Raw genomic sequence first — 72,089 nt, forward strand, 5'->3', positions numbered from 1 at the left:
AAATAAAGTCTAAGAATTTGTTTATTTCACGAAAAATAACTTGCTTGCATTTAGATAATATTTTCTGTAGATAATATTTTATGTAAAAGATATTTTTCGTAAAAAGTATTTTTCAGTAATTTATTTTTTATTATTTAATTTTAATTTAAAAATAAAATTTATTAAAAAATTTATATAGAGAGATTTTAAAATAACTTTATTTTTTCAAAAAAATAAATTATTTTTCTTAAAATAATTTTTTATTAAAAAAATATTTTTATTAATTAAATTTTTTTAGTCTTCAAAATATCAAAATATGAAAAATAATTTTTTAAAAAATATTTTGTGTGAAATTAACAGAATGTAAATATTACTTAGGTAACACATTTCATCATGGAGTTACACACGTACGAGAGGGCTATAATAATTTGAGTATATCTACGTGGAAACTGGAATCTTCACTTCAGTTGGGATCAATCTTGTATTGTAGCCATTAAATATTTACTATTTAATTTCTATTCTTTATTTATTCATTTAATTTTAAAATTTAATTAATAAAAAATATTTATTATTTAAATAAATAAATTTTTATTTTCAAAATATGAAATCATTTTTATATTTTAAAAATTTTATTGTTATCACTGTATATAAATTTATTATATTTTTATTTTTTAAATTAAAATTAAATAATAAAAAATAAATTATTTATTAAAAAATATTTTTTACAAAAAGTTATTTGTAAATATAAATTATTTCCTTTAAATAAACAGATACTAAAAACCTATTCTTTTTAGTGTTTGGATTTTGAACGAGGTACTGGTTTTAATTACCAGTATTGAATTCAGAATCCTGAAAAGATCGCCGGTGATAAGTGTCACATGGCGCTTTTGAGCACTGCGCTTGTGCAGCATTTGGACAAGCCCCAACGAGGTTACAGCCCGCCAAGTTCAGCCTATCGAGGAGTTTTGTCATGCTGACTGGTTTCACCCTGTCTTGGACTCATCAGGGGAGCGGCTCCAGCCCCGACCAGAGTGTGCAGGTATGGTGATCCCACACACAACGGCCCCACCCAATCTTTACGGCAATATCTTCTCCAGCAGGGTGTCACAGCATCCTCAAAGATTTATGCATGTCACATAAGCCACACTCCATAGGAGTAGAGTGCCCAAATGTCAATAACGAGAGGGATGAATAGTGTCAGAGAGATAACAAATAGAAGAAAACAACCGAGTTAGGTATGGGTTAGAGATTGATATTTCTTTCCCAAATCTTCTAGAAGACTTTGGCAAAAAAGAAACCTTCTAGAAGACAAACCAACCAACTCCACACTTTGGTAGGTTTTGTAATAATATTCTATAACGCAACGAATAAAATTACAACAGGTAGTAAACGAATTTAAAAAAATAATAATAATAAAAGAAAAGTCAGGATTTATAAAAAGGACACAGAGAAGGAGAACCATGAATTCGTGAGAAGAGACAGAGGGTGGTTGTCTTGAAGACATAACCCTTCTACCAATCGAAGCCGCTCTCATTTTCTTTCCAACCTTACCCACATAAACCCAGGGATTGGCCCTACTATAAACTTTTTCCATTTTTTTTTAAATTTAGAAATTTATACAAAAGTAAAATATTTTTACATCTTTAATTTAGGCTAAACATCATGTCTCTATTTTTAAAAGTTAATCATTAAATTTTCATTAATTATGTTAGAAATGATCAAAATACATTTACTAAGTTTTGAAGTGAGTTTACATACATTCACTCATCTGGAAATGAAATGAAATTATAATAAGTTAGTGGAATTGAACAAGGGCATGATATTGACATGCTTATAAGAAGTAGAAGTCAAAATAAGGTTTTGGTAGTTGGAATCTTTCAATAATGGAGAATAAATTCAAATTAACAATAGCACTAGCAGTCCACACCACCACCCTATTTCTTGAACTTGATTGCTGTCTATTGAATAATCAATACATGTTGAACTGATTGGATTCCACTTAAGAAAATCAAATGGGTCTTAAATGCAACATCATATAACAATATTATGTAAAATATTCTTTAATAATTTTTACATTATCACTCCATTTGAGTAATATAAAGAATTTTGTGAAAATTAAATAATTTTTTATTTAAAATGAAAAAATTCAATATGTACAAGAGTGTAATTAAATTATATAAACTGCATTTTAGTTTTTTTTTTTTTCTTTTTGAAATGGGGATTAGGAATGGAAAGAGTAGAATCCGAGACCTTTTAAATATACTTACTACCAGACTAAACCTGTGAGTACTAAAAAATTTAGATTTAACTCATGAAAATTTATGCAATATGTGAATTTAGTTATCCAATAATATTAATTTCAATTTATTTAACAAAACTGTTTACGAATCTACTCATAAATTTGAAAATGGACTGAATTCAAGAGTTTTAACAAATCGAATAGTATAAAATTCAAGTTTGTCTTCTTTATTAAAAAGGTAAAAACAAAATTTGAATTTTATTCGTTTAAAAATTAAATTGAATGTAATCGAATTTTTATCAAAGTTAATAATAGTTTATAAATAATTTAATTACATAATGATATACAGATGAAATGAACAGTTTTAGAGAAAAAACTTGGAGAGAGGGAGAGAGAAAGTCAGTAAGGTAGAAGAAAGTGCAAATATAAGAGAATGAGTCAATTTAACAATTTCTTATTTTAGGAAACCATAGAAATATGTGATATTAGCTAGGAAGATTATGTACATCAAGTCAAAGCAGTTAGAAGAAAAGTCGAAGGTAACTGTGGATTCAACACATAAGGCATATATTGCCAGAGCATGAACTAAAGAGTTGGCATTTCTAGGCACAAATGAAAAGGAACTAGAGGAAAAATACATATTAATTATATAACATATTTTAAATATTAATTATACATATATCTATTAACTAAAATTATATAATTAATAATTACAAGTAAATTAATATAATATTTTTATCGAAGACAATTAATGTATAATATATTTTTAATATTAATATTACTATTGGTTAATGGTTAATTATTATTTTTATTATTGTTTTGATGGTAAAAATTTAAAATCATTTATTATTTTAAAATAAATATAAAAATGTTGCAATTTTATAAGATTTAATCTAAAATTTAAAAACTAAAATAATATTGAAATTGTTGAAAATGGAAAAATTAAAATAATATTGAAATTGTTGCAAATGGATAATATGAGATCTGAAAGAGGTAGAGTTTAGGCGTGGATGAGTAAGATTAATCTGAATGAGTTCGGCCTTTTTTCTTCCTTTTTTCTTTATCCAGTGAGGCATAATCACTATATTATCGTATAAAGTCGTACGTACGGTATATCTGCCTGCTTCTATTGTCAGGCAGTTATTTAATTCATTTTTGATACTCATAATAATAGAGCCGTGACTCAGCTAGGCCTACTCTTTTACACCCCATCATGTCAGAAAGGCGGGATTCTTTCTTAATGAATCAGGCCCCGGTTAGTCCGAACTGCTTCAACCATAGACTATGTTGTGTGTTAATAAATCAATTTGTATAATGGGTTCTGATAGATTTTGGATCCGATTCCCTGCAAGGGCTCGATTATGGGCTGAGTGTTCGTGTCCGAGTGATCATAAAAAATAATTCTGAATTGAAATCTAAATTTGGTTTTTAAAAATCAAAATTTAATTTTATCCCTTTTTTTATTACGGGAACCCAATAGTCTTAATATATGCATGTGAAAAATAAAAGGTAATCTAAAGCCGAAATTGATGAGCTTGGGAATATATGTGCTAAAACTTTTTGGAAATTTGCAACCATATATGTGAGAGTTGGGATTGTTTGTTAACTTCCAACTTCCAATGCTTTAAAAATTCAAGGACCGGTAATATCTACTGAAATGACCTGCTGTTAAAGATGTCTCCATCACTCTGCAACTACACGTTTGATTACTCTGCAACCCTACACTGCAACACAAGCATACAGATTTAGCAGACGCCTCAGAGAACACATGAGTCAAGTTTTGCCGTTGCGGTTGCTGCTGCTGGTGGTGGTACTGCTGTTGCTGATAGTTGTCTGCTTGCTTCTGCTTAATAAAATTGATAGAGGAAACTTGAGGCTGTTGACGTGGAAGGCCTATAGATAGATCAAGGTTGATTTCTGGGCAAATTTCTTCTGTGGTCACTCCACTGCTGCAGTTGGAATCTTCAGCGGATGAATCTGTGCCGACCTTTTTATTGGAACTACTGCAAATCTTCATGTTATTAGTATTGATACACTCTCGCGCTTCTATAGATTGTGATAACGGATTGTGTATTTCTATTTTAGAAACATTGATGCTGCTCTTATTATTTTTGTTGTGGTTGGTACTGCTACTGCTTCTGCACTTGCCAAGTGCCGCCGTGGCTGTGGTGGCGTTGAAGGTGTCGGTGGCAGCAGCGGCACCAGAGCTGACAGGACGGTGAGTTTGAGGGTCAATTCCACGGCTGTAGAGCTTTCTTTTGATATGGGTATTCCAATAGTTCTTGATTTCATTGTCTGTTCTTCCAGGTAAGCGAGCAGCGATGAGAGACCATCTAGAAAAGATCAAAATAGAACATTTTTAGAAGCAAAAAATGAAAAACCCAGATGAGATTTTATTCGCGTGAATCAAGATAAGCTCGTTTTGACGGAAATTTATATACTTGTTTCCGAGTAAGCTGTGAAGTTTGATGATGAGTTCATCTTCTTCTTCTGTGAAGTTTCCTCTCTTCAGATCAGGCCTCAAGTAGTTTATCCACCTAAGCCTACAACTCTTGCCACATCTAAGTAAACCTAACAACATAAATCAAACAAATATGAATCAAAACACTGAAACCCACAAGGAACAATTCAACAAAAGTATACAAAGGTTTCTGCTAAACTTGTTCTAGATGGGCACGTTGGGGAAAAGGACAAAGAGAAGTAAGAAAAAAAAGGGCTAAGGATTTACCAGCGGCCTTGGGGAGAGACCTCCAACAACCTTCACCATGAAGTTTGATGTAGTTGATAAGACGCTCATCTTCCTCTTTCGTCCATGCACCTTTGTTTGTGTGCTCTTTTTCACAACAAGGAGATCTACCCATGGCTAATTTCTGTGCCCTAACAAGAGAGAGAGACTGAGAAAGTGATAGAAAATATGTGGGTATGAGCTTGTGCACAAAGTGTAGAAATGGAAGACGAAGGAATATAAATGGAAGGTGGAGAGAGAGAGAGGGAGATGAATTTGCAATTGACTCGGGACCCTTCGATTATTAAATTTCAAGTATTGGGAAGGTATTTGACCGAGTTGGTGAGAAAGACGAGTGGCTGCAATTAAGTTAGTGTTAGATTTGGTCGGTAGCTATACTTTTCACGTTGTTGGAGTTATTTGCTCTCTCTCTCCTCCATTTCTTTCTTGCACATATGTACCTCTACTTTCTCTTATTCATCTTCTTACTCATGTATGCCTTTTTCTCTTTGCACATTTCATTGCTTTTGGGTGTAAACGTCAAGGTGAGTTTTAAAAATTCTAAAATTCTGTGCATTAAATTAAGCTCAACTCTATTAAACTTAAATTCTACTTATAGCTTATTTCTTTATATATCTTATTCGCAAATTCAAGTATCGGAAAACGCTTGCTTAAATTAAATTTAGGTATATTCATAATACAAATGCACTGTAAAATCATATAAAAACTTATACATTTTTACTATAAATTCATATAGATACGATTTATATAAGGATTGATGATGCAAGTACGAGATGGATATCAATTTCACACATTAATTCGTACAAGGAAACATTAGCAAGTTTCAAAAGTGCAAGTCATGGTACTTGATCCAGCATAATTTAGCCACATTTTTATTATATTTATTATTGCTTATTTACACATTTTCTAGCTTAATTTATGATTTTTATCTCGTTTTTGAAGAAAAGGAAGAAAATGGAAAATTGGAGAAAAAGTGTAGAAAAAGATGAAAAATGATTGGGGCAACGATCTGGGCAAATCACTGCCCAAATCAAACTGGAGCAGAAAACTGGGATTAACTCACAGACAGTGATTGGGGCAACGATCTGGGCAAATCACTGCCCAGATCAAGCTGAAGCAGAAACCTGGAGGCAACAGGCAGAAGTGATATGGGCAAGTGATCTGCCCAAATCACTCGCAGAGACTGGCCAAATCACTCGCAGAGACAGAAAGCTAAAAACTGGACTGACTCACAGAAAGCGATTGGGGCAGATCGAGCAAGTGATCTGCCCAAATCACCCGCCCCAATCACATTGACAGCAGAAATTGACAGCAGAGTGGGAAATTGTGCAGAAAACAGAAATTCGAATTTCGAGAAGTCCAAATGCACTTCAAACACCACAAGATCAGTCCCAAGAGCCACGCCCTTCACTTAGAGAGTTCCATTCTCAATCAAATACAAAATCCAAAGAGGAATCAAAGACTACAAAGAAGACCAAATCAAATTGAGATTTCAAAACCCTAATCAAATTGGAATTGGGATTCCCAGCTATATAAGGGCAGCATCCAAACCAGCAAAGGGGCATCTCATCTTCAGCAATTCTGCATAAAAATACAGCAGCTTGTCTCCTTCTTTTCTTCTTCTTTTCTTTTGTGATTTTGTCCACCATGAGTGGCTAAACACTTTTCTTTTCTAGTTGAAGTTGGAAATTTCAGATTTGTGATGAATTGGGAGATTTAAATCTCCATTGTTAAACTTCTATTTATTTTCAATATTTATGCAATTTGATCTTTCTATAATTATTGCTTTGCTTTTAGAATCAATCAATTTAGGCCTATTGCTTTTAATTGCTTGAGTAACAATTGTTTGAATAATTTAGGTCCGTAATTGCTTAGATTATTTGAACACACATTTAATCAAGTTGCATAATCTAAACTTGAACACGCGGTTGGCAAGGTTAGAATTAGGTTTCTCTAAGTTTTAATGCAGTTAACAGTTGTTCGATGCTAAAAGCCCCAAGGACGTTCCTTGGCAACTTGTTAACTAGTGTTTGATTAGCGAACGTTTCCTAAACAAACTAGAACTAAGGAGGAATTTGGATTGTGAGAAGCGTCTTCCACATCCTAAACTAATTTATTGAAATAAATAGGAGTGTTAAAGAATCAATGATCAATTCTAAACAATCTAAAATAGATCCATACTTCAACTAGAAGCTTTTCTCTTATTGATTTACTCATTTTTAAATTATTTGCTTTCTATTGTTAATTAGCTTTAGTACATCTTCAAAACAAAACCCCCTTTTTATTTTTGCTATTTACTTGCCTTAGTCATTATTAGGAAGATATTTGATGTCAAATCCTTGTGGTTCGACCCTATTGCCACTATCTACAAATTTATTTGTTGATTGATAATAGGTTTATTTTTGACGGCTTCGACAACCGCTTATCAGTACTCCAAGACATAAAAAATCAAGATGTTATTTTAAAAGGCAAGACATTCTAAGAAAGCATCATGATATGAGAGTTAAAAGACAAACAAAAAAGAGAGCACAAAGAATGGAAACAATAAAGTGCAAGAGAAAGAAGGGACTTAATATTCGTTGCATAATAATTGGGCCAATCTGTAATTTATTTAATTACTGTTTTGGGCTTATTTAGAATTTATTATTTTTGAATTATTTAGGATTTATTTAGGCCTATTAGAGTTAATTTGAGTTAGCCCATAATTATTTTTTACTAAATCAATTAGGATTAGAACTAGTTTTTTTCTTTATTCAAATAGGATTATTTTTGTCCTATTTAACTAGGATTTATTTTTGTAATCTTATTCCATATAAAACTAGGATTATTTTTTGCTATAAATACTATTACATAAGATATAACATAGGATATATTGTCATCAATATTATTTGAGTGATTTCTTAATACAAGTGAGGAATTTTATTCTTCCCTTGTGTTGCATCAAGAATCTGTCTTCTTATCGAAGTTAGCTTTTTGTGGCGAATTCACATCTTATTTTCTTCTCCGTTATCTACATTTTTAGTTACAAATTAATTAAGGGTTTAGTAGAGAAAAGCCATCCTTTGATTTATTAGTGTATATTTTATACCATTAGCGTATGACAAGGTTTTTTTTAATTTTTTATTATAAGTTGATTCTATATTCCGCATCATTTTGGTATTAAAGCATAGACTATGATAAATCTATTTATGCTTTTTTTTATATATATATAATTTTCCTACAAGTTTCATTATAGTTAACTTATTGATTTCAGTTCTGGTCACATCAAAAGAGGGCCAAAGTGTAAATTATAAAAAGTTGAGGATCAAAGTACAATTTTCAAAAATTTTAAAAAAAATAAAAAAATCTAGCAGGGACCAAACTGCACATATAAGAAAGTTAAGGCCAAAAGTGCAATTTTGTAATAGTGGAGGACCAAAGTTCAATTTCTCAAAAGTTGCACCAAAATTTGAAACTTTTCAAAATAGATTGAAATTTGCATCTTTTATCACACATTGTCTCATAATTTATTTGTTCACACACATTTTCTTGATTTATTGGGTACTTTTAAATATAGAACTAGCTTTTATTGGGTATTATTAGATTAGACCTCTAATTTTCATACTCTATTAAGGATACCAAAATTCTTTACTTTTCTATCACTTTTTTATTTTACTATTTTGTTATCTATTGTTTTCTATTTGTTTTATTGTTTTCCATTATACTAAAAGTAACATATAATTGCATGCTACTATTGTTTTGCATCTATAGCACACTTTTGCTTCTTTGTGTGCTTAAAATTTTTTTTTTTTGCTTACATAATTTTGCCTTTAGTTTTGTTTCTTTTCTTTGTTGTTTAAGACATCATTGTTATTTTCCTATTTGCTGCATTTACTAGTCTTTTGTTGAATTCGATTTTCGAAGTGCAACCTATTGGAATGAATAACACAAGCTATAAAACTTTTATTGAGTGAAACACAAGGGAGATTGACATCCTTTGAATGAAACGCGTGAAGATTGTGTGAGATTCAAAACTTTCTTTTTATTTTTTTTTCTCACTATTTCAGGATGTCAAAGAAAGGAGGAAGACTCCAACAATATTGTCACCTTCAAAAATATCAATGAAGCTTTTACAAGATTAAATGTAAGTCTTATAGAGATCAATGATAAAATGGATAGACACGAAAGGCGAATAGATGCATTGGAGCAAAGCAGCATGCATAATAATACTAGAAACACTAACAACGGGAGGTAACGTAACCACATGTATATAATAGTTGAAATTGGTTATTCAACCTCTAAACATGAAGGATCTGTACAATTTGAAAGTAGAGATATGAGGAGGGAGGATCGCTCTGAAAGGAAAGATAACAATATAAACTCTATTAAGTTGAAAATTTCACCATTAAAGGATAGGAATGATATTGATGCTTATTTGGAGTAGGAGTACACGGTTGAACTCATATTTGAATGTCATAACTACTCGGAGGAGAAAAAGGTGGAATTGGCAGTAATTGAATTCACTAACTATGCACTCGTTTGGTAGGATCAATTACACATCTATAGGCACAAAAACTATGAAAGGTCCATAGAAACCTGGGAGGAGATGAAATCCATTATGCACAAAAGATTTGTTCCCGCTTACTACTACCGAGAGCTGCACTAAAGCTGCAGAGGTTAACACAGGAACTATGTCTGTGGAAGACTACCACAAAGAGATGGAGATTGCCATGATGCACACAAATGTTGCGGAGCATAGGGAAGATACAATGGTGCAATTTTTGAGTGGTCTGAATAAAGAGATTGCAAATATCATAGAGTTGCACCATTATGTAGAATTGAAGGATATGGTTGACATGGACATGAAAGTCAAAAGGCAGCTAAGAAAAAAAACCCATTTGAGATCCTATTTTGGAGACACATGGTACATCAAAATGGTCCAAAAAGGAAGATAAAGAACCTAATCATAAGGCTAAAAGTAAAGAGAGCACTAAATCTAACAAAGAGATAGAGAAGGGTGATTTAGCTCCTAAAGGTACTTTTGACTCACAACCTTCTAGAAAATGTTGCACTATCACTTCTCAATGCCAGAACTAAAAAATAATGTTCATGAAAGGAGATGGTAAGATTATTTCTGATCTGACTCTAAGACTAATAATAGTATGCCTCCTTTAGAGGATTGTTATGATACTGAAAATATAGGGCATATTGTTATTGGATATATGTTAGTTGCCAGGAGAGTTTTCAATATGCAGATTAAGGAAGAGGGCCCAGAGCATAGAGATAATATCTTTCATTCTCGATGTTTGTTGGGTGGAATGTGTGTATTCTAATCTTAGATGGAGGAAGTTATGAAATGTGAGAGACATTCCAAACCTTACTCATTATGATGGCTAAATAACAAAGAGAGTAGTGATACCATTCTTAATTGGAAAGTACTTTATTGAAGTCATATGCAACGTAGTGCCAATGAAAGCAGGTAATCTCTTATTAGGAAGACCTTGGCAACATGAAAAAAGAGTGACTCATGATGGATATAAAAATAGATACTCATTTGTCTTTAAAGGCCAAAACTTCACCCTTGTAGCATTATCACCTACTGAAGCTCGTGAAGATCAACTGAAATTTTTGAAAACTTTAGAAGGGCAATAAAAAGGTGAACATAAAAATATTGAGAGAAAAGAAGTCATGAATGAAAAGAAAGATTCTATAGACCTAGTGGTGAGTGTCTACGCTAGGAAAAAAAAAAAGAGGGAAGCGCAGTAGAAAAAAACTCAACAGTCCGAGAAAAAAAGAATAAATGCAAGTGAGACTGAGTGCAAGAGTAAGAATGAGCATGGTAGGATTGATTTATCTATTGCTAACTCTAAACCATCTCGTAGTATTTTTGCTTTTATTTCAGGATGCACTACAAGTGAAGTAGAACATGGAGGAATTAAAGGCTTTCAAGAGATGAAGCGTGAAGTTGGTGAAACACATTATATACGCAAGAAAGGTAAGTGTTTTCCATATAATACTTGTTTTTTCTAATCTGTAATACCCGGCTAGACTCTGGTATCGAAATTCCTACCGTCCGATGGGATCTCGGATGTCGGAAGCCTCTAGTAGGGTAGAAACATGTTTTCATAAAATGTTTTAATGTGTTTCATGATTTTAAGTAAAAAAGGAAATGAGTTTTTGCATAAAAACAACCTTGGAGGAAAACCCAGGTTCGGTCGCCGAAGCCGCCAAACATGCATGCATTTCGGGTGTGCCTTAGGCCCCCGAAGGCATAAGTGAAGGAAGTCCAGGTTCGGCCGCCGAACCTCAAGTTCGGCCGCCGAACATGGCATGCATGCGGAGGCACGTTCGGCCCCCGAACGTGGCCTGGCCAGCCACTATAAAAGGGTCCCTTAGCCGAAAACGGGCGAGCTTTTCTCCCCATTGTCGGCCAAGGTGAGCTCTCCGCCGTCCCTCACCAATCTTTGAGTTCTTCCTTCAGATCTTTCAAAGATTTTCATGAGTTTTTGCTTTGTTTTGAGCAAGTTTTGGAGCTTTGAGGTTCAAGGAAACTCAACCCCTCCCATCTCCGAGTTTAGGTCGCCTCTCTCTCGATCTCCACGAGGTAAGAGCCGATCTTAAGCTCATTGCATGTTTTAAGTAAGTTTTAAGTAGATCTATGGGGTAGAATACATGTTTAGCTTATGGTTAGGTTTACGAGTTTATGTTACGTTTTTGAACAATGTGGATGTTTGATGTGTTGTAGATGGGGTTTAGATAGTTTGAAGCCCCTAGGAGCTTGTATGCTTGTGTATGTGTGTTGTAGAATAGGTTTATGCATGATTGGAAAGTTTTGGAGGCAAATGTGCATAGAAGAGCTGAGTTTCTGCCACTATGGGAGAAACCAAGTTCGACAGCCGAAGGAACTTTCGGCCGCCGAACATGCTTGTGGAGGCAGCCTTCGGCTGCCGAAGCTTGCCCCCGAAAGAGGACTTTCGTCTCTGTCTGGGAGTTTCGGCCGCCGAAGGTGCCGCCAAACCTGCCTGACTTTCGGCTCTGAAGGGACTTTCGGCCGCCGAACCTGCTGCCGAAAGTGCCCTGTCCAGCCTTCCTTTGCATGTTTTTGCATGGATGTTTTGAGGTGTTTTAGGGGGTTTTTGGGGGATGTTTTTAGAGTTATGTTCTAGTTGTTTGGTCCCTCATTTGAGTCCACCTGTGTAGGTTCGGACCCGAGGAACCGAGGACCCCAGCAGTGAGTCAGCTGCTCCAGTGTCTGGTCAGAGCTATCCAGAGGTGAGTAGAATAACTCTTATGCTTTAAAATAAATAAATCAGTTTTAGCATGATTCACGCATCATGAATGCCATGAGATATAATAGGATGTTTGCATTAGAACTCACGAATATGCTGCATTACATAATATGTTGATGATGTGGATGAATGTTGAATGATCCTGTAGTCCTCGTATGTTATGATGATGATGATACGGTACGGAAGACCAGTGAGGCCCATTCTACGCCCCTGGCACCATGTAAGAGAAAGACCAGTGAGGCCCATTCTACGCCCCTGGCACAGTTGGACTGTTATGTTATGCTATGTTATGTAAGGGAAAGACCAATAAGGCCCATTCTACGCCCCTGGCACAGTTGGACCATGTAGAGGACTATTGGTGACAACTTCATCCTTGATGTGATATGATTGTGATGTGATGCATTCCATGTTATCATATGTTTTAAATGTTTTATTATTCTGCTCACTGGGCTTTATAGCTCATCCCTCTCCCTTAACCCCCAGGCTTGCAGGTACAGGGTAGACCAGGAGGTCAGCAAGAGTAATGAAGTCTTGTCTCTGTAATAGATAGTGTGGACATGAAAACGTTGAGATGTCATGTATAGAATTTTAATGTAATGTAAAAATATTCATGGATGTTAGAGATGTGCTTGACCATAGAGTTTTGTTATCCCTTTTAATACATGATCTTAGATGTTTTATGATGTTTATGTAAACCAACTCAACATATGTTATATCGCCCATTGGGGCATTGATGAGATCCCACAGAGGGGTCAATGTTTATAGTTATGACTATGTTCAGTGCATGCACAGGTTGAGTTTGGTGTATGAGAGAATGTATGAAAGAAAAGTTTTAATTTTTATGTATTTTCTTGATCATGTATGGGATTAAACAGGTTTACAGGTTGTATGTCAGGCTTGCTACGGGTCCCGGCGGCCTTAAGCCGACCTGGGTCCTAGCGCCGGTAGCGGTCCGATTTTCGGGTCGTTACAGAATGGTATCTGAGCCCTAGGTTCATATGGTCGGACCTAGAGTGTCGGGCTCATAGATGTTATAGAAGGTCAAGCACAATAGGAAGATCATGTCCACTAGGATAGGATGTGGAGTCCTGTCTTGTATGATGATGTGAAATGCCATGATTTTGTACATGTGCATTAATGCTATGATATGTATGTGATGCGGGTTCATGTGTTTCCACATGAACCATTTGATGCTAATGTTTATATGATGTGTACTGTTTTTCAGAAAACAGGATGAGAAGAACTCGTCGATCTGCACGATTGACTGGAGTACCACCTGAGGATGAGGGCACGAGCGCCCGTCCTCCAGCATTGCCTAGGGCAATGTCAAGCAGGTCTAATAGAGAAAGAGTAGTAAGAGACCCTAGAAGGTCTTTGGATCTGGGTAGAAGCAGATCAGTAAGAGGAACAGTTCAGGGAGGAATGTCGGAGGACATGGGGGATGATATGGATGTGGAGCAAAGGAGGGATAGCAGTCTGGGAGTTAGCATGTCAGAAGAAGGAATGGGAGAGTCCCAAGGAGGCACTCAGGCCTCGGGATTTGTTCAGCCATCTTACTACACACCCTTCTCACAAAATCCTGGGTATTCGATGGGAGGCACATCGGACTACCATAGCTTTAGCCCTTATCCCACACAGATGCCATACCCACCTTATTATCCACCATACCCACAGTACCCAATGTATCCACCTCCACCTTACTATCCAAATCCAGCAAACCCTACCCCAGGGGACTCTGCACCTCCTCCTCCTCCAGCAGAACCCATAGTTCCAGAAAATCCAGTACCTAAGCCTAGCTCATCTAGTGGGAGCAAGGTCAAGATGACCGACTATATGAAGCTGGGTGCTCCTCAGTATGAAAAAGGGGATGGCCCATTTGTGTATCTTGAGAGGGTCAAGGTGATCACAGATGAGATTGGGGCCAATGACAGTAGAGCCATTCAGATGGCTAGGTTCACACTTAAGTGCAAGAAGGCACGAGAGTGGTTCAAGAATTATGTGAACCCAAGGGTAGACAGCATGTCTTGGGAAGAGTTTGCAAACGAGTTTGCAGGATGGGCTTTCCCTGACAGCTCAAGGGAATTGAAGATGATAGAGTTTGAACAGTTGAGGCAGACTGATGATATGAGTATAGATGAGTTCACAGACAGATTCTTGGAGCTGTTGCCATTTGCAGGGCAAAATCTTGACTCAGACCAGAAAAGGTCAAGGAGGTATATCATGAAACTCCACTCTAGATATTCTCCTTGATCCAGTCAGCAGATAGGGAGAGCTTCCATGCCATTGTGGATATGGCCCGGAAAATGGAGGCCAGTGCCATCATTCAGGGGACAGTTAAGCAGTCAGTGGCACAACCTTCTGGTTCTAAGACCCCAGGCTCTTCTTCTTTTAGTGCAGCAGCTTCAAGCAGCAAGAGGTGGAGCAGTACCACCAAGAAGCCAAAGAAGAACAAGTTTTGGAATAAGGTCAAGTCCAATATGGGATTAGGGGGTGGCTCAAGCTCTGGTGCGGATAATGCAGTTTGTGCAAAGTGTGGTAGGCCACACAGGGGAGTTTGCCGGGCTGAGACAGCAGCCTGCTTCAGATGCGGGCAAGAGGGACACATGGCTCGGGAGTGTCCTAGGGCAGCGTTTGGAGCACAGTCCCAGCAGACAGCTTCAGGTAGTGTAGCACAGCCAGCAGCTCCAGCCACGACTCAGGCCAGTGGCAGAGGTAGAGGGAGAAGGGCAGCCTCTTCTTCAGTGGGTTTCATAGGTGAAGGTCCATCAGCTCCAGCATGGATCTTCACGATGACTCAACAGGAGGCAGATGCATCTAACACCGTGGTGGCAAGTAACTTAGTCATTGGTTGTTCAGATGTGTATGCCTTGATGGACCCTGGTGCATCTCATTCTTTTATTGCTCCGAGAGCCGTCGAGAGGTTAGGTCTGATGATCTCTGGGTTAGAGTGTCCTCTCTGAGTCAGTGGAACCAAGTGTGATCTATCAGTGGCAGAGTCAGTCTACCAATGCAGTCCAGTTTTTGTTGAGGGAAGATGCCTTTCCGTCGACCTTGTGATTCTAGACTTGACAGATTTTGACGTCATTCTAGGGATGGACTGGTTATCTACCTATTACCTTGGACTGTAGGGACAAGGTAGTCAGGTTCAGAGGTCAGGATGGGTCAGAGGTTGTCTTCAGGGGAGACAGGAGGGGTACACCTAGAGGTCTGATATCAGCTCTTCAGGCTCGTAGGTTGCTTAGAAAGGGATGTCAGGGGTATTTGGCTCATGTGAGAGAGCTTAGCAGTCAGGTTAGAGAGCCCGCCTCGATGCCAGTGGTTAGAGAGTTTCTAGACGTCTTCCCAGACGAGCTGCCAGGTTTACCACCTGCTAGGGAGATAGAGTTCGAGATAGAATTGATGCCTGGAACCCGACCGATCTCTATCCCTCCCTACAGAATGGCTCCAGCCGAGTTGAAAGAATTGAAAGAGCAGTTGCAAGAGCTAGTAGAAAAGGGCTTCATCCGACCGAGCACTTCACCTTGGGGTGCACCAGTCTTGTTTGTGAGAAAGAAGGATGGATCCCTTAGACTTTGTATCGACTACAGGCAGTTGAACAAAGTCACTACCAAGAATAAGTACCCATTGCCAAGGATCGACGATCTATTCGACCAGCTAGCAGGAGCGAGTTGTTTCTCCAAAATAGATTTGAGATCGGGGTACCATCAGTTGAGGATCAGAGAAGAAGATGTGCCAAAGACAGCTTTCAGGACCAGATATGGGCATTTTGAGTTCCTTGTAATGCCGTTCGGATTAACCAACGCCCCTGCAGCATTCATGGATCTCATGAACAGAGTGTTTAGCCAATACCTGGATCACTTTGTTATTCTCTTCATAGATGATATCTTAGCGTATTCCAGGAATGCAGAGGAGCATGCCCATCATCTGAGGTTGGTTTTGCAGACCTTGAGGGAACATGGCTTATATGCCAAGTTCTCCAAGTGTGAGTTCTGGCTGAGGAGCATTTCCTTCTTGGGGCATGTAGTGTCAGAAAATGGAATAGAGGTGGACCCCAAGAAGGTAGAAGCTGTGGCTAACTGGCCTAGACCCACTTCAGTGATAGAGATTAGGAGTTTCTTGGGTTTGGCAGGTTACTACAGCAGGTTCGTCCAGGACTTCTCAAAGATTGCAGCTCCTCTGACAAGATTGACCAGGAAGAGCCAGAGGTTTGTGTGGACCGACCAGTGTGAAGAGAGCTTTGAGGAGCTCAAGAAGAGGTTGACTTCAGCACCAGTGTTAGCCCTGCCATCTAGTAATGAAGACTTCTCAGTCTATTATGATGCGTCCCGTGTGGGACTGGGTTGTGTGCTAATGCAGAATGAAAGGGTGATTGCTTATGCGTCTAGACAGCTGAAGAAGCATGAGTTGAATTACCCCACACATGACCTGGAGATGGCAGCAGTAATCTTTGCACTCAAGATGTGGAGGCACTACCTCTATGGGGTTAAATGTGAGATCTTCACAGATCATAAGAGCCTGCAGTACATCCTGAGTCAAAGAGATCTGAACTTGAGACAAAGAAGGTGGGTAGAGCTGCTGAGTGATTATGATTGCAAGATTCAGTACCATCCGGGAAAGGCGAATGTTGTGGCAGACGCCCTAAACCGGAAATCACTAGGCAGCTTATCCCACATATCAGCAGAGAGGAGGCCAGTGGTGAAGGAGTTTTACAAGCTCATTGAGGAAGGTCTACAGTTGGAGTTGTCTGGTACAGGTGCTTTGGTAGCCCAGATGAGAGTGACACCCGTGTTTCTGGAGCAGGTGGCTCAGAAACAGCATGAGGATCCAGAGTTAGTGAAGATTGCCAGGACTGTTCAGTCAGGCAAGGATAGTGAGTTCAGATTCGACAACAAGGGGATCCTCCGCTATGGGAGTCGATTGTGTGTACCAGATGACATAGGGCTAAAGGGAGACATTATGAGAGAGGCTCATAATGCAAGATACAGCGTTCACCCCGGAGCCACCAAGATGTATCAAGACCTGAAGAAGGTTTATTGGTGGCCAGCTATGAAGAAAGAAGTGGCACAGTTTGTGTCAGCCTGCGAAGTGTGTCAGAGGGTGAAGCTGGAACATCAGAAGTCGGCTGGAATGCTTAACCCGCTACCTATTCCAGAGTGGAAATGGGAGAATATAGCTATGGACTTCGTAGTGGGGTTACCGGCGACGTCCAACAGATTGGACTCCATATGGGTGATTGTGGACAGACTCACCAAATCTGCTCACTTCATCCCTGTCAGGAGTGGCTATTCTGTGGACAAGTTGGTGCAGGTGTATGTTGATGAGATCGTCAAGCTGCATGGGGTTCCTGTTTCAATAGTGTCCGATAGAGGACCCCAGTTCACCTCCAGATTTTGGCGGAGTCTGCAGAATGCCATGGGTACCAGGTTGGATTTCAGTACTGCCTTCCATCCACAGACGGACGGACAATCAGAGAGGACCATCCAGACGATAGAGGATATGCTTAGAATGTGTGTGCTGGATTTTGGCGGTTCTTGGAGGCAGCATCTACCCTTGGTGGAGTTTGCCTACAATAACAGCCATCATGCTAGCATCGGGATGGCTCCATATGAAGCTTTATATGGAAGGAAGTGCAGATCACCTGTTTACTGGGAGGAAGTTGGAGAGAAGGCCTTGGCAGGGCCTGAGCTAGTAGAGATCACCAGCAGGGTGGTACCCATAATCAGAGAAAGGATCAAGACTGCTGCAAGCAGACAGAAGAGTTATGCAGACATCCGCAGAAGGCAAGTAGATTTTCAGGAGGGAGATCTGGTATTGCTCAAGGTGTCTCCTATGAAGGGAGTGGTTCGCTTCGGGAAGAAAGGTAAACTAGCTCCACGATACATCGGACCCTTTGAAATCTTGCAAAAGATCGGGAATGTATCATACAAGCTGGATTTACCTGCTTCAATGGAAAGAATCCATTCGGTTTTCCATGTTTCCATGTTAAGAAAGTTCGTGTCAGATCCGGGCAAGGTTCTTAGTGAGCCTGATGTGGAGATCCAAGAAGATCTCACCTATGTTGAACAGCCAGTACGGATCATAGACACCCAGATCAGGAAGCTGAGAAACAAGAAAATCCCGATGGTGAAAGTCCTGTGGAACCACCACAATATGAAAGAGTGCACTTGGGAGACACGGGAGTCCATGCTCCAGCAATACCCTTATCTTTTCTGAGGTTAGTTCCTTGTGAGTTTTATGTGCTTTATTGTATGCCTTGCATGTGCTAGTTGAGGAACATTCGGGGACGAATGTTCTTAAGGGGGGGAGAATGTAATACCCGGCTAGACTCCGGTATCAGAATTCCTACCGTCTGATGGGATCTCGGATGTCGGAAGCCTCTAGTAGGGTAGAAACATATTTTCATAAAATGTTTTAATGTGTTTCATGATTTTAAGTAAAAAAGGAAATGAGTTTTTGCATAAAAACAACCTTGGAGGAAAACCCAGGTTCGGCCGCCGAACCTCAAGTTCGGCCGCCGAACATGCATGCATTTCGGGTGTGCCTTAGGCCCCCGAAGGCATAAGTGAGGGAAGTCCAGGTTCAGCCGCCGAACCTCAAGTTCGGCCGCCGAACATGGCATGCATGCGGAGGCACGTTCGGCCCCCGAACGTGGCCTGGCCAGCCACTATAAAAGGGTCTCTTAGCCGAAAACGAGCGAGCTTTTCTCCCCATTGTTGGCCAAGGTGAGCTCTCCGCCGTCCCTCACCAATCTTTGAGTTCTTCCTTCAGATCTTTCAAAGATTTTCATGAGTTTTTGCTTTGTTTTGAAGATTTTCAAGTTTTGAGCAAGTTTTGGAGCTTTGAGGTTCAAGGAAACTCAACCCCTCCCATCTCCGAGTTTAGGTCGTCTCTCTCTCGATCTCCACGAGGTAAGAGCCGATCTTAAGCTCATTGCATGCTTTAAGTAAGTTTTAAGTAGATCTATGGGGTAGAATGCATGTTTAGCTTATGGTTAGGTTTACGAGTTTATGTTACGTTTTTGAACAATGTGGATGTTTGATGTGTTGTAGATGGGGTTTAGATAGTTTGAAACCCCTAGGAGCTTGTATGCTTGTGTATGTGTCTTGTAGAATAGGTTTATGCATGATTAGAAAGTTTTGGAGGCAAATGTGCATAGAAGAGCTGAGTTTCTGCCACTATGGGAGAAACCAGGTTCGGCAGCCGAAGGAACTTTCGGCCGCCGAACATGCTTGTGGAGGCAGCCTTCGGCTGCCGAAGCTTGCCCCCGAAAGAGGACTTTCGTCTCTGTCTGGGAGTTTCGGCCGCCGAAAGTGCCGCCGAACATGCATGAGTTTCGCCTCTTTCTGGGAGTTTCGGCCGCCGAAGGTGCCGCCGAACCTGCCTGACTTTCGGCTCTGGAGGGACTTTCGGCCGCCGAACCTGCCGCCGAAAGTGCCCTGTCCAGCCTTCCTTTGCATGTTTTTGCATGGATGTTTTGAGGTGTTTTAGAGAGTTTTTGGGGGATGTTTTTAGAGTTATGTTCTAGTTGTTTGGTCCCTCATTTGAGTCCACCTGTGTAGGTTCGGACCCGAGGAACCGAGGACCCCAGCAGTGAGTCAGCTGCTCCAGTGTCTGGTCAGAGCTATCCAGAGGTGAGTAGAATAACTCTTATGCTTTAAAATAAATAAATCAGTTTTAGCACGGTTCACGCATCATGAATACCATGAGATATAATAGGATGTTTGCATTAGAACTCACGAATATGCTGCATTGCATAATATGTTGATGATGTGGATGAATGTTGAATGATCCTATAGTCCTCGTATGTTATGATGATGATGATACGGTACAGAAGACCAGTGAGGCCCATTCTACGCCCCTAGCACAGTTGGACTGTTATGTTATGCTATGTTATGTAAGGGAAAGACCAGTGAGGCCCATTCTACGCCCTTGGCACAGTTGGACCATGTAGAGGACTATTGGTGACAACTTCATCCTTGATGTGATATGATTGTGATGTGATGCATTCCATGTTATTATATGTTTTAAATATTTTATTATTCTGCTCACTGGGCTTTATAGCTCACCCCTCTCCCTTAACCCCCAGGCTTGCAGGTATAGGGTAGACCAGGAGGTCAGCAAGAGTAATGAAGTCTTGTCTCTGTAATAGATAGTGTGGACATGAAAACGTTGAGATGTCATGTATAGAATTTTAATGTAATGTAAAAATATTCATGGATGTTAGAGATGTGCTTGACCATAGAGTTTTGTTATCCCTTTTAATACATGATCTTAGATGTTTTATGATGTTTATGTAAATCAACTCAACATATGTTATATCGCCCATTGGGGCATCGATGAGATCCCACAGAGGGGTCAATGTTTATAGTTATGACTATGTTCAGTGTATGCACAGGTTGAGTTTGGTGTATAAGAGAATGTATGAAAGAAAAGTTTTAATTTTTATGTATTTTCTTGATCATGTATGGGATTAAACAGGTTTACAGGTTGTATGTCAGGTTTGCTACGGGTCCCGGCGGCCTTAAGCCGACCTGGGTCCTAGCGCCGGTAGCGGTCCGATTTTCGGGTCGTTACATAATCCTTCTTCTTCTATTATTCGTATTTTATATTCAAGGATGAATCTTTTTAAGGAGGGAGAAACTTATGCGAGCACGGAATGGAAACCAATTCCTCACATTAATTCGCGCAAGAAAGCCTTAGCAAGTTCCAAATGTACAAGTTATGGTACTCCAAGATATAGAAAATCAAGATATTATCCTAAAAGGCAAGACATTCTAAGAAAATAACATGATATGAGAACTAAAAGACAAGCAAAGGAGGAAGCATAAAGAACAAAAATAATGAATTGCAAGAGAAAGAAGGGGCCAATCTATAATTTGTTGCATAATAATTGGGTCAATTTATAATTTTTTAATTATTATTTTGAGATTATTTAGGATTTATTATTTTGAATTTATTTAGGATTTATTTAGACCTATTAAGGTTGATTTAGGTCAGCCTATAATTATATTTTACTAGATCAATTAGGATTAGGATTAGGATTAGGATTATTTTTTTTTTCCTTTATTCAAATATGATTATATTTTTTCTATTTTAATTAAAAAAATTTTTTTTGTAATCTTATTCCACATAGAATTAGGATTATTTTTTGCTATAAGTATCCTTGCATAAGGGATAGCATATGATATCTTGTCATCAACATTATTTCAATGATTTCTTAATACAAGTAAAAAATATTATTCTTCTATCATGTTACATCAAGAATCTGTCTTCTTATCGAGGTTAGTACCTTGTGGCAATAATTGCAATTAATGAATCCATTAATGTATTATTTTGATGCAAGCTCCAAAATGGCATGATTTTTCAACAATAATTTGCATATTAAATTCATAGCATTCTTCGAGGAATACATTCATTCTAGCTGGATTCAGGGCATTTGGGATGAGAATTATGTTTGGGAAGAATGAGAGTAAGCATGGAAGGATGGTTGTAAACAAAATACATCAAAATCACTTACGGCAACCAACAGTATGAATCCGTGTTTTCTTATGTTGGTCCATATTTTCAGTTGTGGTGATTTTGAATTTTGAATTATTTGAAAAAAAAAATTCAAAAGAAAAAATTTAGCCTATATTTTGTCTATATAGAAAATTTAACTTTAATTTTCTCCATCTTCTCCAATTAGAAAATTTTTGGAGAACTTACATTTTAATTATGATATTCTTTTTAAGTAACATTAGATTAAGTTTTGTTTTAGACCAGGCTAAAGGCTAGTTCTAGTTCGGAGCTGATGGTTCAATTTGATTTACTGATCAAATCGAAACCAACCCAATTTATGATGGTTTATAAATTGTTTTATTTTTTTACAGTTCTGGTTCAATTTCATAATAGTTACAATTACGGTTTTTATTGTTGCGGTTCTAATTAAGTCTAAATTTTAAATGGTCAATCTGATTTTGATTCGAAAAAATTAAAAGTAAAAAAATAAAATAAAATAAAATAAATATAAATCATAAATATTATTGAACTGATATTTGATTAAATAAGTAAATTATATAAAATGAGCCCATAATATAAAAAATAAAATAATAGTAGATTTAAATAAAAATAATATTTTTTATAAGTAAAAAAAGAATTAATTATTTGATAATTTAACTTATTTTTGTATCAACTTTAAATAGCATAATTTTATAAAATGATTTGTTTTAGAAATTCAAAATGAAACTGAAATCGAATCAGACTGCTGGTTTAAACGAGCCAGTTCTGTTCTAGTTCTTATTTAGAGGGAGGATTGTAATCAGCCTCTATAGTTTAAGGTTTCAGGCAAGTTTAAGAATTAGAATTGGTTGATTGGTCTAATTTTGGGTTCGATTAAGTTAATTCATGATTTGAATAAGACCGATGACTGGTCTAGTTTTTCTTATTCAAATAGGATTATATTATATTTTTTCTATTTTAATTAGAATTATTTTCTTATTTTTAATTAGAATTTATTTTATTTTTCTATTCCAATTAGGATTAGGAGATTTTTTTGTTATAAATAGCTTTTGTTCTGTACATAAATAAAATATGCTTAAAGTTGATATTTCTCCGTAATGAGATTTTTCATTGTTGAAATTATGTTCATCTTTTATCTTTTACAAAGATGATTGTTGGTATTTCTAATCTGGAAGCATTTCGAATTTGGACTTTATCGTACCATAATCTTCATTTCTAGTTACATTGATTGGTTATGACAATATTTTTTTTTATCACAAGTTGATCATGGATTTCGTATCAATTTGGTATCAAAGTACTTTGGGTAGTCTTAAGGCCATTTTCACCAAATTACCTCTTTACACTATTTCCTGCAAAATAAGGTCAAAACCACAAAATTAGATAGAAAATGTGTAAATTAACATAAATAACAATATGAAAAATGAGTTTAAATTTGGTTTGATCAGGGTGCTATGTGTCTTAAGCCACCAGTTCCAGGAGGAATAGCCGTGGTCCGAGGCAATCCGAGGTTGGCTAAAGAAGGTTACAGACACCCAGTAAAAAGCCTCAGGAAAGCAACAATACCTATCGATCTGTTGAAAAAGCCAGAATCTCATGAAAAGCAGGAACTGACAGACCCGATAGAGGATGTCCAGATAGCTAAGGAATAGAAGGTACGATTTGGTATTGCGTTGACCGGTAAAATAAAGACTTGATTAATAGAATTACTAAAGAGCCAAGTAACCACTTTCGCTTGGTCTCCAAAAGCTGTACAGGTGTGGATCCGAATTTTATCACTTATGAGCTATCTATTGATAACCATCAAACCATTCCAACAAAAGAAAAAAAAGTTTGCACCAGAGAGATAGCAAGTGATCAAAGAAGAGGTTGGTAAGCTTTTGATTGCAAGGTTAATAAAGGAAGTCCAATATCCCACATGGCTCGCCAATGCGATCCTAGTGAAGAAAGCTAACGAAAAATGGAGAATGTGCATAGATTTTACTAACTTGAATAAAGCATGCCCGAAAAATCATTACCTGTTATTGTCCATCGACAAATTAGTAAATTCGACCTCGGGTTATGTAGTGATTTCCTTCCTTGATGCCATTTCAGGATACCGCTAAATTATGATGGACACTAAGGACGCAGAGAAGACTACATTCATAATAGACGAAGGGGTTTACTAATACAAGGTAATGCCTTTTGGTTTAAAAAATACAGAGGCAACATACCAAAGGCTAGTGTCAGAAATCTTTAAGGACATGGTGAGATCAACCATCAAAGTGTATGTAGACGACATGGGGGTAAAGAGTTGATCATTGGAAGACTATCCATAAGACATCCGAAAAGTCTTTGATGTCTTGGACAAGGCAGGCATGAAGCTGAACCCTGAAAAGTATACCTTCAGGGTAAAGGTTAGGAAGTTTTTAGGGTATATCATCTCGAAAAGAGGCATAGAGACAAACCTTGAGAAGATCAAAGTCATCCAAAACATGGATGTACCCAAAACAATTAATAAAATACAGAGCTTGAATGGGTGAATCACTACTTTAGGTCGTTCCATATCATGCTTGGCCAAAAGGTGTCTCCCATTCTTCAAGGCCTTAAAAGGCAAAGGTAAGTTTGAGTGGGGGGAAGAGTGTGCAGAGACATTTGGAAATATAAAAACCTTTTTATTATCTCCTCTGTTACTAAGCCCGACTGTTGAAAGCAAAATTTTATTTCTATACTTATTTGTGACACATGAAACAATTTGTTCGGTACTCGTTCGTGAAAACAATGGGGAGCAAAGTCCAGTATATTAAGCTAGAATATTTTTGAAAGGGGCAGAGTTGCATTATCCTCCTCTTGAAAAGTTGGCGTTCACAGTTCTAATGTCAGCTACAAAGCTACGACCATACTTCAAGTTGCCCACCATCAAAGTCATTACAGATTATCCTTTGCGGAAGGTTCTACATAGGCCATAGTTGTCAGGAAGATTATTCACCTGAAAAGTAATATTGTCGGTCTATGATATTAGGTATATTTCCAGAAAGGCAATGAAAGCCCAAGTGCTAGCCTAATTTATTGCGGAAATGACTCCACTACTAGAACCTTTGGAGCTCCCTGAGTCAACCATAGAGGAATGAAAAGTTTAAGCAGATGCAGTCTGTAGGGCTGGAGATTCTGAAGTCGGAATCCTATTACAGTCTCAAACTGGTATAAAGCTTCAGTATGCGACAAAGCTCGCTTTCATGGCCACCAACAATGTGGCCGAGTATGAGGTTATGGTAATGGCCCTGAGGATCATCAAGGAATTAGGTATACAAAAATTCATTATTTTTAGTGACTTAAAATTGATTGTTAATCAGTGCTAGGAACAATTCAAAGTCTGAGAATTGAATCTTATCAAATACAAGGAAAAGGACAGTCCTTAATAGAACGAGTCAAAGAAGGACAAGGCAATTGCGAACTTTGCTAGGTAGCTAGAGGCAACAATGAAGAGGTAGATCTTCTGGTCAAAATGGCAGCGGCGGGTAAACAACACTTGATCCAACTGTTTGAGTTTGAGGAATTATATACTCCAGCAATAGAAGCGAATGAGTCTTTTCCCATAGTAGAAGGGAAATCATGGATAACACCCGTATATAAATTGTTGACACAAGATGACCTTCCAGCCGATGAGTTATCATTCAAATAGGTAATAAGAAAGTCTTTTAAATATGCACTAATTGATGGTTAGTTATAAAGGAGATCCTCGATACAGCCATGGCTACAGTGTGTTATAGAGGAAGAAAGTCAGGAAATCCTAAAGGATATCTATAAAGGTGATTGTGAGAGCCACAAAGCAGCTCGGACAATCGCTCATAAAGCAATCAAGCAAAGGTACTATTATCTGATGATAATGCAAGACGCGAAATAACTTATCCAAAAGTGTCGAAGATGCCAAGTATATGCAAACTTCCCCAGGACCTTGAGAGAAATGCAGGCAGCCATTGGCCTTTCTTTCAGTAGGCGATAGACATCCTTAGCCCATTCCCTAAAGCATCCGGATCAAGAAAGTTCATAATCGTGGCGGTAGATCATTTCAGCAAATGGGTGAAAGTTGAGGCAGTACAGTCCATTATTACCCAACAAACGATATCTTTCGTCAGCAAAAATATATTCACTCGATTCAGAATATCAAAAATAGTGATCACCGATAATAGAACTTAATTTATAAGCTCCAAGTTTAATTACATATTTAATTTACTATTTTATATTTCTTATTGTATAAAAAAATTAGTCATTAATGTTATTGAGTAAGATTAAAATGCTTATATTTATGTATATGTTTAAAAAAAATGCTTTACTCTAAAAATATCAAAAAATAAGCAATATAAGCTAATGATTCACAGGTGTTGTAATGTTTATGATAAATTGAGTATGTATTTTATTTGTAATTTCTTTTGTTTTACAATTGACAGTATCTTGCTATTTAAGAGTCTATTAACATACTAGACACAAGAAATCGCACCATCACTCTAAAGCACGCTCAAAGATCAATTTTGTTTCAAGTCAGCTACATGTGCAGGAGCATCGTTACAAAATCGAAGAATCCAAAATGGATTACCTATTTCAAGAAGTAATGGATATCATTTATTCAATTCTATAAGTTGAAGAAAGGAGATGTGTGCACATTTAGTAGATTATTTGCAAAACCCGCTACCTTTCTTATGATGACAGACTAGAAATGCATCCAAATTTAAAGCATTTATTTTTTTATGCTTACTTATGATAAAAATTACATGGTTGTAATTTTATTTTGTATTAATACTATATGAATATAAAAATCAATATTAATTTTAATTTATCTTAGTTAATGTTAATTTTACATATTTAATTTACCGTTTTATATTTTTTATTGTATGAAAAGTTTATTCATTAATGTTATTGAGTAAGATTAAAATGTTTATATTTATGTATATGTTTAAAAAAAATCCTTCACTTTGAATGTATTTAAGAAATAAATAATATAAGCTAAACAAATTAATAACATAATATGCAAATATCATTCACAATAACTTGCTTATAAGATTATAAATCATGAGACATATATATTATGACATGACTCTAAATAGTGACATAAAATTATAGAGTTGAACAAGATATTTATGCTATCGTAAGTAGTACCTAGTGATCTCCATATCCCGAAAAATTTACCATCAATTTTGATATCGTGTGTAACAGCCCGGCCCTTTCACCGGCACTGTTACCGTTCACGGCCCAGGGTTATCCCTCGCCTGGCCTGTGCCACCTCGGGCTTTCCACTGGCGTCGTGAACAGCTTTTTAACATCCATTCACCCTCACGGGTTCCTGGCAGGATTTGTCCCCTTGAGTTCTCGCATCGCATCCTTCCCCAAGTGGATTTGGCCCAAATTTCCCTTTGGAAATTAGGTCGCCTCCACCACTACTCGAACCCTTGACCTCTCACTTTAAGGGAATAGTCTGGTGAGAGTGAGTACCAATTGTTCCAAACGACCGGAAAATCGGACTGCTACCGGCGCTAGGATCCAGGTCGGCTTAAGGCCGCCGGGACCCGTAGCAAGCCTAACATGCATTCTGTGAACCTGATTAATCCCATACATGATCAACAACATACATAAAAATTAAAACTTTTCTTTCATTCATTCTCTCATACACCAACTCAACCTGTGCATGCACTGAACATAAACATAGTCATAAACATTGGCCCCTCTGTGGGACCTCATCAATGCCCCCAATGGGTGGCATAACATGTGCTGAGTTGGTTTACATAAGCATTATAAAACATCTAAGATCATGTATTAAAAGGGATACCATACACATAGGGTCAAGCATAATCTCTAATCCTCAATGTCATTACATTACATAACTATTCATAACTCTACATCATTATACAATTTGTCATGTCCACATTCTTGCTATTACATACACAAGACTTCATTACTCTTGCTGACCTCCTGGTCTACCCTGTACCTGCAAGCCTGGGGGTTAAGGGAGAGGGGTGAGCTACAAGAGCCCAGTGAGCAGAATAATAAAACATTTAAATATATGATAACATGAAATGCATCACATCACAGCTAATCACATCAAGGATGAATTTGTCACCAATAGTCCTCTACATGGTCCAATTGTGCCAGGGGCGTAGAATGGGCCTCACTGGTCTTTCTCTTACATAATCATAACATAGCATAACATAACATTCCAACTGTGCCAGGGGCGTAGAATGGGCCTCACTGGTCTTTCTCTTACATGGTGCCAGGGGCATAGAATGGGCCTCACTAGTCTTCCGTACTGTATCATCATCATATCATAACATATGAGGACTAAAGGATCATTCAACATTCATCCGCATCATCAACATATTATGCAATGCAACATATTCGTGAGTTCTAATGCAAGCACCCTATTATATCTCATGACATTCATGATGCGTGAATCATGCTAAAACTGATTTATTTATTTAAAAGCATAAGAGTTATTCCACTCATCTCTGGCTGAAGCTCTACTAACTCAGAAGCAGCTAAACTCACTGCTGGGGTCCTCGGTTCCTCGGGTCCAAACCTACACAGGTGGACTCAAATGAGGGACCAACATACTATAACATGACTCTGAAAACATTCCCCAAAAACCCTCTAAAACACCTCAAAACATCCATGCAAAATCATGCAAAGGAAGGCTGGACAAGGCACTTTCGGCGGCAGGTTCGGCGGCCGAAAGTCCCTTCAGAGCCGAAAGTCAGGCAGGTTCGGCGGCACCTTCGGCGGCCGAAACTCCCAGACAGAGACGAAAGTCTCCTTTCGGGGGCAAGTTTCGGCAGCCGAAGGCTGCTTCCACAAGCATGTTCGGCGGCCGAAAGTTCCTTCGGCTGCCGAACCTGGTTTCTCCCTTAGTGGCAGAAACTCAGCTCTTCTATGCATAAACGCCTCCCAAACCATCCAAACATGCATAAACCTATTCTACAACACACATACACAAGCATACCAGCTCCTAGGGGCTTCAAACTACTTAAACCCCATCTACAACACATCAAACATGCATTGGCAAGCCACATTGATAAAAAACACAACATAAACTCATAAACCTAACTATAAGCTAAACATGCATTCTACCCCATAGATCTTCATAAAACTTACTTAAAACATACAATGAGCTTAAGATCGGCTCTTACCTCTTGAAGATCGAGAGAGAGACGACCTAATCTTGGAGATGGGAGATTTTCAACTTCCTTGGGTCTCCAAGCTCAAAACTTGCTCAAAACTTGAAAATCTTCAAAACAAGATGAAAACTTGTGAAAATCGTGAAAGATTTGAAGGAAGAACTCAAAAATTGGTGAGGGACGGCGGAGAGCTCACCTTGGCCGAAAATGGGGAGAAAAGCTCGCTCATTTCGGCTAAGGGACCCTTTTATAGTGGCTGGCCAGGCCACGTTCGGGGGCCGAACGTGCCTCCGCATGCATGCCATGTTCGGCGGCCGAACTTGAGGTTCGGCGGCCGAACCTGGACTTCCCTCACTTATGCCTTCGGGGGCCTAAGGCACACCCAAAATGCCTGCATGTTCGGCGGCCGAACTCGAGGTTCGGCGGCCGAACCTGGGTTTTCCTCCAAGGTTGTTTTCATGCAAAAACTCATTTCCTTTTTACTTAAAACCATGGAATACATTAAAACATTTTATGAAAACATGTTTCTACCCTACTAGAGGCTTCCGACATCCGAGATTCCACCGGACGGTAGGAATTCCGATATCGGAGTCTAGCCGGGTATTACATTCTCCCCCCCTTAAGAACATTCGTCCCCGAATGTTCCTCAACTAGCACATAGCATGGCATACACATATCATTCATACAAAGCACATAAAACTCACAAGGAACTAACCTCAGAAAAGATAAGGGTACTGCTGGAGCATGGACTCCCGTGTCTCCCAAGTACACTCTTCCATATTGTGGTGGTTCCAAAGGACTTTCACCATCGGGATTTCCTTGTTTCTCAGCTTCCTGATCTGGGTGTCTAGGATCCGTACTGGCTGCTCTACATAGGTGAGATCTTCTTGGATCTCCACATCAGGCTCACTAAGAACCTTGCCCGGATCTGACACGAACTTTCTCAACATGGAAACATGGAAAACCGGATGGATTCTTTCCATTGAAGCAGGTAAATCCAGCTTGTACGACACATTCCCAATCCTTTGCAAGACTTCAAAGGGTCCGATGTACCGTGGAGCCAGTTTACCTTTCCTTCCGAACCGAACCACCCCTTCCATTGGAGACACCTTGAGCAATACCAGATCCCCCTCCTGAAACTCTACTTGCCGTCTGTGGATGTTTGTATAACTCTTCTGTCTGCTTGCAGCAGTCTTGATCCTTTCTCTGATTATGGGTACCACCCTGCTGGTAATCTCTACTAGCTCAGGCCCTGCCAAGGCCTTCTCTCCAACTTCCTCCCAGCAAACAGGTGACCTGCACTTCCTTCCGTATAAAGCTTCATATGGAGCCATCCCGATGCTAGCATGATGGCTGTTATTGTAGGCAAACTCCACCAAGGGTAGATGCTGCCTCCAAGAACCGCCAAAGTCCAGCACACACATTCTAAGCATATCCTCTATGGTCTGGATGGTCCTTTCTGATTGTCCATCCGTTTGTGAATGGAAAGCAGTGCTAAAATCCAACCTAGTACCCATGGCGTTCTGCAGACTCCGCCAAAACCTGGAGGTGAACTGGGGCCCTCTATCGGACACTATTGAAATAGGAACCCCATGCAGCCTGACGATCTCATCAACATACACCTACGCCAACTTGTCCACAGAATAGCCACTCCTGACAGGGATGAAGTGAGCAGATTTGGTGAGTCTGTCCACAATCACCCATATGGAGTCCAATCTGTTGGACGTCGCCGGTAACCCCACTACGAAGTCCATAGCTATATTCTCCCATTTCCACTCTGGAATAGGTAGCAGGTTAAGCATTCCAGCCGGCTTCTGATGTTCCAGCTTCACCCTCTGACACACTTCGCAGGCTGACACAAATTGTGCCACTTCTTTCTTCATCGCTGGCCACCAATAAACTTTCTTCAGATCTTAATACATCTTGGTGGCTCCGGGGTGAACGTTATATCTTGCATTATGAGCCTCTCTCATAATGTCTCCTTTTAGCCTTATGTCATCTGGTACACACAATCGACTCCCGTAGCGGAGGATCCCCTTACTGTCAAATCTGAACTCACTGTCCTTGCCTGACTGAACAGTCCTGGCAATCTTTACTAACTCTGGGTCCTCATGCTGTTTCTGAGCCACTTGCTCCAGAAACACAGGTGTCACTCTCATCTGGGCCACTAAAGCACCTGTACCAGACAACTCCAACTGTAGACCTTCATCAATGAGCTTGTAAAATTCATTCACCACTGGTCTCCTCTCTGCCGTGATGTGGGATAGACTGCCTAGTGACTTCCGGCTTAGGGCGTCTGCCACAACATTCGCCTTACCCGGATGATACTGAATCTTGCAATCATAGTCACTCAGCAGCTCTACCCATCTCCTCTGTCTCAAATTCAAATCTCTTTGACTCAGGATGTACTGCAGGCTCTTATGATCTGTAAAGATCTCACATTTTACCCCATAGAGGTAGTGCCTCCACATCTTGAGTGCAAAGATTACTGCTGCCATCTCTAGGTCATGTGTGGGGTAATTCAACTCATGCTTCTTTAGCTGTCTAGAAGCATAAGCAATCACCCTCTCATTCTGCATTAGTACACAACCCAGTCCCACACGGGACGCATCACAAAAGACTGTAAAGTCCTCATCACTAGATGACAGAGCTAACACTGGTGCTGAAGTCAACCTCTTCTTAAGCTCTTCAAAACTCTCTTCGCACTGATCGGTCCACACAAACTTTTGATTCTTCCTGGTTAACCTGGTCAGAGGAGCTGCAACTTTTGAGAAGTCCTGGACGAACCTCCTGTAGTAACCTGCCAAACCCAAGAAACTCCTGATCTCTGTCACTGAAGTGGGTCTAGGCCAGTTAGCCACAGCTTCTACCTTCTTGGGGTCCACCTCTATTCCATTTTCTGACACCACGTGCCCCAAGAATGAAATGCTCCTCAGCCAGAGCTCACACTTAGAGAACTTGGCATACAAGCCATGTTCCCTCAAGGTCTGTAGAACCAACCTCAGATGATGGGCATGCTCCTCTGCATTCCTGGAATACACCAAGATATCATCTATGAAGACAATAACAAAGTGATCCAGGTATTGGCTAAACACTCTGTTCATGAGATCCATGAATGTTGCAGGGGCGTTGGTTAACCCGAACGGCATTACAAGGAACTCAAAATGCCCATATCTGGTCCTGAAGGCTGTCTTCGGCACATCCTCCTCCCTTATCCTTAGCTGATGGTACCCCGATCTCAGATCTATTTTGGAGAAACAACCTGCTCCGGCTAGCTGGTCAAATAGATCGTCGATCCTAGGCAACGGGTACTTATTCTTGGTAGTGACTTTGTTCAACTGCCTGGAATCGATACAAAGCCTAAGAGATCCATCCTTCTTTCTGACAAACAAGACTGGTGCACCCCAAGGTGAGGTGCTCGGTCGGATGAAGCCCTTTTCTACCAGCTCTTGCAACTGTTCCTTCAATTCTTTCAACTCGGCTGGAGCCATCCGGTAGGGAGGGATAGAGATCGGTCGGGTTCCAGGCATCAGTTCTATCTCGAACTCTATCTCCCTAGCAGGTGGTAAACCTGGCAGCTCGTCTGGGAAGACGTCTAGAAACTCTCTAACCACTGGCACCGAGGCGGACTCTCTAACCTGACTGCTAAGCTCTCTCACATGAGCCAAAAACCCCTGACATCCCTTCCTAAGCAACCTACGAGCCTGAAGAGCTGATATCAGACCTCTAGGTGTACCCCTCCTGTCTCCCCTGAAGACAACCTCTGACCCATCCAGACCTCTGAACCTGACTACCTTGTCCCTGCAGTCCAAGGTAGCACCATGGGTAGATAACCAGTCCATCCCTAGAATGACGTCAAAATCTGTCAAGTCTAGAACCACAAGGTCAGTGGAAAGGCATCTTCCCTCAACAAAGACTGGACTGCACTGGCAGACTGACTCTGCCACTGATGGATCACACTTGGGTCCACTGACCTAGAGAGGACACTCTAACCCAGAGATCATCAACTCCAACCTCTGGACGGCTCTCGGAGCAATAAAAGAATGAGATGCAGCAGGGTCCATCAAGGCATACACATCTGAACAACCAATGACTAAGTTACCTGCCACCACGGTGTTAGATGCATCTGCCTCCTGTTAAGTCATCGTGAAGATCCGTGTTGGAGCTGATGGACCTTCACCTCTGAAACCCGCTGAAGAAGAGGCTGCTCCTCTCCCTCTACCTCTGCCACTGGCCTGAGTCACGGCTGGAGCTGCTGGCTGAGCCACACTACCAGAAGCTATCTGCTGAGACTGTGCTCCAAAAGCTGCCCTAGGACACTCCCGAGCCATGTGTCCCTCTTGCCTGCATCTGAAGCAGGCTGCTGTCCCAGCCCGGCAAACTCCTCTGTGTGGCCTACTACACTTTGCACAAACTGCATTATCCGCACCAGAGCTCGAGCCACTCCCTAGCCCCAGACTGGACTTGACCTTGTTCCAAAACTTGTTCTTCTTCGACTTCTTGGTGGTACTGCTCCACCTCTTGCTGCCTGAAGCTGCTGCACTAAAAGAAGAAGAGCCTGGTGTCTTAGAACTAGAAGGCTGTGCCACTGACTGCTTAACTGTCCCCTGAACGATGGCACTGGCCTCCATTTTCCGGGCCATATCCACTATGGCATGGAAGCTCTCCCTATCTGCTGACTGGATCAAGGAGGAATATCTGGAGTGGAGTTTCATGATATACCTCCTTGACCTTTTCTGGTCTGTGTCAAGGTTTTGCCATGCAAATGGCAACAGCTCCAAGAATCTGTCTGTGAACTCCTCTACACTCATATCATCCGTCTGCCTCAACTGCTCAAACTCTATCATCTTCAGCTCCCTTGAACTATCGGGAAAAGCCCATCCTGCAAACTCGTTTGCAAACTCCTCCCAAGACATGCTGTCCACTCTCGGGTTCACATAATTCTTGAACCACTCTCGTGCCTTCTTGCACTTAAGCGTGAACCCAGCCATCTGAATGGCTCTACTGTCATCAGCCCCAATCTCATCTGTGATCACCTTAACCCTTTCAAGATACACAAATGGGTCATCCCCTTTTTCATACTGAGGAGCACCCAGTTTCATGTAGTCGGTCATCTTGACTTTGCCCCTACTGGCTGAGCTAGGTCTAGAAGGTTGAGTAACTGGGGCTGCTGGTTCTGTAGGTGGTGGAGGTGGTGCAACATTTTCTGAGGTAGGGTTTGCTGGATTTGGATAGTAAGGTGGGGGTGGATACATTGGGTATTGTGAGTATGGTGGGTAGTAGGGTGGGTATGGCATCTGTGTGGGATAAGGGGTGAAGCTAGGGTAATCCGATGTACCTCCCATCGAATACCCGGGATTTTGTGAGAAGTGTGGGTAGTGGGGTGGCTGAACAAATCCTGAGGCCTGAGTGCCTCCTTGGGACTCCCTCATTCCCTCTTCTGACATGCTAACTCCCAGACTGCCATCCCTCCTCTACTCTACATCCATATCATCCCCCATGTCTTCTGACATTCCTCCCTGAACTGTTCCCCTCACTGATCTGCTCCTACCCAGATCCAGAGACCTTCTAGGGTCTCTTACTGCTCTTTCTCTGTTAGACCTACTAGACATTGCCCTAGGCAATGTAGGAGGACGGGCGCTCATGCTCTCATCCTCAGGTGGCACTCCAGTCAATCGTGCAGATCGACGAGTTCCTCTCATCCTGTTTTCTGAAAGGCAGCACATAACAAGCAAACATTAGCATCATATGGTTCATGTGGGCACACATGAACCCTCATCACATACATCACATATCATTAATGCACATGCATATAATCATGGCATTTCACATCATCATGCAAGACAGGACTCCACATCCTATCCTAGTGGACATGATCTTCCTATTGTGCTTGACCTTCTATAACATCTATGAGCCCAACACTCTAGGTCCGACCATATGAACCTAGGGCTCTGATACCATTCTGTAACGACCCAAAAATCGGACCGCTACCGGCGCTAGGATCCAGGTCGGCTTAAGGCCGCCGGGACCCGTAGTGTAATACCCGGCTAGACTTCGGTATCGAAATTCCTACCGTCCGGTGGAATCTCGGATGTCGGAAGCCTCTAGTAGGGTAGAAACATGTTTTCATAAAATGTTTTAATGTTTTTCATGGTTTTAAGTAAAGAGGAAATGAGTTTTTGAATGAAAACAACCTTGGAGGAAAACCCAGGTTCGGCCGCCGAACCTCAAGTTCGGCCGCCGAACATGCAGGCATTTCGGGTGTGCCTTAGGCCCCCGAAGGCATAGGTTGAGGAAAGTCCAGGTTCGGCCGCCGAACCTCAAGTTCGGCCGCCGAACATGGCATGCATGCGGAGGCACGTTCGGCCCCCGAACGTGGCCTGGCCAGCCACTATAAAAGGGTCCCTTAGCCGAAAACGGACGAGTTTTTCTCCCCATTGTCGGCCAAGGTGAGCTCTCCGCCGTTCCTCACCAATCCTTGAGTTTTTCCTTCAAATCTTTCAAGATTTTCACAAGTTTTTGCTTTGTTTTGAAGATTTTCGAGTTTAAAGCAAGTTTTGGAGTTTTGAGGTTCAAGAACTCAAAAATCTCCCACCTCCGAGTTTAGGACGTCTCTCTCTCGATCTTCAAGAGGTAAGAGCCGATCTTAAGCTCATTTCATATTTAAAGTAAGTTTTATGCAAGATCTATGGGGTAGAATGCATGTTTAGCTCATAGTTAGGTTTTTGAGTTTATGTTGTGTTTTTGAGCAATGTGTTGTTGTTGTGTGTTGTAGTTGGGGTTTAAGTTAGTTTGAAGCCCCTAGGAGCCAATGTATGTATATTTGCATGATTTGGATGAGTTATATGCATGTTGGAATGGAAAGGAGAAGTTTTTGTACAAAGGGAGCCAAGTTTCTGCCCTTTGGTAGAAACCAGGTTCGGCAGCCGAAGGACTTTCGGCCGCCGAACATGGCTTGGGAGGCAGGCCTTTCGGCTGCCAAAGTTGCCCCCGAAAAGAGACTTTCGTCTCTGTCTGGGACTTTCGGCCGCCGAAGGTGCCGCCGAACCTGCTTGGATTTCGGCTCTGGAGGGACTTTCGGCCGCCGAAGGTGCCGCCGAACCTGCCCTGTTCAGCCTTCCTTTGCATGTTTTTGCATGATTGTTTGAGGTGTTTTAGGGGGTTTTTGGGGGATGTTTTTAGAGTTATGTTCTAGTTGTTTGGTCCCTCACTTGAGTCCACCTGTGTAGGTTCGGACCCGAGGAACCGAGGACCCCAGCAGTGAGTTCAGCTGCTTCTGAGTCAGTAGAGCTTCAGCAAGAGGTGAGTATAATAAACCTTTATGTTTTAAAGCAAATGAATTATACAGTTGAGCATGTTCATGCATCATGAATGCCATGTGATGAATTAGGATGTTTGCATTAAAACTCACGAATATGTTGCATTGCATTTATGATGTTGATGTGGATTGGTTATTGGATGATCCTTTAGTCCTCATATGATATGATGATGTTATGGCATGATACGGTATGGAAGTCCAGGTTGTACCCATTCTACGTCCCTGGCACTATGTAAGAGAAAGTCCAGGTTGTACCCATTCTACGTCCCTGGCACATTGGTATGTATGATATGTTATGTTAAGAGAAAGACCGGTTGTACCCATTCTACGTCCCGGCACTTTGGAATGTAGAGGACTATTGGTGATAATACCATCCGAGATGTGATTTGTTGTGATATGTTGCATTACATGATGACATGAGGTTTTAAATGTTGTTTTCTATTATTCTGCTCACTGGGCTCTAGTAGCTCACCCCTTTTTCCTAATCCCCCAGGATTACAGGTACGGGCTAGACAGAGAAGTCAAGAAGAGTAAAGTCTTGTAATTGTAATAGTTAGAAAGTGGACATGATAAATTGTAAGATGATGTATAACTGAGTAGTTATGTTATGTATAATGATATTGAGGATTAGAAGTTGTGCTTGACCCTATAGATGTTGTAATCCCTTTTTTGTTACATGATCTTAATGTTTATGGATGACTATGTTAGCCAACTCAACACATGTTATGCCACCTATTGGGGGCATTGATGAGATCCCATAGAGGGGTCAAATTTATGATGATGATTATGTTCAGTGCATGCACAGGTTGAGTTTGGCGTATGATAGAATGTATGAAAGAAAAGTTTTAAATTTTTATGTATGTTGTTGATCATGTATGGGATTAAACAGGTTTACAGGTTACATGTCAGGCTTGCTACGGGTCCCGGCGACCTTAAGCCGATCTGGATCCTAGCGCCGGTAGCGGTCCGATTTTCGGGTCGTTACACGTAGCAAGCCTAACATGCATCCTGTGAACCTGATTAATCCCATACATGATCAACAACATACATAAAAATTAAAACTTTTCTTTCATTCATTCTCTCATACACCAACTCAACCTGTGCATGCACTGAACATAAACATAGTCATAAACATTGGCCCCTCTGTGGGACCTCATCAATGCCCCCAATGGGTGGCATAACATGTGCTGAGTTGGTTTACATAAGCATTATAAAACATCTAAGATCATGTATTAAAAGGGATACCATACACATAGGGTCAAGCACAATCTCTAATCCTCAATGTCATTACATTACATAACTATTCACAACTCTACATCATTATACAATTTGTCATGTCCACATTCTAGCTATTACATACACAAGACTTCATTACTCTTGCTGACCTTCTGGTCTACCCTGTACCTGTAAGCCTGGGGGTTAAGGGAGAGGGGTGAGCTACAAGAGCCCAGTGAGCAGAATAATAAAACATTTAAATATATGATAACATGAAATGCATCACATCACAGCTAATCACATCAAGGATAAATTTGTCACCAATAGTCCTCTACATGGTCCAATTGTGCCAGGGGCGTAGAATGGGCCTCACTGGTCTTCCGTACCGTATCATCATCATATCATAACATATGAGGACTAAAGGATCATTCAACATTCATCCGCATCATCAACATATTATGCAATGCAACATATTCGTGAGTTCTAATGCAAGCACCCTATTATATCTCATGGCATTCATGATGCGTGAATCATGCTAAAACTGGTTTATTTATTTAAAAGCATAAGAGTTATTCCACTCACTTCTGGCTGAAACTCTACTGACTCAGAAGCAGCTGAACTCACTGCTAGGATCCTCGGTTCCTCGGGTCCGAACCTACACAGGTGGACTCAAATGAGGGACCAACATACTATAACATGACTCTGAAAACATCCCTCAAAAACCCTCTAAAACACCTCAAAACATCCATGCAAAATCATGCAAAAGGAAGGCTGGACAGGGCACTTTCGGCGGTAGGTTCGGCGGCCGAAAGTCCCTCCAGAGCCGAAAGTCTGCCAGGTTCGGCGGCACCTTCGGCGGCCGAAACTCCCAGACAGAGACGAAAGTCTCCTTTCGGGGGCAAGCTTCGGCAGCCGAAGGCTGCTTCCACAAGCATGTTCGGCGGCCGAAAGTTCCTTCGGCTGCCGAACCTGGTTTCTCCCTTAGTGGCAGAAACTCAGCTCTTCTATGCATAAACGCCTCCCAAACCATCCAAACATGCATAAACCTATTCTACAACACACATACACAAGCATACCAGCTCTTAGGGGCTTCAAACTACTTAAACCCCATCTACAACACATCAAACATGCATTGGCAAGCCATATTGATAAAAAACACAACATAAACTCATAAACCTAACTATAAACTAAACATGCATTCTACCCCATAGATCTTCATAAAACTTACTTAAAACATACAATGAGCCTAAGATCGGCTCTTACCTCTTGAAGATCGAGAGAGAGACGACCTAATCTTGGAGATGGGAGATTTTCAACTTCCTTGGGTCTCCAAGCTCAAAACTTGCTCAAAACTTGAAAATCTTCAAAACAAGATGAAAACTTGTGAAAATCGTGAAAGATTTGAAGGAAGAACTCAAAAATTGGTGAGGGACGGCGGAGAGCTCACCTTGGCCGAAAATGGGGAGAAAAGCTCGCCCATTTCGGCTAAGGGACCCTTTTATAGTGGCTGGCCAGACCACGTTCGGGGGCCGAACGTGCCTCCGCATGCATGCCATGTTCGGCGGTCGAACTTGAGGTTCGGCGGCCGAACCTGGACTTCCCTCACTTATGCCTTCGGGGGCCTAAGGCACACCCGAAATGCCTGCATGTTCGGCGGCCGAACCTGGGTTTTCCTCCAAGGTTGTTTTCATGCAAAAACTCATTTCCTTTTTACTTAAAACCATGAAATACATTAAAACATTTTATGAAAACATGTTTCTACCCTACTAGAGGCTTCCGACATCCGAGATTCCACCGGACGGTAGGAATTCCGATCCCGGAGTCTAGCCGGGTATTACATCGTGATCCTTCAATAAAGAGAGAATAATAAGTGGAAGATGAAAGAGTTTTATTTTTCTTCTAATGCTGTAATGCTTCTTTATGTCATAAGTGAAGGATGAAATAATTTCTTTTTTACTTTCTTCCCAATCGTTTTTTATAGATGAACACCATAATCCCATAACTTCTTTCTTTTGCATCATAATATACCATTATTTATTTTTTCTTTATAAATATTATAAAAACCTCATAATCACTCATTTTTCATCGTTCTCCTTAATTTTATATATCTATATATTTTGTTGTCCTATAATAAAGATAAAAGAGGCTGACTTCAATAATTGTTGCATTCCTAGCAAAAAATTATTACAATTATTTTTATTATTCTTTTGATTCTACTATTAAAGTAGAAAATGCAAATAGGATACTGACTGTATTAACCTTGTGGATTAAGTAAGTGCTAGTAATTATTCATTTTCCAACTTATAAATACCAGATTACATGAGAAAAAGAAAATGTTAACCTTTTTATATAATAAGCTAACAAACATTGGCTAATATTACTTATTTTTTTTTTTGAATCAAGCTAATATTACTTATTTGTAATGGTTGTTATTTAACTTAAAACATTCAAACAAATTATGAAAATAAAAATTGTACCAGTAAATTATATATTAATCTTTATTCCATATTTTTTTTATAAATACAAACCAATAAACATTACAACAAGAAAAGACATCGATAATTGACTAACATTATAATTATCAGAATCATTTTTTCCAACTATAACTTCTGTATTTAATATTAATCCAATAACAATAGAAGATGTATCCTTCCAATTCGAAAATGAGCTTTTATTTCTCTTCCTATTTATGTAATAATTATAAGTTTGAACAGCTCTGACTCCGTTTCAAAAGATTTATATAAACTTTTGCTCACTTTACTAACATTGCACATTCATGCCATGTAGTGTAAATTTCAGGTTGAACACCCTCAAATACAGTATAATACTTGTATATTCTTCTTTATTTGGCCATAATATCTTAAATGATGTCAAAATAAAAATAAAAATATTATATTGCCTTCAAATTAAGAGAATAGAGTAGATGGTTCACTTTCTTATGACAATCCAAATATATATGGAGTTGAAAATATTTGAATGAAAGATTATAGGCAATATGGAGATTAACTATTACTTCGTTAAAAATGAGATAAACTCGGAAGATGAGTATAAGAAGCCATTTAAAAAATGTAAAATATCACAAAATGAAACTAAGAAATGAAAATGAAAAAGGTGAATGACAATGTAAGGAGAAATAATGAAGGTAGATAGGAAAGAAGTGAGAAATATGAAAATGAATGGAAGAAACCGGATGAGCAATAAGAAGAGGAGTGCTAGGTAGATAATTATTGTTGTGGCATAAACTTTATTTACATGTACATAAAAAATAATAAATTTTTATTAAAATATTATTTTAGGTAAATTACACTTTAGTTTTTAAGTTTTAACGTAATTAACAAATTAATTTCTATATTTTTAAAATCGAACATTTAAATCCATATATAATCAATTCGTCCAAATTGAAGGTCCTTGCATTCATAATTCCATTAGTCAACCAGTGAAAGAGAGAATAAATATTTCAAATACCTAAAATACCCTTATGAACAGTTAAATCCTTTTCAATATAGGTGATGAATTTTATATTGTGTAAACTATATTTTGGTCCTTAAGTTTAGAGTAATTGACGGATCAGTCCTTGTATTTTTAAAACTAGACCCTTAAATCCCTCTATATTTAATCCATTTAAAATTACAGTTTTTCATCTATTATAGACATTAGTTTAAAACTAGTTAGTTTAAAACTAGTGGATAGTCAAACTTCTTCTGAAAGCACAATTTCTTCCTAAAATACCCTTTATAAAAGTTTACAATCTACTTAAAAATTACTTGATACCATTTACAAATAGTTGAAATTGCAAGTATTTTCTGAAATTTTTAAAGTTATAAGTATTGAAGTATTATAATGAATGGAAATGGAAGAATAAAAAGTGTTAAAAATTAATTAAATGAGATATTATAAATAAAAGTTAATGGTGACTTAAGTGTTATTTCAAATAAAAAATGAAAAATCAAAATGTTTAAATTATAATAGGCGAAGATGAACTGATTAAGGATTTAAATATATAATTTAAAAAATACAATAACAGTTCTATTAATTATGCTAAAATTTAAGAATTCAAGTGTAGTTTATCTATTTAAAAATGGTAATAAAGATATTTCTATATTTTTAACGACAAAAATAGATGGAGTGACCTCTAATTTGGACAAACAGATTATAGATGGATTTAAGTGTTCGATTTTTAAAAATACAGAAATTAATAATCAATTCGTTAATTATATTAAAATTCAGAAATTAAAGTGCAATTTACTCTATTATTTTATCTAAAAACTTGCAATAATTTTAAATTGATGAGAGGGAGTTTAAATTTTAAATTTAAAAATATGCAAAATTTTTACAAGGGCAATATGGTAAAAATAATCTATTATCTTGAATGAAATTATATTAAAATATTATTTTGAATTACATATTAACTGGATTTATTTAACACTATTCAAAATTAAATATGATTATAATAGTTTATTTATATACTATTATAATATAAAAAAAGAGTAGATAATAATTTTAAGATAAAAAAGGAAATAAGACAAAAATTATAAAATGTGTATAAAATTTTTAAATTATTCAAAGACTACACATCCCAAAGTATAAGAAGTAAGCCTAAATATGGTAACCAAATAGGAAATCAATTAACTAGTGTCCAGATTTCTAAAATTCATGGGCATCAAACGGTCCAAATTCATAAATGCAAGTTTTTTTTATAAGTTTAATTTTTTTTTTTCCCTCTTTTACTTCTTAAAGTTAAATGAACCAAGAGTTCAACTTGGACATTGAATTTTCCGTACCAAGACAAGTATCTCCTATTCTGATATCATCAGCTTCCGCAATTTCCCAATTTCACCGTTCCTTTTTAAAACCTGTATTTGTCTCTGTATTGGAATTTTCTTATTAACGTCTTACTACTTCTAGGACTTCTCTCGGTTACATCTTTTAACGGCCACCAACGTCTGTTTAACATTTATAAATGCATGCTCCGCAAACCAAATCAAGGGAATAGAAGCCAAAAAGATGAAACAAGGATAGGACATCATTTCAATTTCAATTGTTAACCGCAGAAAACCATGAAGTTTGAAAAATAGTTATCCTCAACCGAAAGCAAGATACAAGTTTATCCAATTATTGCATAGCAGAAATCAAATCTAATAATGCAATCCATAACAAGAGTTATGGCTTTTAAACATCGATCAGTTAAAGCAATTAAAATTGTACTAAACTTCCTTAACATTCTCTTCTTCTTCAACTTCAAAGCTCAGAGTCTGGCAAACAGGGTCCCCAGCTATCTCGTCTTCATCAGTGCAAAAGAACGATTTCCTCCCAACCAAATCAGACACCCTTTTTGCAGCTCCTGAGTCCCTTGGAGTCTCATTCACGCATTGGGTAGTCTTGATCTTTGGCAAAACATCACCCATTGCCTCAATAGATGGCCAAGTCTCCTCCACTACGGCATCACTCTTATATATCACCACTTCATTTGGTATTTCCCATTTCTTCTTCGTACTACTCTCTATTCTCTGATTCACTCCGCTGCCTCGAGAAACACGCCTTTTGTTGCCATCTTCCTTGTCACTGTCGGGCAGAGACCTCTTCCGAGCTTCAGTTGAAGTTAAATTCCCATTAGACTGATGCGTTTCAAACTGATTATACCTACTTGGTACAACTCGTCCTGGTTTCACTGGTTTCTTATTTGACACTGATTTTTGTCCATCTCTGAATAGCGTCTTTGGCTGGATCAATGCAAGAAATCCATCTTCTTTCTTTACGGACTTTTTAGATCCCACTGTAGTAGCTGCCAGCTTCGGAGCTTGAATCTTGGAAGTAGTTTTGCGTGATCTTGGACTTAAGCTCTTTCCTCTTTCTTTGGTAGCTTTTAACTCATCAATTTCTTCAAGATTCCAGAAACAAGATTTTCTGCGATTCTGCGTAGAAACAGGGGTAATTTCTTGCTTACTCAATAATCGAGACTTAGCTCCAGAAAATATCTCCGATGGCCCCATACTGACTCCTCTTCGATTAATCTTTGTTTTTGAACTAGAAAGCAACGACTCTTCAATTGTGACAGTCTGTTTCGGCTCCATGAATTTTGCTGGCACAATTCTCCCTCTCTTTTCTATCTTGAGACTTCTTTCTGCCTTTTCTAGCTTTAGGGCTTCGAGTCTCAACGATAAACGTCTAATCTCCTTCTCAATCTCTTCTATCTCCTTGTCTACAATTCCCTCGTCGCGATTTTTGTTTTCTTTCAGAATCAAATTATTGGATACTGTACCTGGCATAGAAACAAACTTCAATGGATTCTCTCCTGCGTTAGCGATGACGCCATTGGAGTTAAGGGGCTTGATGGGTATTGAAGACACCAATGATGTGAAAGAAACAGGCGATTTCTCAAAAACAGGGCTCAGATTCTCCTTACTGCAACTGGATTCAATAGATTGAGTCCACCACGTTGATTTGATCCCCACCGAGTCCTCTGATTCGCTATTGTCAAATGCTTCGTTGTTCCACACCTGGAGCTCTGGTGCGTTAATTGGATCAGGATAGTGAAGCAAGCTCATTATTCTTCGGAAATGGTGTTTCTTGATAGTGATAAAGATTGGTTTCCTTTAAGTTCTGATATTGTACGTTGGTCTTGAAGGATTTGTTGAGAGAGATAAGAATCACAGAGGAAGGGATGGCAAACGTAGGAAGAGATTTATCTTAATGAGGGAATTTTGTGGGTTTTGTGTTTTAAGATTTTTGACCGTTGGAGGGGGAGGAGATGTAAACGTTGGAGAACGATCGGCCGTTGGATGATAAAACGGCTTTTATAGACGCTCTAAACAGTTTAGCTTTGAATTTAATTTATATCAGTAATATTTAAATTTATTTTGAATTTAATTAAAAATTAATTTAAATTATTTAAATTTATTTTAAACTTAATTATATCTATATAAACAAATTTGAATGCGTTTAATTTTATATATTTTAATTAATAATTTATATATAAAATATTTTTTATTAATAATTTTTATTTAACAAATTTAATATTTTTACAAAATATTTAAAATTTAATTTTTTAATAAAAATATAAAAAATTATAAATATTATTATAAAATATATATTTTTTAAATTAAATTAATTATTTATATAAATAAGTTTCAACAGTGGATACGGTGGACTCCTAGTTCTTCGATTCAAAACGGTGCGTTTTGGCGTAAAAAAAACCTTGATAGACAAAGCCAGATACAAGACGACGTTGTGAACAGATTGAAGTTTTTTGCCCAAGAACAGATTTAACCTCGAGACTAACTGCACATCTTTGCTCGCTTTCCCGGTGATCTGCTCAACTCTGATAAGGAAATTGGTTTTGGGAGCTGAAAGATGGATCAAGGGAGGCAGGTGTTCACGGTGGATCTTCTAGAGAGATACGCGGCTAAGGGGAAAGGTGTAATTACTTGCATGGCAGCTGGAAACGATGTTATTGTGATAGGAACTAGCAAAGGATGGGTGATTAGACATGATTTTGGGGTCGGTGATTCTTTTGGTGAGCAACCATTCTTTTAGCTATTTCGATGAATTTGATTAAATAGGATTACAAAATTGTTAAATTCATTGTTGGCGATTTGGGATGTAGATATTGATCTTTCTGTGGGTCGACCCGGGGAGCAATCTATTCACAGAGTATTCGTTGATCCTGGAGGAAGCCATTGTATTGCTACAGTGGTTGGTAGTGGAGGTGCTGAAACTTACTATACTCATGCAAAGTGGACCAAGCCTCGTGTTCTGAGCAAATTGAAAGGTCTTGTTGTTAATGCTGTTGCTTGGAATAGACAACAGATCACTGAAGGTAGATTATTTCATTTTTTTTTTTTTTTATAATTTTCTATGTCATTTGCTTTCTGGTAAATTTTGATAGGGTTTTGTGAATGTGATTAATGATGTATTTTATTTCAGCTTCCACGAAAGAAGTTATTCTGGGAGCAGAAAATGGCCAACTTCATGAGATTGCAGTGGATGAGAAGGATAAGAGGGAGAAGTATATAAAGTTTCTGTTTCAATTAACTGAACTTCCGGAAGCTTTCATGGGTTTGCAGGTTTTTTTTTTAGTTATCTACTTCTGGCAAATAGTTCTTCATCCTTTTTCATCTTTACATTTTTGTAACTGTTATTTTAGGAGGCACCCCAAATTTCTATAGAGGCAAAGAAATAGTGTGTGTGTGTATATATATATATATATATATATATATATATATATAATGCTCGATATCTGATTGCTTCGGGCTTTGGCCTGTGAATTTCATGGATTAATGCATGATTCTTCGAAGTTAGTATGGATGTTAAAACTTTTCTTTCCCTTATTTCCAACTCCTCGTAGTTCCTTCCGTCTAAAATAAAAAGATAAATCGGTACTGTCCGAAAAGTTGCCTCTGGATAAAATTGTATGATTTAAAGTTTAAACTAAGAAGTTATTGTGTTATTGTGTTATTGTGTATGCAGATGGAAACAGCCAACTTAACCAATGGAACAAGATACTATGTGATGGCTGTTACTCCTACCCGACTATATTCATTTACTGGAATTGGAACACTGGAGGTATGTTTATTTCAATACATGTTCAACATGTTGAGGCTTGAAAATACTGAATTGAGCTTAATGAAACTATTAATTATGTATGTTTCTGAATTTAGATTTTTTAGGCCTACAGCAGAATGCTCCAATCCACAAACTAAACATAATGCTCCAGTACTTAATATTTGCTTATATTATGAATTTCATTTATGTGGATTAAAGTTTACTTCAGTGGAAGTTATTAATCCTTTCTTTTTGCATTATATTGGTAATCGTGACTTCAACGTGATGCTTATTATGTTGCTTTGCATTTGCAGACGGTTTTTGCTAGTTATTTAGACCGTGCAGTGCATTTCATGGAGCTCCCTGGTGAAATACCAAACAGGCAAGTGTTTTTCCTCAAATTAATATTGTTTTAAGCTATCTGAAAAAGAAGCTTAGAGAGTCTGTAAGGTATTAACATCATAACTTGTGTAAAGTTATTTTGCTTTTTTTTTTTTTTTTTTTTTTTTAATTAGCAATCTGCGGTTTGTTAGTGAATGGAAAAATATTATTTTCTGATTACTTTTAAACTTTCTGACATTTGTTTATTCAAAATTCTGCCATTTTGCTAAACTCTTAGTGAACTCCACTTCTTTATCAAGCAAAGAAGAGCTGTGCATTTCGCATGGCTTTCTGGCACAGGCATCTATCATGGTGGCCTCAATTTTGGAGCACAGCATAGGTAAAGGATGTCACCATCGACTCTTTCTTCCTTTATATCCATAAAAATTTGTGCTTCAGATTTCTTAAGTTTCCAATCCTCTTTTTTTTTTTTTTTTTTTTTTTTTTAAAAAAAAAAAGAGAAAGCACTTTGTAGTTTTGTTCATATGGTGCAGTTTATTAGGCCTCATTGTTTTATCAGCATATAATTCTGTTAAATGTTTTCTTTCAATTGTTTGTGGGAAACTTCTTTGGTAGTTACCCAAATGGAGATGAAAACTTTGTGGAGAACAAGGCTCTTCTGGACTATTCAAAACTAAGTGAAGGTGCTGAGGCAATTAAGCCATCTTCTATGGCGGTATCTGAGTTTCATTTCTTGCTTCTTATCGGAAATAAAGTTAAGGTGTGTTGTAAGAACATTTTAATAGCTTTATTCTTGATGATACCAATTTTTTCTCTACTTTATACATACAGAAGATGAATTTTCTTTAATTATTTATTATTTTAATAAACTATTGCTAGTCATAGTTGTAACTGGCTTTAATTTTTCTTGAATTTTATATTTAGGTCTGTAATTTTTTCTATGTTAATTTTTTGTAGGTTGTGAACAGAATCAGTGAGCAAATAATAGAGGAACTTCAGTTCGATCAAACATCTGAATCAGTTTCAAGGGATATTATTGGATTATGTATCGATGCCACTGCTGGCTTGTTCTATGCATATGACCAAAATTCTATATTTCAGGTTTGTATATAATGATAGCTTCATCTTTTCCCATTCTGTTTTCTTGCTGCAAAAAGAATGTAAGTTTTCATTTATGCTTGTGAATTGAGAAATATTGTAGGTCTCTGTTAATGACGAAGGCCGAGACATGTGGAAGGTGTATCTAGACATGAAGGAATATACTGCAGCTTTAGCAAATTGCCGTGACCCGCTGCAGAGAGACCAAGTATATTTGTTGCAGGTAATTTCAAAAGAACCTCATTGTAAGGAAAGTAAAGGCTGTTTTATTTGTAATTTTTTACTAAATTCTCATTTTCTTTACCAATAAAAGCATTTCAATTTATTGCCAGCTTTCAGATGCATCTGTACAGAGGAGCTTCACAGTAATTTTCTTGAACCTTGTATAACTAGAGTTGTTTTTGTTTCAGGCAGATGCTGCATTTGCCTCCAGGGATTTTCTGAGAGCAGCATCTTTCTATGCAAAGGTAATCCTTTGTTTCTTAATTTTAGTTTTTAGCATCTTTTATTTCATTATGTTGAATGTGTACATTTATGTGTTTTTATTTTTGTTGTAGCTTAATATTAATGCCTCATGCCTTGAATGCGTGGTTGTCATTCTGTATATGTGCCTAAAGTCAATCCTCTGCTTTCCCTCACTTCGCATGTTGGCATCCTCAATTTGGTCTATTGGGACACGATCAAGTTTGATAAAAGTCAAAAGAATTTTGCGCAAAAGCAATAATCTATTAAATGGTTTGTTTTCCTTTTGTGAGATTCTTTGCGTGAAGGCAAGAAGCTCTGCTTAAAGAACTATTGCTTTTCTTCTATTAATGTTATAAATATAATAGTGTATGTATGTATATTTGCGATGGGGAGTTGGAAGGGTGCATTGAAGTATGTTGGTTTTTTGGAGGAGAGGAAAACAGGAGACTTAATATTTTCTTATCATTTTATTCATTGAAATATGGATTTATATATGAAAAAACATAATAGAAAATCTTAACAGAAAAGAAAGCTTAACTGCTATGTCTACCAAACTAAATCTTAACAAAATCATAAATAATCTGAATCTTATCCTATCTTTCAGATATTGAATTATTTTGCTAAAATCATTCAACATATTTTTTGAACAGCAAAAGTTGCATATTCCAACCCTCTTCCTTGCGTCTTTTGCAGTAGATTATCGCAATTTTGTGACATGTTGGTCTCTTCATGACCTTTTTTTTTTTTCATTTGTATTTGCATTTGCATTTTATAGACATGCTTAGGTCCCTTAGTATTGGCTTTGGCATTGGCATTGGCATTGACATTGATATGGGCATTGGCAATGTTATTGGCATCGGTATCGGCGTTGACATTGGTATTGGCATTGATATTGGAGTTGATGGAGAAGTCATTTATCTTGACATGGCTTTTTTTTGTTGTCTTTGGAGAAGTTCTTCTTCTTGTGGCATAGCCAATTTGGATCTGTTGTGGCATGGATTTATTTTTTTTCTTCATATGACATTTTTTTCTTATTCTTCCATCTTCTCTCTCTTTTTTTTTTTCATCTTGGATCTCCCTCAAGCCTTTAAAAAAATATAGCTCTGATACCAATTGTTGGTTTTTGAGAGGAGACGAAAACAAGAGACTTAGTAGGGTCTTATCATTTTATTCATTGAAGCATAGATTTATAGAGGAAAAAACATAATAGAAAATCTTAACAGCTATATCTACCAAATTAAATCGAAACAAAATCATAAATACTGAATTTTATCCTATCTTTCATGTATTGAATTATTCTCCTAAAATCATTCAAAATACTTTTTGAATAGCAGAAGAAGCATTTTCCAACAAAGTATTATCCAAAATTGAGATTTTGAAGTGGTTAAACTTTTCTTTCCTTTGTTTGCATGCAGCCTTTAACTAATGTTTGTTGTTCTCCAGGTTAATTATATACTATCATTTGAGGAAATCACCCTGAAGTTTATTAGTGCTAGCGAACAGGTATTGCAGTATCATTGATCTTTTCAGTAAAATTTGTATGTTATTGCAAACATAATTAATGTTCTTTTCCATATGAAATAATATTTTTACTTTAATATACATACGTAATTAATGTGCTTTTCCATATGAAATAATATTTTTTACTGTAATATATATTACTTAAAGGTAAATTAGATTTGACAAGGATGTTTATCATGTTTTGTTCACTAATCCTCAATGTTTTTTTAAAATTTTCCATGCATTTTCACAATGTTGGTAGATTCGTATTTACTTTGATTCTGATTATGGTTAATTATATAAAGCTCTTTACTCCTAATACAGGTTGGCACTAGACAAATTGCTTGATGATGCATGTTAGAAGTATGATCTGAATTTCCTAATTATAATATTATTGAACATGCACTTTGCAACTGCTTTCATAAGGATTAGAATTATGCATAGATGCATTTGATTGAAAAATGGTTAGCTATATAAAGCTCTTTACTTCTTATACAGATCAGCACTTGACAAGAAGTTTGACGATGCATGTTAAAATTTAAATCTAATATATATATTAATGATTATAATCCTTGGAACTGCTTACATAGGGGTAATGAATTTTGCATAGATGTTTTTAGCTGAAATGTTTTTGTTTTGAATTTACTTATGCACATCTGCATATTTTACTTGCAGGACGCTTTGAGAACTTTCTTATTGCGGAAACTAGACAATCTTACAAAGGATGACAAATGTCAAATAACAATGATTTCCACGTGGGCAACTGAATTGTACTTAGACAAGGTTTTCTTTCTTTCCCTGCATTACTTTTGAATGATTATCAGTTTGATTTATTCCACTCTCCATATGCTGAATGGCACGGCACTGTGAACTTTGGTTTGAGTTGGATCCTACAACACCAGGCACTTTGAGACAATTGTTTTCTTTCAACTTTTCAATTTCCATTTGCATGTCTACATTATTCAAACTTAAGAATTTAATTGCTGAAATTACTTCTGCAAGCATGATTGCAAACGTGCACTTTTTTCCTTACAGTTTTTGGGCACATAAGTGCCTGTTGTACGAAGCAATCCACATTTGTGGGTTTTGCAGTTAGGTTGTTTCCTTAGCTCGAACCCATGACCTTAGGCCAAAAGTGGAGTAACTTTACCATTACACCAGAGACACTCTCTAAAATATGGGATTTCTGTGCATGTTGTTGAAATTTTATGTAATTAGAAATTATGTTTCTTGAATGGAAATGATGCTTTTACCTTAAACTTCTTTTGTATCTCTGATTCTCTCTGTTTTTGCACATCTGAAAAGCCTGTGCTTACCAAGCATTGTCAGATAATTTTTAACTGTTAAACAAAAAGTAGCATAAAAGCATCAAAGAAAAATTTTGAGTGATGATGGTACACATTTAGAAACATTCTTTAACTACCTGCTTCATTTATTCTACTCTGTTGTATATTTTACAGTCTGTCTCACATGAGAATGCGAATTGTTCTTATTCTGAATGCATTTCTACTTGGATCCAGAAACTAAGCCACTGTAATTGATATCATTGATATCTTATGATAAAATTACATTAGATTTTATGTATATCTTTTCAAGATAAATCGGCTACTTTTGGAAGAGGAAAGTGCTTCAGAGAATCACAGTTCTGAGTATCAATCAGTCATTCAAGAGTTCCGTGCTTTCCTTAGTGACAGCAAGGATGTCTTGGATGAGGCAACCACAATGAGACTATTAGAGAGGTATATCATTCTATAATTTCTTGTTGCATCTCATTTGCCAACACATATTTTTATTTATCAGCACCATCTGCTGTAAATTGTTTTATTTCTCCAATTTTCTTAGTAGCATAGTGAATGAAGAAATAAGAACATGATATATGTGTGTGATGTCTGTGCAGTGGTTAGGAGCATTTGGTTATTTAGAAATTTTAGTCTGCAGATGCTGTTAAAAAAAGCCGTTTGAAAAAATCGTTTAGTTGCTTTGGAGTTCTTATGCCTAAAGCTGTTAAATGCATCTGTAAACTAATATTTAATACCCTCTAACTAACATAATTAATGAAGTCATTTTCTCTACTGAGCTCCAACAACAATGCCAATCAGATCTTAAGTTGTTTCTCTGTTTCAGATAAATAAAGCAGTGTGTTGTTTGATTGAGAGATGTCTACCTTCTTATTGTCTTTTTGATTATAGGAAGAATTACTTAATTTTGTTGAGTTCTTTGCATTGGAAGAAGTTAAGGACAGGAATATTTATGATTTTATTTTCCATTTGTTTACCTTGTTCATTTTTTCTTGAAGATAGTATTCATTTATCATGGTCATTCTGTTATGTTCTAACTATTATATGTTTTGGATGTCAAAATTGTGCAAGTGTTCACTAGCAGGATTAAGGCTTTTGTGAATTGAGTTTATCTGGGTCTTACATTAGAATTACAAATCACAATAGTAGTAGTAAACTTGTTTACTGCATTTTGACTATATTCTTCTATGGCTCAACTGTTTTACTTCAAATGTTTCCCAAGTCATTGTATTTGTGTGATACGTGATATACAAGGACTTCCTCACTTGGCAAGTATTAGATATCCATTTCAAGATAGAGGAAATTGTTTACTATTATGATAGGTTTTTTGATCCAAAACCATCTTGAGTTTTCAAGATACCATTTGCATAATTTAAGCATATACATATCTTTCATCATTTTCTCTTTGCTATTCCTTTGTTGAAATATTTTCATATGTTTCTAATTTATGTATTCTTCTGCAGTTATGGTAGGGTTGAAGAACTAGTATACTTTGCCAGTCTGAAGGAGCAGTATGAGATTGTAATTCATCACTATATTCAGGTGCTTTAACAACACACACGCTCACACACACACAACTCATACAATTTCTTTGTAGAATGTTGGTAGTTGTTAATTTTGAGTTTATCTATCCAAATCTTGCTCTGCGTTATCTTAATTATTTTTTGTACCATTGAAATATTTCTGTCTTCATTTTTAGAATTCTAATTCACAGAATTTTATCTATCTTTATAATGCAAAACAGGGGTAATATTTGCTTGGGAAAATTTTAATTCTTATTTCTTTAGAAACTAAATTTTTGTTCCTCCATTTTTCATCCATTTCATATTTGTCTTAATAAAATAGGATGAGAACAGAAAAGGCTTCATCGTCCTTAGAATAATTCATTCTAAGTTCTAAATATTTCTTTGCTTGTGTTCATGTGTGTGTTGGGTGGATGGTCTTTGATTCAGCAAGGGGAAGCAAAGAGAGCATTGGAAGTGCTTCAAAAACCTGCTGTTCCTATTGACCTTCAGGTACATGTTAAAGTTCTTGATTTATATTATGGTCAATTTTCTCAATTACAAATGTGGAATCAATCTGTAATGCTGTGTTTATGCTTTTAAAAGTCTCTTGGATCTTATTTTCGGTCATTATATTTGTAAGGTAATAAGCGAGATAATTTTACTTTGCAGTACAAGTTTGCTCCTGATCTTATTGCGCTCGATGCATATGAAACTGTGGAATCATGGATGGCCACAAAGAACCTAAACCCACGGAAACTGATTCCTGCAATGATGCGTTATTCAAGTGAACCCCATGCAAAGTAATGTGGATATTTGTTTGAATTTTTTTGTGTTTCTTCTTTCCTTTAAGATGAGTGCTTATTCTCATTTTAAGCATGAGTATGGTTTATTTATGGTGATATATTTTTTGACTCCTAATTTAATTTGCAGCATCAAGCAGCCGAGGTTATAATTTCTGATCATCCAACTCTCTGCTGACTTTATGGATTCAGATATAGGGGAATTTTTTTAATTTAAAAAAGAAAATAAATTTTTTATCTGGGTTGGTTTTATTTTAAATAAAAAGGGCAACAAAATTCAAAAGAGGGCATGGGTGGAGAAAATGATGGAGAGAGAAAGAAGGGAAGGGGGAAAGAGCTAACCATGGTAAATTTGTTTCAATTATAAGGTAATAATGTTACTTGTTAATTTTGGGTTGGGCCTGACTCACACCAAAAGTTAGCTCAAGGGGAGCTGAAGCGAGCTAAGAGGAGGAGTGCCTATGGCCCATATAAGGGGCATTTTATCTTTTTCCAAACCGATGCGGATTCAACATACCCCTCACGCTACTTGTGCGTGACATATTCATGGGAAGCCCAATATGGGATAGGACATATTCATGGGAGGCCCAATATGAAATGGGAGACTCGGATACCATGTTAAATTCGGGTCACGCCTAATTCATTCCACCAAAAGTTAGCTCAAGGGGAGCTGAAGCGAGCTAAGAGGAGGAGTGCCTATGGCCCATATAAGGAGCATTTTATCTTTTTCCAAACCGATGCGGATTCAACATACCCCTCACGCTACTTGTGCGTGACATATTCATGGGAAGCCCAATATGGGATAGGACATATTCATGGGAGGCCCAATATGAAATGGGAGACTCGGATACCATGTTAAATTCGGGTCACGCCTAATTCATTCCAAAAGCCAGCACAAGGGGAGGAGTGCCTATGGCCCATACAAGGGGCACTTTACCCCTTTTCCAAAGCAACATGGGATTCAACGTCACTAAACACAGAAAATGTGAACTCTTTGTACCAAAAGACTTATTCATTGACATAATATTTATGGATTTACTCATTAATATTGACAAATCCGAGGGACAAAGTTGCAATTTACCAAAATTGAAAGTGATAGGTTTGGTACAAAGAGTAATTATTAATTATCTAAATCTAGATAATATTAACAAGGTACATGTTTGCTGATATATTTCTCTGACGATAGACATGAATTTAGACTAATTATTAATTATCTAAATCTAGTCCAGATGCACTGTTATTGACTGTAATTTTATCTTCCATCAATGCTAAAGAGCCAAGTCACCTAACAACAGCAAATGTTTTGTTCGTGAAGATTAGGATGATAAACAGATGCTTAGTTCTCGTGATGAATCCTAGACAAAAAATGGTGCAATTAATTGTTCATATGATATTCCTATGATGTGCGATGGCATGTGTTCTTCTGTCTGAATGTGTAGCCAAATATCCCTTTTCTCAAAGGAAATTGCATTGCACATCATTAGACAGGACTCCTAGTTGATGGATTAGCAATTTGAATGTAACTTTTGAATGCATAAGTTCTATTCCCTCTTTAGACGTTGAAGTATAGATGTGCAACTTGGTATGTGTTATTTCTTGTAAATTTTGGATCAATTTTCACTGCAACTTTACATCACATGCAGGAATGAAACCCATGAAGTCATCAAATATTTGGAATTCTGCGTACATCAATTGCATAATGAGGATCCTGGAATTCACAATCTGCTTCTTTCTCTGTATGCTAAGCAGGTCAGCATGTTCATAGAACTTTTGATGAATATGTGACTGATTTTTATGTAAAAAACATGAATATCTTTTTATTTGTTGTCTCATCTTGTAGACTACACTGCATAAGTGAATTGTTTAGATGGGACTTCACTTTGTTTTTTTTTTTTGTAATCAGGAAGATGACGGTGCACTTTTGCGTTTCCTTCAATGCAAGTTTGGTAAAGGAAGGGAAAATGGGCCTGATTTCTTCTATGATCCCAAGTATGCTTTGCGTCTTTGCCTCAAGGAAAAGCGAATGCGTGCCTGTGTTCACATATACAGCATGATGGCCATGCATGAAGAAGCAGTTGCTCTTGCTCTGCAGGTGAGTTTTGGGATTGCACTTCTATATTTGTATTATGCCAAAAGCCTTGAATCTGGTTCTAGATCAGATTTATACTGCTTTCAGCATAGATTAGTAAATCCACAAGCATGGGTTCTTCAATACTGTAGAATGAAAGAAAAGTTTGCTTGGAAAATGTATTTTCTGGCAACCCAAGGACATGCTTGTGATGATCTTTATAATTAGAACTCTTATATTGGTCATTGGTCAAGGGTTTGAGCTTTTAACCAAACTTTTCTTTGCTTAGTCTTTCTCTCCTCCCCCTTTGCCTCAGAAATCAAATAAACCCATTAACAGATGAGACAATTCCTGAAACTTAAGCATGGACAATTAAACCTTAATTGCTAGGTGCAAGTAAAGCAAATGGGAATACTACCCTTTTCTTAAAATTAAAAAAAAAAGCTTCTTCATATTACCTTCCACGAACAGAAAAAGGAACTTTGTTATGGAGCAACTTGGAGCCTTAGAAGTCACTTTCTTTGAAGAACACACCGGGAAGAATATTAAAGCCATTTATCTAGATATGCCATTCATGTGGGACTATTTGTAGAAATTTTGGTAGCTTCCGTTAAGAATTTTCAATGAAGATCTAGACCTGAATGTTGAAGTACTTCGAAAATTAGAATCAGGTTTGACAATATGCCACTATAATTACTCTGGGTATCAAATTATTTAATTCCTTGGCCACAATTTCAATCGTATAACATATTCACCCCTAGGTGCTGTGTCTAAATGACTACAAATATATAAAATCATTCGGTAGTTTGGAAACATTAGTAGGTAAGAACACAAAACAACTTGATTCAATGGGACATATGCTAAGTAGAGCAAACACACACACAAGCTGCAATAGTAGAGTTCGGCCAAGCTTGTTTTGAACAGTTACAGAGAAAACTTCAACACAAAGATAATGCATAGAAAGGGACAAAAAGATGGATTAAGTTATCACATCCCTTTTAATAAGACAAAATCACCATAAAAGAAGGAAAATTAAATCCTAGACGCCATACCAAGAGTGTTGACAAGTCACGATTTCCACCTTTAAAATAAGTGATGAGAAGACATAGCAATTTTTTTTTTTTGGTTGAAATTGCCAAAAGATCTGAAATGTACTGAAAAATAAGCCTTTATTTAGGCATCTAAGTTGAACTTAAAGTCCTACTATGATAAGGTAACATATCCTAGTTGAACTTGGAAAATAAAAATAAGCTAACTAGGAAACAAAAACCAAGTGGTAAAGGATTAACAAAAGTCAATTTTTTGTCCAATGATGATGCACATGCCAACCATGTAGATTGGGATTAGGATTGTGGTTAACTCAAATTAGGACTTGCAAAGTAAATCAAATACTTAAGCCATTTAAGAAAGAAATTTGAGCAAAATCTGACTTTTTCGAAAATGAAATTCGTCCATTTCAGTGTTTGGTTAAAATATATTTTCATCTAGAAGAATCTCGTTAGCCAAAGATATCAATTTGTTTCTTAACTCATATAGGAGCATAGAAGCGATAAAAATTACTAAATCTCCTTTATATGAGCCAAAAGTGAATAAATGAGGGTTAAAAATAGTCTCAGGAATTTTAAGATAATAGTGCCCAATCTTTCTCTTCCAAACACCAACCTTCCAGACATGTCATATTGAATAAGAGTTGAAATTCTCCATTTGGGCTTGGCCTTCATCTTTATTAGGTCCAATCCTCTTATTCCAATGAAGCTCAAACTCTTACATTCTACATGTCACCTTTTTTCCAAGATTGTTGAAAATTTGTGCCCTCCCTTGAGGCACATTACTAGTTACTTATTCTTTTATTTATTTATTTACTCTTTTTCTAGTTTCTATGCTATCCTGATATGCATTCCTCTTCCTGCTATAGGTTGACCCTGAGCTTGCTATGGCTGAAGCTGACAAGGTTGAAGATGATGAAGACTTGAGAAAAAAGCTTTGGCTAATGGTTGCCAAGCATGTTATTGAACAGGAAAAGGGGACTAAAAGGGAGAACATAAGGAAAGCAATAGCGTTTCTCAAGGAAACTGATGGCCTTTTGAAGATTGAGGATATATTGCCTTTCTTTCCAGACTTCGCCCTCATTGATGACTTCAAGGTACCAGCCTCTACCATTGGTCTTGTATTCCCCCTCATTAGTTTTGGAGAATCATTTCAATTATATACTGCTCTTCTTGCTATTACTTTGCGGCAATAAACCTGGTCATTAAAATATAGAGTTCTAGATGTCTTTTGGGTAGGGTTTCCATAAAGTGTTTTAAGTTTTTATTTTAGTTTTCTGACTCAATATTCTATCTTCAGTGTTATCTTCAGCTGTCATTACTGTTTGACTTTATCCTCTAAATGTAGGAGGCTATTTGCTCATCATTGGAGGACTACAACAAGCAAATTGAACAACTGAAACAGGAGATGAATGATGCCACACATGGTGCAGACAACATAAGAAATGATATTAGTGCACTTGCTCAAAGATATGCTGTCATTGATCGTGATGAGGAATGTGGGGTATGGCCATCCTAGCTTTTAGTTGCTGTTGTAGATAAACTTACATTTCACTGTTTTTGCATATATTTCTTGAGGTATCACTTATCCATCAAATATTGAAATTCTAAGCAGCTTCAACTCATAAATCCATCATATTACACTTTTATGATAAAATCCTTTTTAGTAGGCATTGTTTATATTTGAACTTGCTTTTTTCAGTATCTGAAATGGAGAATTGTTGGCTTCTAATTTTATTCTCAGGTTTGTAAGCGCAAAATCTTAACTGTGGCTGCAGACTACCGCTTTTCTCGGGGCTATACATCAGCAGGACCAATGGCTCCCTTCTATGTATTTCCATGTGGGCATTCCTTCCATGCACAATGCTTGATTGCTCATGTGACACGTTGTACCAATGAAACTCAGGTAATTGTGTGCTATTTCTTTCTTGGTACTGTATTAGGATATGCAAGTGCTAAAACTCTAGCTGAAATGTCCTTTTCTGGGTTAGTTCATAACGTTTCTCAGACTGATTCATCTTTAGAGCACAATAGATGCCTAGTAGGTTGAAATAGTTTTAACATGTTAGCATAACTATTTGTTAACTAAACTGTGTCTGTAAAAGTGGCAAAATTAAAAACTGGTTTGAGAAATGTGAGTTTCATTTTACTTTTCAGAGAGAGTTGTCACAATTAGGTCCCAAACTGTCATTGTGGCAAAGTCTATTAACATTGCTTTTTGTGAAGATGGATGGAAAACAAAAAGCAGTATGCTTATATAATGATTTGGGGCCCAAATATCTATAGTGACAACAGTTCTTTTGTTCTACTGAGTTTTCATATGCAATAATTGGGAGCAAGTGCTATGCTTTTTATTATTGATGGAAGGACTGGTTCATTTAACTAAATACTGTTCATGTGATGCACTTTTGGCATATGCACCACAAGCCCATGAAGGGGCATAATTAAGTAATGAGAATAAACTATAATCAACGTTTGTGCAAGAAGATTTGCATGGTGGAGGCAGCAGGATCCTGACTAAACAAAACCACAGTTGGCTTGTCATACGCTTCTTAATCTGCTTATATCATTTAAATTTATCTCTTCATTCATTTAAAATGAATTACAGTGCTGGAACTTCACTACTGATCTAATTCTTTCCATGGGGTGTTTGAATTGATGCTACAGGCGGAATATATACTGGATCTGCACAAGCAACTTACTTTATTAGGTGACGGAAGCAGGAAAGACTTGAATGGTAGTATAGCAGAGGATTCCATTTCTAGCACAACCCCTGCAGATAAGGTCAGGTCTTTGTTGTTTCTGATCATCAAAATCTCTAGTGATAACATGGATCTGTATGCTGTGTCTTAAATATATATATATATATATATATATATATAAAAGAAGATAATTCTACATTGCATTACATTACGTACAGTGTAGTCTATTATGTGTGTTGAATGCTAATTTTTGAATATAATTTCCACTGGTTTTGTTGCCAATACTTTGTTAGACTTTTTTGCATGCTCCCTTGAATGCACCATGTCATGCGCTTATTTCATTTGCGACTGAAGCATCCTAAACGGATATTACTTTCTTACGTTGGGATTTGCAGCTCCGCTCACAGTTGGACGATGCAATAGCCAGCGAATGCCCATTCTGCGGTGAGTTGATGATCAATGAGATCTCTTTACCCTTTATTCTCCCCGAGGAATCGCAGGAAGTTAGTTCATGGGAGATAAAACCACACAACCTTGGAAACCAGAGGACCCTCTCTTTACAAGTGTGATCATATTCTCTTTGTAAATTTGCGCCTGCACGCTTGCGTCTTTGTAATTCCAGATTCCAGTATGAGTATCTGAGGAGCTTTAGTGCCTGTGATGTGGCTGTGTCACTGTCTCGGTTTTAATTGGGTCATGGACGAGGCTTCCTATCCATTCAACGGTAGAAATGTTATTTACTTATTTGTTTATTGTTTCATTTTATTGTTATTATCAGAGATTTGTTGTTCTACCGTAAGCATTATGAGTACGACCAATTGCTATTATTGTTCATTTTATTGGATACTCCTATTATGAGATGGTACGTCAAAGACAATAGTTTCTTTAACAAGCCAATAAAAAATTTACAAAAGTTCTTGCTCCAATGGCAAGTGTTTTGTCTTGCTTTAGTGTAACATGGCTGCTGATGTGCATGGTTCTAATGTGGAGGTCAATGGCTTCATTAGCTATTTCAGATGATGATGAGGTGCTAGATATTCCAGTCCATCAGGTTCAGAACCGACAAGAAGATTATGATCTGTGTTTGTTAGGCAAATTACTAACAGATAGACCAATTAATTTTGGGGCTTTGAAGCATTACGCTTAGCATTTGGAGGCATTGAGGGGAGTTTTTACTTGCGAACTTGATAGCAAATCATATCTAATTAAGTTCTTACATGTTAGTTTACAGCGAGTCTGGGATGGTTGTTCGTGTATTTCATCAATTCCAGGTGGAGGAGGATCTTGTGAAAGTTGAACATCATTTAGCATTGGGTGCAAATAAGGGATCTTCCTTGAAGCTTTAATGACAGAGGAGGTTGGGCAAGCGCTAGGGAACCTCATTGGATCCTTCATCTCATATGTTACAAATAATCTGAATGATAGTAAAAGGTGTATGTGAATCAGAGTTTGTGTTGATGTTCACAAACCATTGAAGCGATCAAAGAAGATACAAGTGGGAGGTGGGATGATCACTTTAGTTCAATTTGCTTATGAAAGATTGCCAGTATTTTGCTTTATTTATGGCATTTAGGTCACAATGAGAAATTTTGTAATCTCTTATTTGCTGGGGTATTTAACGGAGGTTGGGGGCATCCGTTAGGGCTTCTTCCTTATTAACGGCGGTTTTAGTGGGGCATGAAAAACGTGGAGGGACATGTTGCACGTACTGGAGATTTTAGTGGGATTTCAAGAAACTGTAATTCGGGTACAAGTGCAAGGAGGGAACCATCCAATAAAAATATAATTGCTCTTGGACCGAGGAACGGGCTGGAATTTTCTGTTTAAATTCTTGTTCTTATGTATTTCTAGAATTTTCGAAAATTAATCATGCAGAAGGCTTCTATAATAAGAACATGCCTGTTCTTTAAGTTGTACTCAACGAAGAGCAAATAGCGCAACTCACGAGTTGGCTAGATATCTTGTCAATTTCTACGCTTTTAAGTACTTTTATTTTTTGTAAAAACTTTTCGGATTCAACCTTAATATCTTTCGATTAGATAAAATTATACTATAAATTAAATGTTTTTCTAGAGAATAATTTAATTACAGTAATTAAAATAACAGATTTTATAAAAGTAAATGTTTTTCTTTTTTCATATAACTGAAAGCTCAAAGTCTGTGAGAACAGCTTAAACAGATCCAAATATTTTTCCCTTTTTTCATGGAAAAATATATTAATTTCCCACTTGGATAATACAGCATGTTCTATTTATTCACACATGATTCATTACTTTTCTTTGGCTTTCTTTAAAATAGAGAAACTGAATTTTTTTTTTTAATTTTATGCTTTTCAAAAACAATGTTTACTTTTTAGTTTTTCTTTTCGTGCCAAATTCGAAAAAAGCAAAAAAAATTGGATGAAATTAAATATAAAACTTTTTAAATTTATTATAATATACTTATCATCAAATTAAATTTGTAAGAACCATCAAATAGTAACTATAATGTTAGGTCAATAGCATGTCAATAAAGTGATCTTCATCACTTTTAGCTTCACGAACGTCAATCACATGCACTTGTTTTTTCTTGACCACTTCTGTCAGACATGTCATCCAACTACTCAACATCAAATTCATTACTCTCCCCATCTCCATCTAATTCATAACTATAGCTTAAATTACTAATTGGTGTAGCCATCCAATCATCATCATCAAATTCAGAAAATTTAAATTCACCATCAGTAAGTGTAACAACCTCTTTTGTATTTTTTTATTCTCATCCTATCTCTCCTCAATCTACTTCTATAAATGTTTGGACCATCCCTGTTCATCATTTTATGTACCCTTTCCACCGCCTCGCAAAGTCATCACACTGGACCTCATTGATTTGCCTCTGTGAACATCATTGTTATCACTCTCCCTATTTAAAGGTGAGTGAACACTAATAGTAACAGATATATGACTTATATGTAAATTGATCATAGTACTATTTTTGTATAATTTCATAATCATAATATATTCAAATTATTTTTTATTGTTAGCCCATTTGAAGCTTTTATACTTATAAAATCTACTCTAATATCTAACGACTAATAAATATTATTTAGTAAGATTATGTAGGAGTAATTTTTTTTAGACATATGAAATAATTCGCCCTTTTACCTTTCGTACTTTATAATCAAAATATATCACTCTGCATATAACATATTGCATGCTCAATAAAATAAAAAGTAGTAAGTTATCAAGAATGACATGCACAAGCTATTATTTAATAAATATCAACAAAATCTTAAAATATAAACAAATACAATATAATACACATACAACAATATCAAATAAGCATATATCGACAATAAGGGACCATTAGTATATTGCATATGAAGCTTTCAAAAAATATGAAATATAGGATAAATCCACTTTGTACCATAAATATACAACAAAAAGAGCAATGTAACTTTAAAAACTAAAACCCTAACCTTTCGATAGGAAGGAACCATTGATAATATCTAATATAGAACTTCGTCAACTATCGAAACTTAGAAACCATTAGCAGATTAAAAGAAAAATGAAAAAATCGAGTACAAATCTAAATGGAGCCACAATGTCTAAAGATTCAATGAAATTAGGAGAGTGAAATGAGGAGAGTGAAATCAATTTTTTCTAGGGTTAAGGATTTTAAAATCTCCCTTTACAAAGGGGTTTTTTGACTTTTCCATGCAAACAAATGAATCTGTTAGTCAAACTTCATAGAAGGATCAATTAGTTTTATTTAACTAAAAGTGAGGTACATTTTAATTATCTCTAAAAATTATGGGTACCAAATAGTGAATTTTTTTAAAATCCAGGAAACTCATAGTAATTTTTCCTTTTAATTAAGTTAAATGTATAGGGAATGAACATATAGTATAATGAGTGATATTCCGTTTATTAGTATACTGAATAGGAAGTGTTACATTGTTTACAAAACAAGAAGCTATTAGTACTTATCACCTGATGATCTGAGATCCAGAAAATAGGGTTTACAAAGCGTTCTACGAGTTTAGCCAAAAAAAGCCCCCCGAGAAGAGAGTGTTTCTTCCTTTTATCTGTTTCCATTGTCTGTTAGTGACGTGTAACGGCCTGCCTTTCATTGGGCCTCCTGTCTCTGCCATACTGATACGATCGTACGAGAAAAATCAGATTTCTGCCCCATACGTAACAGCCTCTGATTTTTATGCAGATATTCGTAGAAGGCAAGTAGAGTTTTAGGAGGGGGATTTGGTATTACTCAAGGTGTCTCCAATGAAAGGGGTGATTCGCTTCGGGAAGAAAGGTAAGCTAGCTCCGCAATACATCGGACCCTTTGAAGTCTTGCAAAAGATTGGGAATGTATCGTACAAGCTGGACTTACTTGCTTCAATGGAGAGAATCCATCCGGTTTTCCATGTTTCCATGTTAAGAAAGTTCGTGTCAGATCCGGGCAAGGTTCTTAGTGAGCCTGATGTGGAGATCCAAGAAGATCTCACCTATGTTGAGCAGCCAGTACGGATCCTAGACACCCAGATCAGAAAGCTAAGGAATAAGGAAATCCTGATGGTGAAAGTCCTTTGGAATCACCACAACATCGAAGAATGTACCTGGGAGACACGGGAGTCCATACTCTAGCAATATCCTCATCTCTTCTAAGGTGAGTTCTATGTGCTTTGTATGTATGTTCTTGTTGTATGCTTTGCATGTACTAGTTGAGGAACATTCGGAGACGAATGTTCTTAAGGGGGGGAGAATGTAATACCCGGCTAGACTCCGGTATTGGAATTCCTACCGTCCGGTGGAATCTCGGATGTCGAAAACTTCTAGAAGGGTAAAATCATGTTTTATGAAATGATTTAATGTATTTTATGATTTTAAGTAAAAAGGAAATTGAGTTTTTAATGAAAATAGCCTTGGAGGAAGATTCAGGTTCGGCCGCCGAACGTGCATGCGCTTCGGGAGTGCTTTAGGCCCCCGAAGGCATAAGTGAGGGAAGTCCAGGTTCGGCCGCCGAACCTTATGTTCGGCCGCCGAACATGGCATGCATGCAGAGGCACATTAGGCCCCCGAAAGTGGCTTGGTCAGCCACCTATAAAGGGGTCCCCATGTCCGAATGGGCGAGCTTTTCTCCCCATTTTCGGCCAAGGTGAGCTCTCCGCCGTCCCTTGTTGATTTTGAGCTTCTTCCTTCAAATCTTTCATGATTTCTTATGAGTTTTAACTTGGTTTTGAAGATTTCAAGCTTAGATCAAAGTTATGAAGCTTGGAGACCTCAGGAACCCATCTTCCCCAAATCTCCAAGTTAAGCCACACTCTCTCTTTCGATCTTCAAAAGGTAAGAGTCGATCTTTAGCTCATTATATGTTTTAAACGAGTTTCATGAAGATTCATGGGGTAGAAATGCATGTTAGGTTATTTTTGAGTTCATGGGTTTATGTTGAGTTATTGTGCAATGTGGGTTGTTTATGTGTGTTTGATGTGTTGTAGTTGGGGTTTAGGATAGTTTGAAACCCCTAAGAGCTATTGTATGTGTTTATGCGTTTTGGTTGAGCTGTGAAGTTTGGGAGGCATTTGTGCATGAGTTAAGGCTGAGTTCTGCCTTTGGGAGAACTCAGGTTCGGCAGTCGAAGGGACTTTCGGCCGCCGAACCTGCCTGTGGAGGCCAACTTTTGGCTGCCGAACCCTGCCCCCGAAAGTGGACTTTCGGCTCTGAAAGGGAGTTTCGGCTGCCGAAGGTGCCGCCGAACATGCATGAGTTTCGTCTCTGGAGGAAACCTTTAGCCGCCGAAAGTGTCGCCGAAGGTGCATGACTTTCGGCTCTGAAGGGACTTTCGGCCGCCGAACCTGCCGCCGAAAGTGCCCTGTGCAGCCTTCCTTTGCATGATTTTTGTGATTGTTTTAAGGTGTTTTAGGGGGTTTTTGGGGAGTATCTTAGAGTCATATTTATGTATGTTTGGTCCCTCATTTGAGTCCACCCGTGTAGGTTCGGACCCAAAGAACCGAGGACCCCAGCAGTGAATCAGCTGCTTCAGTGTCTATCAGAGCTAGCTAGAGGCGAGTGGAATAACTCTCTATGTTTTCAAAGCGAATAATGAAAGTTTAGCATGATTCACGCATCATGAATGCCATGAGTTATATAGGGTGCTTGCATTAGAATTCACGAATATGTTGCATTGCATACTATGTTGTTGATGTGGATGAATGTTGAATGATCCATTAGCCCTCACACGTTATGACATGATGTTATGATATGGAAGTCCAGGCGTGCCTGCACTACGCCCCTGGCACTATGTAAGAGAAAGACCGGGTGAGCCTGCACTACGCCCCCGGCACTATTGGATATGTATGTTATGCTATGGAAGTCCAGGCGTGCCTGCACTACGCCCCTGGCATGATTAGACTGTATGGAGGGTTAAATGGTGACAAGTTCATCCTTGATGTGATTTGTTTGTGCTGTGATGCATTCCATGTTATTATATGTTTTAAATACTATGTTTTATTATTCTGCTCACTGGGCTCTAGTAGCTCACCCCACTCCCTTAACCCCAGGTTTGCAGGTACGGGTTAGATCAGGAGGTCAGCTAGAGTAAAGTCATGGTTATGTAATAGCTAGTGGTGGACATGATAAATATCGTAATGAAATGTTCAGTTCAGTAATGTAATGAATAGTATTGAATAATTATGTAATGAAATGATGTTATTGAGGATTAGAGTGGTGCTTGACCCTAGTATGTTGTTTATCCCTTTTAATACATGATCTTTCAAATGTAATGGTTTAATGATATTTTATGAAAACCAAACTTAATGTACGAATGAATGTTACCCATTGGAGCATAGTTGAGGACTCCAATGAGGGGATGGATGATTATGAGTTGTGCATGCACAGGTTGAGTTTGGTAATTGAATGAGAAAAGTTCAAATTTTTATGTATGTGTTGATCATGTATGGGATTTAACAGGTTTACAAGTTTTATGTTAGGTGACAGGAGCGGTTGTCGAAGCCGGTCAAAAATAACCTTATTGGTTACCTACAATTTACAACTGCAGATAGTGGTGAAGGATCGTATCCACAGAGAATTGATTACCTATTTATTTATCTCAATCAAGACCAATAGAACTAATTGAAAGCACAAGTGAAGGCAAGTAATCAAGAGAAATAGAAACAAGTGCAAGAAAAGTAAAAAAGGGGGGGGGGTTTTGAGATGATTTGATTAACAACTATTGAAAGCAATTAAAACAGTAAGTAATCAAAATAAAACAAGAAATCAATATGAGAAAAGTCTAGTTGAAGATATGGATCCACTTTGGTTGTTTGGGTTGATCATTGAAACATGCTTCTCTTGATTGATTCAATAGGTTGGTTATGGGGGTGGAAGACGCTTCTCACCACCATGTCTTTCCTTATGAACAAACTGATTACGGAACGTCCTCTAATCAATTACTAATCAACAAATTGCCAAGGAACGTCCTTGGGCCATAGGCATCAAAACAATTGCCAATTGCATGAAGAACAAGAAAGATCCAAACCCTAACTACTCAAACACATGAGATGATGTTAGATCATACAATTCCTTAGTTTTTACACCAAGTGTTCTTAGATCAGAATATTTCTAGCAATTACGGACTAACAAATATTATAATCAACAATCAATTAACTTTGCAATTAAGAATCAAGTGGCCAATTTGATCAAAACAACAAAGCAATCTTAGAATTAAGCATCAATTGCATGAATATTGAATAAAATCAAAGACAAAAGTTTATGTTCAGATCTCACAACCCTTTAAACAACTTTAGTTTCAACCAAACTTCAACTAGAAAGAGGGTTTCAGCCACTCATGGCTGAACCAAAACAGAAAATAAAAGAAAAGAAAGAAAAAGATGAAGAACTAAAGTGTGGAGAGAGGCTTGGAGCCTTGCCGATTCTTGGAGGATGAAAAGCTGTCTTTCTTGTCTTCTTGAAGCGTTTAAATAAGTCTTGAGAGGCTGCCTAGGGTTTCATAGAAGTCCAGGAGACTTTTAGAGACTGTCCAAAGTGCCCTTGGTGTTGCATGTGCCTTGTTTGTGCATGAGTGAAGGCAAAAACGAGTTGCATGTGATGGAAGGCAAGTGGGGGCTCTTTGGTCTTTTCAATTGCTGCCCAAGGTCCTCAAGATGTTGCCCAAAGAGTTAAGAGGTTGCCCATGCACTAATAAGGAAGGTGGAGACTCCTTTTGAATTTTGAATGTGCATGGCACTAAGTAGGAAGCATGTGATCTTTGGGTTTTCTTTCCTTAATAAGGGGGATCTTGAAATCCAATAATTGAATGTGAATATTAAAGATTTGGATCTCAAGATACTTCCCTTATTTGACTCCTCAAATATGGCAACTTGGGATATGGCTTCTTGAATAAGGAAAGTGTGCATTGGAGTGCATTTTCGGCTGCCTAAGTTGAGTTTCGGAGGCTAGACTTTCGGCTCTGGACACAAGGTTCGGCGGCCGAAGGTGCCGCCGAAGGTGGTCGACTTTCGTCTCTGGAGTCCTCTTTCGGCCGCCGAAGGTTGCCGCCGAAGGTGACTGATTTTTGGCTTCCGAAAGTTGCCTCCGAAGGTTGCTTCTCTAGTTTTGGCTTCTTTTGGCATTTTTAAGAGCATTTTCTCCAAATTGTTTCTTCACACCTAATACTTGCAAAACATGATTAAAACCACAAAATTAGGTAGAATAGGTGCAAATAAACATCAATAAGATCATGAAAATATGGACTAAAATATGCTCTATCAAATACCCCCACACTTAAGCTTTTGCTTGTCCTCAAGCAAACAAACATAGTCAAATAAGCTTCCTTTGCTCTAGATCCTTATTTCCACTTAAGTTCATACTCAAGACACCCATTTTGAATCATTGCAGTGAAGAGTATATGCATGAAGATTACTTACCTCCTTTCCTTATTTCCCTTTGCTCACCATGGCTAGGATTTGTTTTCCTCAAGAGAGACATGCACATTAGTTTGTTAAGACTTTTTCCAGCTTTTAGTGTGAATTGCCCTTTCCTTGAAGTACTTTATTCAGGCTTTTGCACTTTAGATCTTGCTTGAAAAGGTCACCAACCTATTTTTGATGTGAAGGTTTAGATTTTCAGTTGGTCACCTATCCAAGTGGCTACTTGCCTTGTTCATAGTCTTTTGACCATTGGAACAATTTTCAATTTGTGCTTTTGAGGTCTTTGCCTTTGCTGAATTTTCTTTCTCTCAGTGATTTGGGCTAATCAACACCAATTGCTAAATCAAGTCATGTTAAGTTCATTCACACAATTTTAATTTATTCTCAATCAATTGAGGGTCATCAATATATTTTTCACCATAGCAAACTCAAAGATTCAATTCAAAAGGCAATTCTCAAACATGAATATAACTCACTGCAATTGATTCAACATAAGTTTAAAGAGTTATCATATTAATGGGGTCATGGCAAGAAAAACTCATCCAACATGTTCATAAGTTTGAGTAGAGCAAAACAAAAAGAAGAAGAAGAAGGTTGTGGTTGTGTGTGTTTTATTGAAAGCATAAATAATAAAAATGAAAAAAAAATTTGCCTAATGCAAGCAAACTAAAGATTAAAGTAAAAATAAACTTAAAAGTAAAAATTCAGATATATGCACCCCCACACTTAAATCATGCATTGTCCTCAATGTATAAGAAACATAAAAGAACAAAGGAAACTGAGTGCTCCCCTGGGTGTGGTGTGCATGGTGCGATCCTCTTGATCAAGGCTCAAGTAATTGGGGAAGGAAAAAGCGTCCCAACTGCATTGAGCAAAAAGTGTAGCACTCCTTTTGATTTGGTCATGAACCATCCTACTTTCTCCATGTACTCATGAAGTAACATGATTAGCTTCTCCTCTTTCAGATGAGGTGTGCCTCTAGCTCTTATGTTTGCATTTTTGAGCACTTCCAACTTCAATTGATATTTCTCCATAGGGGGCTGCAATTTGGCATCAAGTTCAAGCAAAACAAATTCTACCTTATCCGGAGGTTTGGGAAGACATTGATCTGCATGCTCCTTTGGTTTAGGCTCTTGGACTACCATTTGTTTCTTGTAAGCATGGGCTGTTTGCATTGGATGGATGGTATAATTGGGTTCAGTATCCTCCTTTTGCATAGGACCTAACTGAGGTGGAGGACTGATCTGTGTTGGAATCTGTAGAATAAGGTTCGGCGGCCGAAAAGTGTCTGAGTTCAGCGGCCGAAGGTCTTCAGTTTACGGTTGGCTGCAGTCTACCTGTTGGATGCAATAGTCAGTTTCTTTCAATTCTGGCTCTTTCTGGCTCTTTTCCCTGCAAAGATCATTGTTTAGCATATCATCTTGATCTATATAAAAATCTTCTTGGCTCATACAATCAATGATATCTAAACTATCAACAAGTTCTATTTCATCAGTTTGTTTGGACAAACAGTATTCTGGTTGTGTCTCTTCAGCAGCTTGTTCTTGAACTTGCAAACTTTCATCATCTTCCTCATCATCTTGAAACTCTTCCTCCCTTCTCAACATGTTTGCATTTTCTGCGGTGGCAATCCGCTGTTCGAGGTTTTGTAAAGCACTTACCATGGACTCCATCATCTTTTCAAGGTGCTGGGTGGAATTTGGAGGTGCTGGTTGGGCTTGATATCCTTGATAATCCTGGCAGTTGTTAGCCTCTGCATAACTGAAGTCTAGATAGTCTCCCCAACCTAGATGGTATGTGTCAGAGTAGGGATCGTCTCTCTGATAGTTCTGGTAATTGTTGCCCCTAGCATAGTCGAAGTTCTGACAGTCTCTCCAACCTGAATTACATGTGTGAGAGTATGGATCATATCTAGGTTGTTCATAGTATCCTCCAAATGCATGAACTGGTTGGTCATCATCATAAAGTGTAGGACATTGGGAAGTTAGGTGTCCCACATATCCACAGATCATACATGGTTGAGATTGCTGAAGTCGTCGAGCCTGTAGAGCTAAGACATGTCTTTCCACAATAGAGGTTATGTCAGGAATTTGAGAAGTGAGATTATATGTACTTACCTTATCCATGATTCAGAGATGTTCGGTCATTGGTGCAAAGTTTGGAGGCTGGAGTGAAGAACTTTCGGTGGCCGATAGTGGGTGGATTTCGGCGGCCGAATGTTGGGCAGAAGGTTCTGCGATTGAGGCTTGCTTTCCTAGCCTTCTGAGAGTGCGTTCAATTTCTGGATCAAAGGGCAGAGTGTTCCTACTTTCAGATCTGGTCATGAAAGAAAAATAAACAAACAAGTGAAATCAATTCCCCGGCAACGGCGCCAATTTTTGACAGGAGCGGTTGTCGAAGCCGGTCAAAAATAACCTTCTTGGTTACCTACAATTTATAACTGCAGATAGTGGTGAAGGATCGCATCCACAGAGAATTGATTACCTATTTATTTATCTCAATCAAGACCAATAGAACTAATTGAAAGCACAAGTGAAGGCAAGTAATCAAGAGAAATAGAAACAAGTGCAAGAAAAGTAAAAAGGGGGGGGTTTTGAGATGATTTGATTAACAACTATTGAAAGCAATTAAAACAGTAAGTAATCAAAATAAAACAAGAAATCAATATGAGAAAAGTCTAGTTGAAGATATGGATCCACTTTGGTTGTTTGGGTTGATCATTGAAACATGGTTCTCTTGATTGATTCAATAGGTTGGTTATGGGGGTGGAAGACGCTTCTCACCACCATGTCTTTCCTTATGAACAAAATGATTAGGGAACGTCCTCTAATCAATTACTAATCAACAAATTGCCAAGGAACGTCCTTGGGCCATAGGCATCAAAACAATTGCCAATTGCATGAAAAACAAGAAAGATCCAAACCCTAACTACTCAAACGCATGAGATGATGTTAGATCATACAATTCCTTAGTTTTTACACCAAGTGTTCTTAGATCAGAATATTTCTAGCAATTACGGACTAACAAATATCCTAATCAACAATCAATTAACTTTGCAATTAAGAATCAAGTGGCCAATTTGATCAAAACAACAAAGCAATCTTAGAATTAAGCATCAATTGCATGAATATTGAATAAAATCAAAGACAAAAGTTTATGTTCAGATCTCACAACCCTTTAAACAACCTTAGTTTCAACCAAACTTCAACTAGAAAGAGGGTTTCAGCCACTCATGGCTGAACCAAAACAGAAAATAAAAGAAAAGAAAGCAAAAGATGAAGAACTAAAGTGTGGAGAGAGGCTTGGAGCCTTGCCGATTCTTGGAGGATGAAAAGCTGTCTTTCTTGTCTTCTTGAAGCCTTTAAATAAGTCTTGAGAGGCTACCTAGGGTTTCATGGAAGTCCAGGAGACTTTTAGAGGCTGTCCAAAGTGCCCTTGGTGTTGCATGTGCCTTGTTTGTGCATGAGTGAAGGCAAAAACGAGTTGCATGTGATGGAAGGCAAGTGGGGGCTCTTTGGTCTTTTCAATTGCTGCCCAAGGTCCTCAAGATGTTGCCCAAAGAGTTAAGAGGCTGCCCATGCACTAATAAGGAAGGTGGAGACTCCTTTTGAATTTTGAATGTGCATGGCACTAAGTAGGAAGCATGTGATCTTTGGATTTTCTTTCCTTAATAAGGGGGATCTTGAAATCCAATAATTGAATGTGAATATTGAAGATTTGGATCTCAAGATACTTCCCTTATTTGGCTCCTCAAATATGGCAACTTGGGATATGGCTTCTTGAATAAGGAAAGTGTGCATTGGAGTGCATTTTCGGCTGCCTAAGTTGAGTTTCGGAGGCTGGACTTTCGGCTCTGGACATAAGGTTCGGCGGCCGAAGGTGCCGCCGAAGGTGGTCGAATTTCGTCTCTGGAGTCCTCTTTCGGCCGCCGAAGGTTGCCGCCGAAGGTGACTGATTTTTGGCTTTCGAAAGTTGCCTCCGAAGGTTGCTTCTCTAGTTTTGGCTTCTTTTGGCATTTTTAAGAGCATTTTCTCCAAATTGTTTCTTCACACCTAATACTTGCAAAACATGATTAAAACTATAAAATTAGGTAGAATAGGTGCAAATAAACATCAATAAGATCATGAAAATATGGACTAAAATATGCTCTATCATTAGGCTTGCTACAGGTCCCGGCGGCCTTAAGCCGACCCGGATCCTAGCGCCGGTAGCGGTCCGATTTTCGGGTCGTTACAGAGGGAGTATGGTTTATCTTTTCCCTTTTCTCCGTTCTTCAACGAGGTCTTCCGATACTTCGAGATCACCCCTCGAATGCTAACCCCTAACTCTATTCTTTTCATGTCTTGCTTTGAACCCGTGTGCCTGAGTTGGGGGTTCAGGCCCACGGTGCATCTATTCATTTCTTTCTTTAGGCTGG

General features: G+C 37.8%; 3 protein-coding genes across 3 annotated transcripts; 1 reads left to right on the top strand and 2 right to left on the bottom strand.

Moving 5' to 3' along the window:
• Window positions 1-3,766: 3,766 nt before the first annotated feature.
• Window positions 3,767-5,239, bottom strand: LOC110627752 (myb-related protein 308). Its single transcript, XM_021774112.2, has 3 exons — window positions 4,947-5,239; window positions 4,660-4,789; window positions 3,767-4,551 (listed from the first exon to the last, which is right to left on the bottom strand). Exons 1-3 carry the CDS (start codon window positions 5,077-5,079, stop codon window positions 3,843-3,845), a joined length of 972 nt encoding a protein of 323 aa, XP_021629804.1. The 5' UTR covers window positions 5,080-5,239; the 3' UTR covers window positions 3,767-3,842.
• A 36,959-nt stretch (window positions 5,240-42,198) lies between these two features.
• On the bottom strand, window positions 42,199-43,947 carry LOC110627540. Its single transcript, XM_021773889.1, has 2 exons — window positions 42,622-43,947; window positions 42,199-42,267 (listed from the first exon to the last, which is right to left on the bottom strand). The coding sequence occupies exons 1-2, from the start codon at window positions 43,945-43,947 to the stop codon at window positions 42,199-42,201; spliced, it is 1,395 nt and encodes a 464-aa protein (XP_021629581.1).
• Window positions 43,948-44,622: 675 nt separating this feature from the next.
• LOC110627539 (vacuolar sorting protein 18) lies at window positions 44,623-59,601 on the top strand. Its single transcript, XM_043948751.1, has 23 exons — window positions 44,623-44,915; window positions 45,006-45,218; window positions 45,326-45,465; window positions 45,869-45,964; window positions 46,258-46,325; window positions 46,563-46,664; window positions 46,901-47,045; window positions 47,243-47,386; window positions 47,487-47,606; window positions 47,794-47,850; window positions 49,292-49,351; window positions 50,024-50,131; window positions 50,945-51,087; window positions 52,110-52,188; window positions 52,599-52,661; window positions 52,821-52,951; window positions 54,595-54,700; window positions 54,855-55,043; window positions 56,935-57,162; window positions 57,414-57,569; window positions 57,810-57,971; window positions 58,733-58,849; window positions 59,163-59,601. The coding sequence occupies exons 1-23, from the start codon at window positions 44,753-44,755 to the stop codon at window positions 59,334-59,336; spliced, it is 2,964 nt and encodes a 987-aa protein (XP_043804686.1). The 5' UTR covers window positions 44,623-44,752; the 3' UTR covers window positions 59,337-59,601.
• The last annotated feature ends 12,488 nt before the right edge of the window (window positions 59,602-72,089 follow it).

The sequence above is a fragment of the Manihot esculenta genome, chromosome 12 (genome assembly GCF_001659605.2).
Source record: "Manihot esculenta cultivar AM560-2 chromosome 12, M.esculenta_v8, whole genome shotgun sequence".
NCBI classification, from domain to species: Eukaryota; Viridiplantae; Streptophyta; class Magnoliopsida; order Malpighiales; family Euphorbiaceae; genus Manihot; species Manihot esculenta.

Bases quoted from the DNA above. Each gene is read 5' to 3' on its own strand.
- LOC110627752 (XM_021774112.2), bottom strand. From the start codon at position 5,079: ATGGGTAGATCTCCTTGTTGTGAAAAAGAGCACACAAACAAAGGTGCA. The intron at 4,790-4,946 runs GTAAATCCTTAG...TTATGTTGTTAG, and splicing joins GTCTCTCCCCAAGGCCGCTG to GTTTACTTAGATGTGGCAAG. The intron at 4,552-4,659 runs GTATATAAATTT...GATCTTTTCTAG, and splicing joins CACAGCTTACTCGGAAACAA to ATGGTCTCTCATCGCTGCTC.
- LOC110627540 (XM_021773889.1), bottom strand. From the start codon at position 43,947: ATGAGCTTGCTTCACTATCCTGATCCAATTAACGCACCAGAGCTCCAG. The intron at 42,268-42,621 runs GTTAAGGAAGTT...ATTCCAATACAG, and splicing joins AAGTTGAAGAAGAAGAGAAT to AGACAAATACAGGTTTTAAA.
- LOC110627539 (XM_043948751.1), top strand. From the start codon at position 44,753: ATGGATCAAGGGAGGCAGGTGTTCACGGTGGATCTTCTAGAGAGATAC. The intron at 45,466-45,868 runs GTTTTTTTTTTA...TTGTGTATGCAG, and splicing joins AAGCTTTCATGGGTTTGCAG to ATGGAAACAGCCAACTTAAC. The intron at 55,044-56,934 runs GTGAGTTTTGGG...TTCCTGCTATAG, and splicing joins CAGTTGCTCTTGCTCTGCAG to GTTGACCCTGAGCTTGCTAT.